At 39.4% G+C, this 68,860-nt stretch overlaps 1 protein-coding gene across 2 annotated transcripts; it reads right to left on the bottom strand.

Moving 5' to 3' along the window:
* Positions 1-24,397: 24,397 nt before the first annotated feature.
* Positions 24,398-40,811, bottom strand: fam204a (family with sequence similarity 204 member A). 2 transcript variants are annotated; one of them, XM_010898098.4, is made up of 7 exons: positions 40,608-40,811; positions 39,961-40,051; positions 39,497-39,539; positions 37,860-37,962; positions 35,269-35,358; positions 25,147-25,256; positions 24,398-24,741 (listed from the first exon to the last, which is right to left on the bottom strand). In XM_010898098.4, exons 1-7 carry the CDS (start codon positions 40,632-40,634, stop codon positions 24,690-24,692), a joined length of 516 nt encoding a protein of 171 aa, XP_010896400.3. In that variant the 5' UTR covers positions 40,635-40,811; the 3' UTR covers positions 24,398-24,689.
* Between the last annotated feature and the right edge of the window lie 28,049 nt (positions 40,812-68,860).

The following is a 68,860-nucleotide window of genomic DNA, read 5'->3' on the forward strand; positions in this document are numbered from 1 at the left end:
GTAGGTCTCTTGGGTGAAGATAATCGGTTATGCTCTGGCCAAGGTATCTGCAACAAAACCGGATTGTTAACGTTAGGAATATACAGTAGCTATGCTGTTGGGGGGAAACATTATCAGCCAAATGTGGAACAGTGAAATTGTTAAAAATAAAATGTATTCATTGGGTGTTGTGATTCAAGTGAACACAGAATGTTCCTCAAACATAAAACGTACAGCAGTTCAGAGAATTAGAAATCACAATCGCCTTAAATCCAGTACAGTACCAACACAGCACAAAACATGCTAGCCACAGTGTGTACTGTAACAAAGGCAAAACAGCATGTGCTAGCTAACACTTACTCTAGCTACTGGACTAGCAGCATACTTGTTCAGGCAAACAAAATAATTTAAACAACATATATGCATCGTTGTTTTTGTAAGAAAGACTAAGTTTAAATTTTAGTGTTTTCTAGATGTAAAGCTTTTGCTACCTATTATAGCTCGTTAAAAGTCAACATGTACTAACAACATTGCGTTAACAAGGCTACTTTAGCTAGTTAGGCCAGAACAAAGATGACTACACGTTTTAAATATATAAACTAAAAACAATGTCAACATAATATTGCGTTACACAAAAAGGAAACATGTACTTACTTAAACGATGGTAGTCGATGACTTTGCTAGCTAGCAGACTGTAACTCGCGATTGAGCGACGAACTGATGCGAATGTGTCCAAACCAACATGGCCGGTCGATTTTGAGAGTAGCCTATTTAAAAGCGTCTTGCCGCCGAAGGACCGCGGTCCTTTAGACCCAGGCAACCGCCAGAGAAAATGAAGCAGTCAAAAAATCTCGCAAGAAATGGGAGTGACGTATTCGGCGGCAAACGTTTCATCCCCGCCAGCAGGACGCACCTATAGCCGACAGCTAAGGGCCGGCGGCAAAAAGAAGCCTTGCGGATATTTTTTGCTATCTGGGTAGTCAACTCCTAGTTCTTTAATTGTGATTGAGTGTGTTCATATTAGGAGTAGAAGGAGACAGCAGAACTAGTCCCTATAAACAACTTTTTTTCAGCACCGAAAACACCCCAGTGAGCAATCAATGGCAGCCCGCCAGCGTTTTGCTGCTGGCGGGCCGCAGGAGGTTATAATGTCGTACAGCCAGCGGGCCACCAGCTTTTGACACTTTTCTCCTGACCTCAATTTGCATAAGCTAATTTGCATCTCAGGCGACTTTCCACCAGCGGCCTGACTGCGTTACGCTGGTGGCTGGTGGCTAACTGTGTTACAGATGAGCTGGCGTGCGCTGTGATTTGCTGTATCTGCTTGTGTTGCCATTTTCTTGTACACTATTCTGCTATTGTACCTCTTTTATTCTTGTACTGATTATTTGTATTAACTTTATTTTAATATTGTTAAACTTTGTGTACAGAAATTTGGTCAACATTGGTAGTTTATAAATAAAATAGACTTTTGCACTATTGCTTGTGTAAAGGACCTTTGTGTAGATATGTACAGTAAACACATAGAAACAGCCGTCTCTGGCCATTGCTTACCATAATATTTTCCTGAACTAATGGCCATTTTCCACTACATGGTACCAGCTCAACTACTCGCCTATAGCCTCAACTTTAATGCTTCATGGGGGACAGTTCTTTACTATGTTTAAACACCGCTGTGTCCATAGATGGCGCTATAGCGAATGTGAAAGGCAACACAATCGCCATTTTGAAAGCCGGGAATCCCACACTGTAGTACCGTGATAACTAGTAGGAAAATATTATTGACTTGGTTCTTTCGTTCAGGAACAGGAACAATTCTTGTTCAAAGTGTGTAAGGTATAAGCTATATGCTCTGAATTGGAAAATACAGCATGTGGATTATGACATTGTTTTACTACAATTTGATGAACTCCCGAATCAAACGAAGATCAATATTTCTTTGGACATCGGACTGAAAATTATTGAATGCCGAGGCACCTACATAGCTATGGTGTGTTTGTATTAAACAATATTATATTAACATTCAAATTCTTTAGTCAAAGTCACTGGTAGCTGAACGCAAGTTCTAAACCATTGGCGGGAAAACAAGTTATAGAAACTGAGCTTGAAATAAAACAGCGTTGGCCTGAGATGAAATACCTACAGTAACCCTTTTTTCTTTGCGTGTCCACAAGTTTGGTTGCTTACTATTTATTGTTTCTTCGTTTATCCTTAAGGTTGGATGTTTTGTGCTTCTTCGCATATCAACAGTGTTGAAGTCAACACTTCCCCGAGTTGGTTTGTTGGAAAGGAAAATAAAACACCAGGAGTCAGGTCAATTACCGTACAGCATATTCCGTTTATTACAAAAGCTTTTGGAGACAAGTGTCGCCGCACAATGTCTAAGGATCAACAGTCAAAACATCATTTTATACTTCAACTACGCCCAAAAGATAGAGGCGTTAAGTTAACAATGCAAGTGTGCTATTGGTCCAGTTCCAGTTCTAACCCTTATAAGGATAATGCAAACATCTTCTTGCCCCCTTCTGGTTTCTGTCTTGTCTGTCAGACTATGTGTGTGTGTGTCTCTAACCTGTGTCCTGTTTCTCAAAAGACAGACATACTAAATCTTTCTCTCCCCGGCAACCGCTTTAACAGGGTTTCCTATTCTCCTACTTGCACCTTCAGTTTCAACACAGTTACAAACACTTAATATTTTGTTTCATTTCTTACAACAGTTCACTAACTTATACAATCAATACATCTACAACAGTTGAAATGGTATGGTAACATCGTTAGCTATCTTGTCTAAATCATGTTTCTTAGTGTATCAACAAATTAGAAATTTTAAATGTGTTTGTTCCTTGTAACTTTTATCAACTGATACGTAACGTTAGCTAAATCGTGCTTCTTTGTGTAATGTTATCCACACCATGTGGATGATGTTACTCTTGGAAGTAAATTTAGCTAGACTAGCTAAACTGGCACTTGTTACAATTACGTTACTGAGGTGTCTGTGTATCCACATTGTTCTTAGCTAGCCTGTATGTGTCTTATACTGCCGGTATTTTAAACCCCTTTTCTAAACATTGCTTTCAGGTGATGACATTTTCTGTAGTTTTGTTCCCGGAGGAGGATGACTGTGTGGCAGTAGTTCCATGCCTGTGGCTCAAAGGGGGACTTTGCTACTGACCACCACACATCATCACCAGCAGGAAGTCCTTCATCCACGACAAGTTTGCCAGAACTTGTTCACCACTTGAAGACACCTGTCCCGTATAGCTCATCAAGCATGCAGGTGAATTTGAAAATGTAATAATCTGAAACTTGGAATGAAAATATGTTTTGCAGGGTAAATGCTTACAAAACCTTAACTTTTCATAGACATGTGAGGGTACGGACGTTTGTATTGCCAGAGGAGCAAAATCGTTCCAATGTGGGCCCCTACCACCCCAAGGACAAATATTTACACCACAACAGCCTGTGGATTGCAGCCCTGGAGGTATGTGAATTACATGTTGATCTCATAATTGCTGCAATGTTTACTTGGTTTCACCATATTTACCTGTTCACCAACTTTTATGTTTATTTTTAGGATGGAGCAAGCACAGTATTCCAAGGCACCAGAGAGGTACTCCACGCCACCATGTAGAGGATTGCTACATAGGTAAGTGTGGGTTCATTCAATTAACCTAGCTGCTTAACTTGTTATTAAAGCATGTTGCTTCCAATTTTATTTGTCAATTTCAATTAATTTTTAAGGGCAAGAAGGCAGAGGTAGGGGTGACTGAAGAGAAGGTCGAGCTGAGGGCACAGCTGGCTCTACAATCAAGTAAAAACAAGACTATAATTGCGCTAGCATTTTGTCTTCATGAAACATTTCATTTGTTTTGAATGTCATGCAATTCTCAAAATCATGTCAGACCATTTAAGTACAATATCTGATTACTGTATTACAGGAGCCATAAGGAAGAATCATTCCAACCGGGATGCCACTTATGAGGCTGTCCAGAACCAGGTCCCCAGGTACCAGAAAGGGGCAGCTGACCGTGCAGGTGGGAGATGTCGCGGCGGTACAAGGGACCTGCCGTGAATATGAATGACATCTCCAGCACAACCAATATTGCTGCTAATCTACAGTACTCTATTTATTTATTTTAACTGCTGCTATGTACAGTGTTATGTATATGATCGCATTATCCTGTTAATATATTTATAGCTCTGTGTGAATGTTCTTAATTCTGACTGTAGTTGTAGTGTTATGCCACCATTCATAAGCGTATTGCACTGATGTGTCTATGATTCAATAACTATCGATTGCTGCTAGGTCATACTTATTTCTATTACTGCCATTCTAACCCTTGTTTATTTTGTTTCATATTATGTCTATTTTGTACTTTTTCACATTCAAATACTGAAATTTTACTATATCTGTGGCTGGACACTTTTCTCGCACTATTAGATTTTTTTTTGTATGCATCTTGCACTATTTGAAATAAATGTTTTAGAGTTAATTCAGTTCATTGCCATTTGTGATGTGACCAAAATTATTATAAAGGATTTTTATAAATAAAACCTAATATTGGGGCGTGAGGCATCCCGCTGGGATTAGTGCATAAAAGCATCTAGCTGCCGTCGGGTCGCTGGTGAGCTGCTGATTACGGTATTGTTAGAAGGCATTGTAATGAAGGCGGCCCACCGGTGCCCCGACTGCGACACACGCTATTCAAAAAAGGCAGAAAGCTAGCGGGCCATCGGTGGGCCACTGGCGTGTTGCTTCTTGGGACATTGAGTTGATAAAATAAATAATAACTGGTTAAAGAAAGCACTTGGTATCGATATTTTTATTTGAAGATCGTTTCTCAAAAAGAAAAGTGAGAATTGAAAGTATCAATACTTTGGTATCGATCCACCCATCCCTACCACCAACATTGTCAAAACCTTGCAGAAACCCCAGGCAGGCGAATACATGTCCCCAAACTTGAACACCTGCATACAAACAGGTTTTAACCGTGCCGACCTAACCTACGATTATTTGGGCCGCCAGCGATGGATTTTCAAAACGCGAATGAAAGAAATTGTGATTATACACCTGCACTCTTAGCTCAAAGTCAATATTGTTAACTGCCAATGATAATCAAATGAACGCAATTTTCTGACACTCCTTTTTCTCCTCAGATATCGTCATGAGTTCTATATAATGTTTTAACTTGAAGGCAGCGTCATTTTACAGCGATCCAACAAATAATTGCCTAATCTTTTAAAGAATTCCTGTCTGACAAAGAAAAGGAACCAGGCAAGCCATTAAGCATTGTGTCAAAATCCACCAGGAAGTGTAGCAAAACTGTAAAACCGTGAACAGTTAGCCACTGAAGGTTGTAGCCAGCAAGTTTTTGTCTATTCGTAACAAATCCAAATGCATAATTTGTTTAGACTGTGATGAGATTTGAACACGAGACCTATGGTTTGCAGGTCCACTTCTCTAACCACTACGCTTGTCATGGTACGGTGAGCAGCAGTGCCACCGTTCTGTACATTCTCAATTCCAATCATCACACGAACGCATCCCAGACTTGTTTTGTGTCACATTTCTTTAATCATCGTTCACACCAGGTCCCTGTTTGCTCATTAGTATGTGTTTAAATGTTTCCCCTCTGCTCCCCGCATTGTGGATCATTGTTATGTTTGTTGTTGATTGTAAGTACCTTATACCCGTTGCCTGCATTTTGTTTAGTCAGCCCTTTTCTTTCATTGTGTTTTTAATATGCTCAGTGTTTGCTTAAATTATAGATTCAACACCGACTTCTCCTGCCTGCACCTGCTTCTTTACTCCCGCAACACCGCATTCATTACAACGCTTTTTAAAAAGGGGTAGTCAGTCACTCACTCAGTCACTAATGTTGCGTTTCCACTGGTGCTTTACCCCGGTACCAGGCTACACTGGTGATTTATGCTAATGTTGGCTCCAGACTTTTCTGTTTCCACTGTACACTATATGAAATAAAAGGCAATGTTTTTCTGGTAGTAAAATAAACAATAACACCATACTCAGTTTGTTTATAATGTGGCGTTAGTTATAAAACTAATTTCTTCCTCAAACTCCTGCGACCGGCTCCTTCTCTACCTACACTCGTGACACTGCCAGTTTAATAAGTATTTTGTCAAAACTGTCTACCTTTTAATAGAAGGATTTGGGAGAATTCTGATGTAATTTTGTGTTGTTATAGATAATGCAGGCTCAGTCTCTGCGCTCCGTTTTTCTACTGAGTCATGGGCATCACCAACATTTTAGAACAAGTATTTGATACATTTTGCAGGTTTTCCCACTTACAAAGCTTGTAGAAGTCTGTCATTTTAATCATAGGTACTCTTCAACTGTGAGTTACAGAATCTAAAACAAAAATCCAGAAAATCACTGTTTGATTTTTAAGTAATTAATTTGCTTTTTATTGCATGACATAAGTATTTGATACATCAGAAAAGCAGAACTTAATATTTGGTACAGAAACCTTTGTTTGCAATTACAGATAGACAGATAGTGATATACATGAACAAACAGGCAAGGAGAGAGTGAAAGAGGCCAAAAACCAACAGGTAAATCATTAAGAAGTGCCATGCCAAGATGTTGATCTGTCATCATGTAAATTAATCAGTGTCTTTTAATAGGATCTCTGATAGCAGGATAGCAGCTGAATTTAGGATTGTATGTGTTTACTTCATTCAGGAGACAGGCTGTCATAACAATAGCACAGATCAGAAAGGTAAGCTTAGCGAGGAAGAGTGAGGCCTCAAAAAAGCATATTGATTGGCACATAAAGCATTTTGAGTGGACAACATCGTTTGGGGTAACTTTTTATTTGCTACAACAATTCCAGACATAAAGAGTATTGCAAGACAGAGTTGTGGAAATAATTATTGACCCCAGTATTTTCAACCAGACTACCTCTGAGTTAAACTTTGTCAGTCGCATTGGTCCTATTCGCACTTCATTGGTAAATAATGCCAATGTCAAATGTGTGTCCCCCAATATCAGAGTCACTCCTACGCCCTTGCAAACATGCAATGTGTCAGAATTATTTCGTGCACCTATTATTTTTCAATTGATGTAATCCAAGAAGTAATCATTAATTTTTTCAAAAGTACTCTTAATCTGATTACAGTATTTTAGTTGGTAACGTATAGGATTACAGTTACTGTTTTTTTGTAATAATTTACTCCCCAACTTTGCCCGTCTCCAAGCACATTTGTGGGTTCCACCAGATATAAGAGTTCTATACCAATCTCTACCCTTCACCATGATGTCTCCTTATGATTCCAACCATCAATAAAACCCTTTAAAACAAATCTATACAAATATGTAAGAGTTGTGTCTACCTCCTTTATTTGCAACAGCAACAGCAGTTTCTAGTAGCCAATCATTATTTAATTGATTAAGACAGTGAAATAATCAGACATTACATACATTTAATACATTCATATGCAGATGAAATGAGCAAACGGTCAACTAAACATAAGCTTTTTTTACTTTTTATGGAACCGTGTTCAATACCATGCCAATGTGGGTTTCAAGTGTGGCACAGCATTGAGGAAATACCAGTGTTGTGTGGGAATTTCACCAGCCCAGATCCTCTTTTCCCCCACCACTGACTTCCTGCTGTTCTGCATGATTGTAGAGCTTTTGTCTTAGCCTGATGTGTTTGACTCTTCCTCTGGAGAGGCTAATGCAGGCTTCTTTCTCATCCAATTTTCCGAAATGCCAAATGTAACTGGTGCCCCTATTGCTTCTAATTAATGCGTGATTAAAGAGTGAAATAAGGGAATCTACCCGTGATTTGTTTTTTCAAGGAGTGAGAAATTAATCCCCTTTGAATCTTGCAGAATCATTTAAGGATTCTTCTTGTTCTGTTTATCAAATAAACCAATTAGAGACTTTAGATAAGTAGGCTAAATTGATGCCCGCCCTATGTCTTCCCATCCTGTTCTCTGATAGAGAAGGCAGTGTGGCTCTGGTAATGTCGGGCATTATACTTGTCCAATAACAATGCCTTTTGTATTTGCTGTGTTAGTAATTACGCATGGGAGCTTCCTTGACCTTGGTAAGTGTTGTCTATCTTATTTTTGGATCAATATACTGTATTATATTGCTCAGAGGTATCACCAGGGAGTTTACTGGCTGTACCCAGTCAGGAGGTTCTATGTAATTTGTGTAAGACAGTATAACTAGCAAAATCTTGTTATTGTAGCATTGTGGAAGAATTTGATACCATTGATTGTAATGATTTTCTGCCAATACTACTGCTAACAATTCAAATTGTAAACAATCTTATCAGTTTTAGACTACTTGCTGTCTCTGCCTGTCTAAAACAAAGAATTCAATATGTCATAGATACATTTCTTAACATGTTGAGATTTAATGTGTTGTTCTATTTATTAATATTTAAACCTATATTATTCATAAACAATTTAAAAAAGACAAAGAGAGACATTTCAGCAATAAAGATTTGTAAATGTGCTCTTACAGCAAATTGTATACAACCCTGTTTCCAAAGTTGGGACACTGTGTAAAATGTAAATAATAACAGAATGCAATAATGTGCAAAATATTTAAAAATGCAATTCAATAGAAAATAGTACAAAGACAATATATCAAATGCTGAAACTGAGATTTAAACGTTTCTTGAGAAATACATGCCTACTTTGAATTTGATGCCAGCAACAAGTTTCAAAAAAGTTGGGACAGAGGCAACAAAAGACTGGCATTGTGTAATGCTAAAAATATAATCCTGGTGGAATATCAACCAACTAATTAGATTAGTTGGCAAAAGGGTCAGTAACATGATTGGGTATTAAAAGATCATTCCAGAGAGGATGGGTCTGTCAGAATTTAGGATGGGGAGGGGTTCACCATTCTATGAAAGCATGCACAGACAAATAGTGCAACAATTTAAGAATAACGTTTCTCAACCTAAAAGTGCAAAGAGTTTGGGGATCTCATCAATAATTTACGGTACATAATATCATAATATATTCTGAGAATCCAGAGAATTCTCTGTATGCAAGGGACAAGGCTGAAAACCAATAATGGATGGCCGTGATCTGCGGGTCCTCAGGCGGAACTACGTTAAAAACGGACACAATTCTGTAGTGGACATAAATGCAGGGGTTTAGGAACACTTTCAAAAAAAAAAGTCTGTGAACACATTATGTCATTGCATCCCCAAAAACTCTTAAAGTTATTGGACAGTAGACTCAAAAGCTGTTTCATGGACAAGTGTGTGCTATTCCTTTGTTCTTTCTTCATCTATTAAGAAGGTAAACGGTCAGGAGTTGATTCCAGGTTGGCATTTGCATTTCGAAGTTGTTGCTGTGAATCCACAACATATGGTCAAAGGAGTTCTCCATGCAAGTGAAACAGGCCATCCTTAGGCTGCAAAAAATAAGTCCATCAGAGAGATAGCAGGAACCTTAGGAGTGGCTAAATCAATGGTTTGGTACATTATGAGAAAAACAGAACACACTGGTGAGCTCTGCTACACATAAAGGCCTGGACGTCCACGGAAAACAACAGAGGTGGATGATCGTAGGATCCTTTGCATGGTAAAGAAAAAACCCTTTACAACATCCAGCCAAGTGAAGAACACTCCAGGAGGTATGTATATTATTATCCAAGTCTACCATAAATACTTAATGAGAGCAAATAGAGGGTTCACCACAAGATGCAAACCATTCATAAGCCTCAAGAATAAAAAGGTCAGAAAACATCAAAAAAGACACAGCCCAGTTCTGGAACAACATTCTTTGGATGAAACTAAGATCAACCTGTACCCGAATGAGGGGAAGAAAAAAGTATGGAGAAGGCTTGGAATGGCTCATGATCCGAAGCATACCACATCATCTGTAAAACATGGTGGAGGTAGTGGAACGGCATGGGGATGCATGGCTTCCAGTGGAACTAGGTCACTAGTGTTTATTGATGATGTGACAGAACACAGAAGCAGCCAGATAAATTCTGAAGTGTATAGGGCCTTGATTTGGCCTCCAAATTCCCCAGATCTCAATCCAATCGAGTATCTGTGGGATGTGATGGACAAACAAATCCAATCCATGGAGGCCCCACCTCGCAACAAACAGAACTTAAAGGATCTTCTGCTAATGTCTTGGTGCCAGATACCACAGCACACCTTCAGAGGTCTCGACGGGACAGGGCTGTATTGACGGCAAAAGGGGGACCTACACAATATTAGGCAGGTGGTCATAATGTTATGGCTGATAGGTGTATTTTCTGCTCAGGTTCAGACATATTCAGCGAAGTTGATTGGACGGCGCATCACTTTACAGATGGACAATGACCCTAAACATACTGCGAAAGCAACCCAGGAGTTTTTTACGGCAAAGAAGTGGAATATTCTGCAATGGCCGAGTCAATCAGCTGATCTCAACCCGATCAGACAAGCATTTCACTTGCTCTATACTAAACCTAAGGCAGAAAGACCCACGAACAAACAACAACTGAAGACAGCTGTAGTAAAGGCCTGGCAAAGCATCACAAAGGAGGAAACCCAACATTTGGTGATGCCCATGCATTCAAGCAGGATGCAAAGGATTCTCAAGAAAGTATTGAAAATGAACATTTTATTTATTATTGTGTTCATTAGTCCAATTACATTTGAGGCCTTGAAAAAAGGGGACTGTGTATGAAAATGGTTGCAATTGCTAAATGTTTTATACAATATTTTTGTTCAACCCCTTGAATTGAAGCTGAAAGCCTGCACTTCAATTGCATCTGGGTTGTTTAATTTCAAATCCATTGTGGTGGCGTACATAGACAAAATTATGAATATTGTGTCAGTGTCCAAATTTTTCCAGACCTAACTGTATACAAACAAAATCCAGAACCGCCGTCACCTTCTCTGGGTCTGAGCTCCTTTGGACTGAGGCGAAGTGGAAAACTGTCCTGTGGTCTGATTCATCAAAATTTGAAATAATTTTTAGGAATTATGGATGCTGCATCCTGCGGACTAAAGAGAGGGACCTCTTGTTATCTGCACACAGTTCAAATGGCCAGCATCCATGATGGTATGGGGGTGCATTCGTGCACATGGCTTGCATGACTTGCACATCTGTGAAGGCCTTGCTTATTTCAGCAAGCCAATGCCCAACCACATCCCGCACGTATTACAACACCATTGCTCCATAGTAAAAGAGTCTGGGGGCTAAACTGGCCTGCCTGCAGTCCAGACCTCATTGAAAACATTTGGCGCATTATGAAATGAAAAATATGACCACAATATGACCACAATCACTGCAGTGTCAATATATTTTGTCCCCATTGTGTTCTGTAGTTACAACATTGGCATTCATGGTTTAGAAATAGAAATCAAAGGACGCTAGCAGCCCCAGGTACAAACTGACAACAACAGACATTCATGTTACTTACATGAATCAACTAGATTAACTAGATAGATACATCAGTTTAGCTAGCTCTTCTGATACAAATTTACAAAACATGCTACAAGTATGACGGGCTGTCTTAGATGACATTAGCTAGCTATGTTTGACAGTTACTGATAGTTCTTCTTAATCTTAAACTAAATGGAACTAAGAGGGTTCATTTTGACTTCCACGTCAACATTTTTATGGCTGATTATTGTGAACAAGAGTTTTTTTGAACATATGTTGGGGTTGACATCCTCACAAGTATCATACCTGAACAAAGTTTAAAATACACTTAAATAACACTGAATCTTGGTTATGTTTTCTTTCAGGTGAATGGCAATATTCGCAGACTTTGAATGGGGGTGAATAGCACTGGGAGTGAATAGCAAGATTTCCAACATGTTTCCATTACTTTTCCATTGTTTTGGTGGAGGTCTTTTACTACATCTATATCCAATTTTGACAAGGTCAGTGTTTTGGGTGTGCATGTGTTCTGTTGACTTAATTTTTTCTGTCGCAACTATATCTTTATATTATTAAAATTTCATCCTGATAACATACTCAAGCCATTAGGACACACTAATCCATAGCAAGTTGGCAGCGAGCAACTCCAACTGAGCTACACTAGACCCCAATAAATTCTGTTAATGTGAATAGGGCCTTAGACAGGGTAGACACTTCCCCTAACACCTGGCCCAAACGTTTGACAGCTTAGTTATAATGCATTATGTTTATATAGTGCTTTTCAAGGACCCAAAGACACTTAAATAGTTATGTCGGAGAGCTTGTCATTACAATGTTTTAGTTTGTCCCTTTTTGAAAAATGAAAAATTGTAAGGAACGGAGGGGGAAACAAGGCTCTTGAGTGTGTTTTCGAAATCATTATGCTCTCGCACCGTTTCCCTATTTCACCAGCTTAGATACGTAAAGAGGTAGCTTTTCAAGCAATCTTGGCCTTGTTTGTTTAAGGTAATTACTACGTGTCCTCCCATCATTGCCAGCCCAGATGATGCATGAAAATTACCGTTCCCCTACTTCAATCAAAGCTGAGAAAAGAAAAGGGAGAAAGGGGAAGAGAAGAAAGCAGATGGAAGGGGGGTGTTGCTACGAGAGGGAAACTGTGAGACACACACAGCTCCCTCCCCGCATGACAAGAAAGAGCACTGTCTCTGATTAATTAGCTGGAGTTGGTAATCAGTTTAATAAGTCTGAAGTTGATGGTGAGAGGTCCCCTTTGGCGGGGCCTGGCTAAGCTTAGCGCTGCTTTTGGGGCCCTCTCTTTCTTCCGCTGAGTAAACACGCAGTCTCTATTTACATAAACAGTTGTTTCTATTTTGTTGGGGCCTATTTTGCCTGAAAGCCTCATTCCACTGCTTAAGTCACTTCCAAACAAGAAAAGAGGGCCGAGGAAGAGGAGGGGGGTCTGAGGCAACTTCATGAATTTTTTTCACATATGAGAACTAATTAAATTGCAGCCTTTTGAAAGACATATAGGTTGAAAGCACCGCTGGTCACTTATTCTACAAAGGATACATAATGCCTCAAAAGCTGATGTCAGCTTCTTAGTATTCAGTTGAGTCCTCTCCCAATCCAAACTCAGTCAGTATTGTTTTTACTCAGTTTTGTTGTCAAATCTCATTAGATGAGTTTAGCGGTAGACAACAATTTTGATGATCCACTACAAAGCCTTACACTGCCGTAAGCTTTGCATTACACATCATGCTTGCAATAAGTTAAACAAAATCTGTATATAGTCACTGCTAATCACTGGTAATCATTGCAATATTTTGTCTGTAACAGTCCATCTACTCTAGGTCCAAACTGATCCAAGTAAAACAGTAAATCCAATTTACATAGACGTGCTTGTGCGAACATTTACCAATAAGTTCTACCAATAAGTTATATCAGAATTCTTCTGATATATTAAAAAAGATTTCCTTTTATCAGTGTGATTCAGTATCTTTACTCAAAATCATAGTTGGGTGTGCTGTGGGCATGAAACATTCTATAACACTACCACCCTGACAGTATTATCTTATAATACTGTGAAGACGATTCATCTTCACTCTCTCTCATTGTCTCTGCACTGCATTTTTAAACTGCAAACCTTGAAATTTCACAAAAGCAGGAAATGGGATGCAGGTCTTTAGGTCTTTATTTAAAGAAATATATAAACCTGATTAAAGCAGCTTTTACTCAACTTAAATTTACTATCATGTTGAGACTGGACAAATCTGTCTAGCCTACTTAAATTGAAATATTTTAGTACTTAATTGAAGTTACGTTTATTTATTTTTACAATTTGTCGGTACAGTTCATGAAATATACTGTGCACTTGCCATAACTGGAAATCAGTAGACATGATGTCCTGTGTGGTCTTGATGATAGTGGAGAGTGCAAATAAATAAAGGTTTTTAGTGGAAGATATGCTTGTAGGATTACTTGTAGTATTTTGTGTTCATTGGAAAAAAAGTAAATGGTTTCTGTCATGCTATAGCAGTTGTTTCCAAACCAAACTCACAGGACTCAACCTCTGATAAGGGACCACCACATAACCCCTGTTAATGATAGTCCGTTGTTACAACACAAAGCCAGTCGAGTAGCTGATAGTGCACAGAAATAATTTAAGCAGTGTTAAGTGGCTTATTGTCATTCAAATGATAAATTATGCTTGGCAGAGGTTTTAGAATGGCTTTTACAAAGCATTGCTATTGTTTGTGTCGAGACAAGGTTTTAGGAAGTCAGAATTGAGGGAATTACTTTGGAGAGTTTCGAGAAGTTCCTTGGGGTTTGAAGACAAATTAGTTCCAGGCTCATCAGGCCTTCCCTAACAGTCAGATGAGCCTTAAACATCAAAACCTTCTACTCCGGCTAGAACAGGAGGGTCACAAAGCTGCAGATGAGAAAGATGAATGGTTCAAAGAAGCACTACAATTTCCATTCATTTATTTTCTGTAAGCAGTTGAAGACTACCATAATAGGAACATTCACTTGTGATTACATTACGTCACTGCTTAGCCATTTTCAAGTAAAAAACTAAGAATCCTTTGGCGACAATGTTTAATTTCTACAAGGAAAGAGTTGAAAGACAATATGCAGGATTCTCTCAGTAGTACAATTCTGACTCTAGCTAGTGGTTTTCAATCAAGCAAAGTTCTCTAATTACACAAGTTCCTTTAGGTGGTTATTCTTTCTGTAGGAAGTAGACAATAAATGGCCATAAATGCCTGACTTACTGTACTTATTCACGGGACAAATCAAGGTAATGTTAATTACGTCATTTAAGTTCATTTGAGCAAATGCCCTGAGGCAATTTCTGATCCCTTTATGTACATCTGTAACACAAAGGAATATATTTTGGTCTGTCAGTTGACCTGTCAGTTACGGTGAATCATTTGACGCAGGTGGGTTTTTACAGTAAATGTGTTTTTCTAAGCAATTTCTTCTACTCAGTAACTCTGCACCCTTTTCCTGGATGCACCAATCTATTTTGGGTGTGAGGCCAATCTCACCTATTTCTGGTCATAGCATATCACAATACTACTGACTGGAATGAAGCAGGCAGTGGGATATTTTTCTTTACCAGGTATTGCTCTGGTGCTGGTTAAGATGTCATTAACTTTGAGGCCATTGTTAAATGAAGAAAAAATGAAATATTCATTAAGTTGCTTAATAATTCATACAGATAAAATGCAATATGCAGTTTGCTTAGTGAAGATGAATGCATAATGACTGCATGCTCAGCATATTTGTTCTTGGGAACATTTGACTCCATTTCCAGATAGAAAAAAAAATTATAATTGAAAGTAATTTTCATTTTGTGTTCTTTACGTGATAATACATGATTTAAAATACTTCAGCAATTTGCAGCTCATATAACTAACCCACATACACTCACATTTTTAATTATTGTGGAATTGTATTTAAATATTCCTTTATTTTTATCAGATTATAAATGTTATGTCTACTTGACCTAATTCCCAGCTTGAAACAAGTTCCAGTTTTAGAAAATTACAAGTGTGTTCATACAGCTAATGGGAGGACATACAGTGGGAATATTTCTTGCTTGGTACAGCTTGGGTATTAGAATTTATCATGAGTACCAAACTTTAATTAATGAAACAAATGTGAAATAACATTCATAATTTGATCTGAAGCTTTGTGGTCACCCAAGAGATCCTATGTTCTTGCTCTGGATTTCATATGAAAACAGTCGTATGAATCTGAGGTCCTTATAAATTACCCTCAGATAATATTTAAAAGGTAAATGTTTGTACTGTATATTTGCAAATGTCAAATCTGGCAATGCCAATGCAAGGTGTGTACTGTATTTCGCCCCTTTCCTTCCACACACACTGACCTCTCGAGAATCTAACCCGGGTTGCCCACATGAAAGGCATTGTCGTTAACCACTACGCCACAGAACTGCACACCTGCTGGGCAGTTAGACACCATTAACTAGCATTAAACTGAGTAATGTTTGTTATTAAGTTTACCTCCACCACAAATAGCATCTATGAACAGTATGACTTTTGCCACTGGCCGTTTTAACAGCTTATTAGCCATTCATGAATGACATTGATCAAAAACTACTGTATCAATATAGGTGACGATAACAGACTTTTTTGTCAAGTGAAAATACGAGAGAATCGTGTAGCCAGTTTGTCTATCCTGAACAAATCCTGAGACATAATTCAAAAATCCACCAGAAATAGTCGCAACATAGTAAACAGATTCATTCTAGGCTTCCTATAACATATCTACTCAAGGTTGTACCCAGCAAGGTTTTTGTCTATCCTGAACAAATCCTCTTTTGCCACTGGCCGTTTTAACAGCTAATTAGTCATTTGTGAATGACATAGATACAGTATCTATCAATATAGGTGACCATAACTAGTGATGGCCATTCAAGGCTTCATTTGCGTTATTTTAGCAGCAGGATATTATGGTGGCAGCACTCAGATTTTCTTTATCACAATAAAAGCCATAATTCAAATGTATAAGGTAATATAGTTAACAATCTAGTCTGTGAAAAAGAAGAGACAAGAATTACATTAGAACTGACACTTAACATAAAATGTATAGACAAGATTGTTAACAATATTAACTTATATAGTTCAGTGATGGCTTTTATTTAGAAAAAGAAAATCTGAGTTAGCACTGCTAGCATAATATCCTGCTGCTAGAAGAACGGCCACGAATGGCCATCACTAACGATAACTAACTGTCAAGTGAAAAGACGAGAGAATCATGAAGCCAGCAAATTGTTTGTCTATCCTGAACAAATCCTAATATCCACCAGAACCATTTTATTTAGGGCTTCCTATTATGTAGCTACGTAAAGTTGTAGCAAGCAAAGTTTTTTCTGTCCTGAACCTCAGGCATGATGTGTTTTGTTTGTTACTGGAGGCGAACGCGGGACCTGTAGTTCCGGAGCCCGCGTCTCTAACCACTACGCTATTAAACAAGGGCCAATTGGTCGGTCAGTCATTCAGTAAGAGACATTCACTCTTCTTAGCCGGCTCTGCTTACGCAGTCCGGCAAAAAAAATACAAGTAATTTATTGGGTATTCAAAAAGGTCATTCATATCTTGTGAGATGGTTATAAGAAATGCCATGAAGTGAACATGCAGTGTGTGTATGTGTGTGTGCGTGTGTGAGAACATTAGATATGGTCTACATAGACATCTATGTATGTCCATCATCATTCACACAGTCGGCAATGGAGTTCCATTATTAAAAAATGATCTTGAATAGTTGACAGTTAGCTGTTGATTGCTGCACATTGATGTTCAATGGAGTTCTCGTTCAGTGATAGACATGTAATAAGTCTTATTATTAAATGCTGTATGTATACAGCCTGATATATATGCTTTTAACACTTCATATAGCATTATACCAAGTCTTTAAGACCACTCAATTATACAGAAAAAGCATTAAAAAAAAGTAATATAAATCTTTTCAAAGGACATCAGGTTAATTTGGCTTGAAGATTAATATAGTTTGGTGTAATTATTAATTGTGACAGGCCCATAATCATTTAATGATTGTTGCATTAGAATAAATGGCATGTCTTTTGTGTTATAATTCTGCGCATCTTGACAAACAAGACCCATTAAACAACCCTGTGGCCTTTTTCAAGAGTAATGATTACGCTAATTAAAACTGCCAAACATCTGTGAGGGCCATGGACGTGCCAGAATTAAACAGGTCATTAAATCAGCTCAGGAAAATGTCAACATCCACAACGCCTGTCGCTGTGAAACTAGTTTATATTCATCAGGAGAATGAACAGGAAACAACCAGACACCATCGATAAGAAAGCAAAATGACACAAAAGGTAACAACATTTTGTAATTCTAACAATTCAAAACAAATGTCCATCCATGAATGTACAAACGCCTATGAGAGATCCACCTCCTAAGAGACAAACTGATTGTATGTCAAATAGTTGGAATATTTCCCATATCTCTAGAATCCCAGCTGAGACACTGTGATGCTTTTTGGGAACAAATCCTGGAGCTTCTGTTTTTATGTTTGTTTCCTATTAATCTAGTTGAACTTGCTCTTGATCCCATTGATATTTTATTACAAGGTACATGTGTGCATTTCACGGCAGAAACTGCACAACTATGAACAAAAACTACTTTTCAACCATTTAATAGGATTGCTGTTGTTTATATTCCACTCCAGACAACATCCACTTTCCCCCGTAAGTGTTTCAACATGTGCCCAAGGAGTTTGTCTTTGCATTTCACAATAAATCAAGATAGGTCAAGGAGGCCAAGCCTGGCCTACAGTAAAAATCCATTGAAAATGTCTTCTTAAAATGGAAAGAAGGAAACAGGATTTTCCTGCATAAAAAAACAGCATCTTCTCTGCTCAAGGCTTTATGCCGTGTTAAAAGAGATTAATAAACTGAGATGCTATTGATACAGTGGCTGTGTCGCTCTTGGCTGAATGCTGGCCATGTTACACAACAAACCTTTGTCTTGCGAACATTTAAATGGCTATATGGATTTTTACAGCAAAAGCATATTCCCAGATGCGTATTGCTTCTAGCAATTGTTTCAAGTCCACAGCATTATGCTAAGGAGAAAGGAAGAGATAATGTCCATATGAAAGGGCCTTTCCAAGAGAAGGTAAACATAATCCGAGAGCAGGTCAAAGGGAATATAACTCTTGTGAAAAGCACATTTCTCTGAGAGTAGGGGTTGTGTAAGGTTTATGAAATAAACTTCAGGGAACATCTCCATTGCATTCTTCTCACATCCATGCCTTCTCCTGAACACCACTACCGTTACCATTGCAACCCAGTTACTAGGGCCACTTGTGAGCACATTCACGGTTAAATAGAGTGGCAGTTTGCTAGGGTGTAGTGTAAGGTAAGAAATATGAAGAAACGGTTGTAGTGCAGTGGAAGACCTAAAAAGCTGTCTGCATCCGATGAACAGTACTTTAAGGTTACTTCATTGAGGGACAGAAGGAAATACAGTTTAATGCATGCTGAGAACCTGTCACCTGGAACAAAAGTACAGATTTTGACTGTGAGAAGAAGTCTTGCAAGAAAGTTTTTAGCAAAATATAGAACCCAAACATTCTGCAAAGACAATGAAGACCAACCTCAAGCAGAGGTCTGCAGAAGGAAGCTTCACAATATTAGTCTGGCCACCTCAGTGCCCCGACTTTTTGCAAAGACAAATAGCAGCCATTAGCAGTCAAAAGAAGAGTTCTAGCAAATCCAGCAAGAAGCATGGACTATTTGACAGTTTTGCATTCCAAGGGAGGCCACACAATTTTTTTAAATGAATTACTGTTTGTTTTCTTTGAGTGTTTACTGTATAGTGTTTTTTTTCTCCTAACAATTACTGTTTTAGATTCTTTAGTTGTCCATGAGTTGGTAAACAGGGTTTCTTAAACCCAGGTCTGCGGACTGGTGCATGGAGGAATGCCTTCCAGTCTGTGGCATATCCTTCCTGAATTCGGTCCACAAATTGCAATGACGCTTCCTTCATAGAACCTGACACAAATACTCGCAGGGCGGTTGGCAGATCCAGAATGTTTTCTATTCCACTCCATCAAATACCATTATTGCTTTTGAATGGTTTTAGCATTTAAAAAATTGGATTTACACAGTTGGACATTTGATCTAAATTCCAAACTCGCTCATTGATCAGATCTTATCTAGATGGCCAGAGTTACTTGGTCACCATGGGTAATCATGAATCTGATTGGGTGGCTATGACATGTGGAGTTCCACAGGGATCAGTTCTTGGATCGCTTCTGTTCAATCTCTATATGCCAAATTCTACAGAACAACAACATTAACTACCACAGCTATGCCGATGATACTCAGATATATAGGGCTCTCGAACCATATGACAACAGCTCAATAGATTCATTGTGTCACTGTATAGAGCACATTAATACCTGGATGAAATAAAATTAGCTACTATAGGCTCTGTGCACAAGCGTATGGACGTAGTTCTGCTTTAGCCAGATGTCGGCATGTCAGTTTGCGGTTTACTTAAGGCGGTCACCCGCGTCGCCCAAAATTTCAGTTTTTAGTAGATGTCTCCAAGACCTGCCTAAATTAAGCATTAGTGATGTCCATCGAATTGTTGATGCCTGGTCCGCTGCTCCAACAAGCAAGTGGAACAAGGGATTCAACTACGAGGGTAAGTAGTTCACTGTGGTGTAAGCTAGTTAGCGATGGGTTCTTTTTTAGTGTAGTATTAGGCAGGACATAGAACGCATAAAAATTCACCCTAGCCTCAAAAACGGCAAAAGAACGCTGGCTGAGCTGGAACTCTAGCGCGTCCCCATAGCAAGTGAATTGAAACGAACCTTAGTTCAGCCTCTTTTAACCTGAATGAAGCTTAAAATTCCATAGCCTCAAAAAAGCACCAAAACAGATCTCCTCTTTTATTTTACTACTGTAACCTCATTTCACAACAAAACTGAAAAATAACAACTGGCATAGGAAGTAAACATCTGGTCCTATATGATATTAATTGCGCTTAAACCTGCGTTACGTGGAAGTATATAAAAAAATCGCCTTTTCTGACTATTTCTAGTCTAGTGTTTGAAGTCATTGAATGGCGCAAGCCATATTTTATTAAAAAGAGGACATTCTCCTGATTAAAATGAATCCCCACTTGTACCTTGAAAGTCACGTACATTACATTTCTTTTTTTTTCGTACAACAGCATCACTCATCTTGTTGTGAGTTTAGGTATTTGCTAATGCGGATGACTATTAGTAAGTAAACCGGAAACTACAATGCAGACTTCTAGACAAAAGCGGAAGTTCCTCACTATGCTGGTGCACAGAGCCTATTAAAGATGAAACTGAGATTATTGTGTTTGGCAACAAAAATAAAAGAACAAGTATTAGTAAAGAGCTGGATTCTCTGGCCCTTAAAACCAGGGATCAAGTGTGTAATCTTGGTGTTTTGATAGACTTAGACCTCACATTTAACAGTCATATCAAAGTGGTCACCAAAACAGCATTCTATTATCTAAAAAATATAGCCTGAATCAAAGGATTGGTGTCCCAAAAAGACTAAGAGAAGCTCATCCATGCTTATATCTCTAGTAGGGATGACTACTGCAATGGCCTCTTAACTGGACTCCTGAAAAAGTCTGTAAAACAACTGCAGCTTTCAGAATGCTGCTGCTAGAATGTTAACCAGGATCAAGAGAGCACATCACTCCAGTTCTTAAATCTTTGCATTGGCTTCCAGTCAGTTACAGAATAGATTTCAAAGTGGTGCTTTTAGTTTATAAATCTCTGAATGGTTTAGGAACTGAATACATTTCTGATATGTTTGAAGAATATAAACCGAGCAGGGCTCTTAGATCCATGAACACAGGTCAGCTAGTAGAGCCCAGAGTCCAAACTAAACATGAAGAAGCTGCGTTTAGCACTTATGCTGTACAAAACTGTAATAAACTACCAGAAGATCTTAGACGTGCCACAAACGTATCAATTTTGAAATCCAGGTTAAAAACACTTCTCTTCTCACATGCCTATGACTGAGCACTTAAACTTAACCACACTGTTTAGCCATACAGCTTCCTATGTTTTTATCCCATTTTTAATCTTTAAATGTTTTCTTATTGTATTTTCTATTATTATGATGTATTAATTTGTTTTCATGTTTTCATTTGAGTATTTGTTTTTATGTTATTGTACTTTCATATATTTTTCTTTGTAAAGTACATTAAATTGCTTCGATGTATGAATTGTGCTATATAAATAAACTTGCTTGCTTTCCCTTCCAAAAATGTAATAGAGCTATCTCTGACCAATTCTCCCCCATGTTCATGCTCTACATCCATAGAGTATGTCTTTACCTCACACAAAAAGCGGCACAGGGAATTATCCGGACACTACCAACACTGAGTCTCACTACTGCAACTCACTCCTGGTAGGGCTCCTGGTGTGCCGCCAAACCCCTCCAACTCATCCAGAATGCCGCAACGTGCCTGGTGTTCAACCTTCCCATGTTTTTCCATGCCCTCACTAATGTTCATGGGACAGGAGTGAACTCTGTGAGCTATACTTGGCCCTGGTTGTGGTTGCAGTTTGTTAGTGTCCAGTTGGTCTGGAGCTTGGCAAAGTGGGTGGAGCTGTTTCCTTCCTGTTTGGCAATGTCTGGTGTTATCTTCAGATGGGGCCTCTGTGTCTCCGAACCCTGTGTCTCAGTCCATAGGTTTTTGCTGCTATAGTATTGCGCGGAACTAGAGTTAGTCTGTCCCGTCTCAGTTCCATTTGTTCCGAAACATTGGTTTATGTGATGGGGACAAGGGTCAGTCTGAATTATATACTGAGGTATCCTTTCAGATCAAAGGAATGCTTGCTAAACATTTTCTGGTGTTGTGTTTAACCTTTTTTGAGCTACACCTCACAACAACCTGACCCGAAAACCCGTAGCTGGCCCGGTCCAAAGTCCTCCTGGTTGTGTTGCAGATCTAGTTGGTGTCTAATGATTCCTACTGCCCACACGCCACCTGATTGCCCCCTGTTTCTGTCCATCTGATTGTGTAGATGTGGCTCAAAAGGTCATATACTTGTATAATCTTCACATGGCACAGCCACAAAAGGACTCCATCAACTAAGAGTCTGGTTCCTGTAGGTTTCTTCCTAAATTCTGACCGTACTAGAGAGTTTTCCCTTACGCATCAATTCTTCTTGTTGCTTGCTCATTGGGTTTAGGCTGGATATCTGTTAAAGCACTTTGTGACAACTGCTGCTGTAAAAAGAGCTTCATAAAATACAGTTATCTGATTGAGGATCAACCCGGTCTTACTCTCACTTCCCTGACTTCCAGTTAAAGCTCACGTTTGCTTCAAGGCCATGGTGCTTGTCTATGGAGCAGCAAGGGGAGCTTTCCCTCCCTAGATTAAGGCAATGGTCAAACTCAACATTCGTTGGGCACTTTGTTCTGCCACTCTTGTCTATCCCGTTCTGACAGGAAAGCAGCTCCCAGTCTGCCCAGTAAAAACTGTTCTTTGTCCTTGCAAAATATTGAAAAAAGGTTCCTTTTAAGGCTAGTCCCTGCCCATTTCCCAAAAACTTCTGAAACCCCTAACTTTTCAAATAATATCTAAAGTAACTTAACAGACACCCAATGTTTCTTTCATGAACTAATGATTGAAACATTTATTTGTTTCCTCTTCCTTCAAGCACAGACTGTACTTCCCTACACTTGGCAAAATACACTTTGCATAATTTGCCAGACAGGTTTACCACTGTTCCACTGGTTTTCTTCTTAATCATTGCCCTACTACTGGTCAGTTGCATATATAGGTTAACAACTGATTTTGCTTCACCCTTTGATTTGTGAAGGTTAAACTGCAAGATATTTGCCATTTTCCCATCGTTACAGATAAATGGATTTTACATTTGTGTTATGTCTTTTTTATACCCCATTGAAACAGCTGTGGAAGGCCATAACGCAGAGTGAGATGTATTTAAATTTGAACGTTAATGAAACCTGAGAGAGGCGTACAATTGACAACTATCAAATATAACTGAATAAAATCCCAATTTCACCATTGAGGTCCATTTTTCTGCATAAAATCTTGCTCATTACCTGTGTTCATTTTCTGTTGCGGTTTTTGCTAATCTTGATGAGGGGTTCCAATCATTTTGTAAGTGACTGTATATCATTAACACTTAAGATGAGCAGAATTAGTTGTTCTTTGTCTGCCAAATTAATTGTAGTTCTCAGTCTTTGTCAGACAATCACACATTTGAGCTGCCTTGGTCAAGTAAACTTTTTATGCTGATGTTCTGCTCATTTCTCGTTCATTTCTAGACCGATTCAGCATACACAGCAAGTCTCTTAGAATAGGATATAGCATGTTGGAGTGGGAGCACAAATGTGTGAAAAGCAAACAACTGAGGTGGATTAATCCAGATTGCCTTGGAGCAAAGCAATCATTTTGCATTGTTAACAAAATAAAATAAGGTTTATGAATAATGGCAATTACCAGACTTGCACTTTTTCTGCATCAATTTGAAATGAAAATAATAATTATCACAATGGGCATTGAGGAAAACATTTGGGTTGTATTAGTAGGAGGTGCGTTGCAGATCAAAGTGCAAAGAAACTATAAAAAGGGAGCATCAATTCTACTGGATACACAACATTAATCGTGGCATACACTCTTTACAGTCATGGAACAGGTTTCTCCAAAATATCCTGTGTTTCTTGTTTAAGCTCTGGAACAATGACATCTCTCTCAGCATGGGCGAAGGCCAACAGCAAAGCCTCTGTTTCATGTCTCATACCCCTTCTGTTCACAAAATGTAGTTTACGACTGCTCAGAACAGTTTACAGCAGCCAAATTTCATTTTGCACAGGCAAATCCTATCGCACATTATCCTGTACATTGCATTAGGGCCATAATCTCTCCATTCTCTACTTCCTCAGAAGAAAACAGCGCCTTCATGATTAACCCACTTTACAGCAATAAATAAACGCATCATCCAGTAATGTACACCCGATTTAATTTGAAGGAAAAAGGCAAAGAAATACTCAAATGACAGAAATGGAATGGAAACCATAACAAAACAGCTACCATGGATTGCTCAGAGAATTAATATAAACATTCCATAATTCTCACCTTATACATACTTTTCAGCTGTATAGTTGTGTGAACGGTATACTGTATCTTGAGATTATCTCAAAATGTTACCGGTAAAAAAACTGACTAATCACAAACCACATTAAATTAAATGAGGAAATACACAAATTATCATTTTCTTTCTCCTCAGTGTTCCCATCACATGTATCCCATGTTGCTTTTGGTCTCCCAACGTTGCTTGGCTTCAAACCTGAATACACAGGAGAACATTGATGTAGCTCATTGTTTTAGAACATGGAATACAAATACAAAGAATTTGTCCTTAATAAAGAAATAATGACAAAAGGAATTTCAGTAAAAAAAAAACTAATATTTCTGTATTCTTCAGAGCTTGAAATAACAGTATGTGGTCTTCTTACACATTGGCATAAAATAATTGACAATAGTAACCACATCCACTGAGACAGTATACACTTTCTCTATATAGGTAAGCCTAGCATTTACTTATTATACCTGTGCATGGGAAGTTGCAAAGAAACTGCCAAGCCAGTCAAATATGCATTTAATATGCAGTTAATTTACATCAATAAAATGCTGAGACTGAATGTAAATTAAAGCGATAATTGTGGTTAGTAGAGCAAAAAAGACAACAAACCCCCAAGCGATTTGTTTTTTCCTTTTCTGGGCTGCCCGTGACGCCTCTGCTTCCTGTTTGCTTTGCACAAAGTCACGGCAATCGGCGGCTTGTGTAATTTTCACGGCCAGCTATTGAGAAGGAGACAGAGACAAGGCCCATTAGAGGACGTCAAAACAGTCTGTCTGGCAAGCGCAGCCCCTTCCAACTGATCTGTTAGGGTGGTTTCCCATGAGTGCTTATGGTCCCGGTTGTCTCACCCCTAGAATGATGCAATCACTGCCACGATGGGGCCTAGGTCGCAGGTTGGTGGAAAAACAAACCCAGCACCTACACAGTAGACCGCTTAACATCAATCGAAGACGAGACAGTCGACCTTTTACTATGAATGTCCCGTGAAAAATAATGTAATGACATTTACTTTAAAAATACAGAAAAAGAGACCTTCCATTTGGAACCGTCTTAAAATCAGAAGCTAAGAGAAATGACCATGACTGCAAGTGGCAAACAGATTTTGTTGAAGTCCCATGGAGGAAGTGCATGAATTGTGGAGTAGAATAATCCCAATAACCCTAGTCAGTCACACAGAAGAACAGGAACAAAAGGAAGAATCCTGTCACTACTGAGATAGGTTTATTTTTCGACCAGAGGAAAAGTTTGATAAACACTCTGAAACAAATCACCAAACCTTCTGGTAATTATTTCTCATATTTATAGAATAGAGACTAGAACAGAAAATAATAATCTTACATTGATGAAGAAATGTGCCACCATTTCTCAACTGGAGAAGAAAAAAACCTGCTGGTGGAAAAAATGTTTCAATTATAATTAAGTGGGATAAACTTTATTAGAAAGACTGAAACTAAAATATCTCCTAATGCATGCTGGGATTAAGCAGGTCAGAGCGAGCAGCCAGGAAAAATTAAACTCTAAAGGCTTTTTATCACCATATTTCAGGAACCAAGGGTGTAAAATGTTCTAATTTGGGATACATTAAAAGCCATAAAGGTCTTTCAAAAAGATTAATGGTACTTTGCTTGGATTTAAGATAAGGCTTCAGCTGGCTGCAAGTACTGGGCTCTGGCTGGACCCTCGAGGCATTCATCTATACAGTCACTTGGAAGATTTGTAAAAGCGTCTGCATAACCTGGAGCTAACATGCTATGACAGTTTTCTAATTCCTTGCCGTTTTTTATAGGTTTTAAAGCCCATAAATCGTGTTTTCTATTCGGTAACACTGTAATAAGGGAAAGATACAATGGCTGATCAGTCTCATGTTCGGTTTAGATTTGCAATCAGATAAGACTCACAAGGGCGTACTCAGCGACATGTTTTTGGGATGTACAAATAGGTGCTAAATGATTTAACTTGGCTGACACTAACGCTGGGGTCATACACTGGAGGATTTATCAAATGGTTGAAAAGAAAATCTTAGACCTGCTCTTGCATTGACACATTTGCCAGAAAATAAAGTAATTGGGGTAAGAGGCATCATTTTGAAGGAAAATGAAATGAAATTGGAGGATGCTAAACAGCTGCTTTTGAGGTTTACACCCAGAGATTTGATTTTTCTTTTACAACACAAGGATTACCCACATTAACCTGCACTCCTGTGGGGAGAATTTGAAATGCAAAAGGTCTAGTAACCACGCCTCTCTAAACATTCTTCCAAAACCAAAATTAAAACCCACTCACATATCCCCCCTCCACCAACACCCTCCCTCCCCCCTTTAAATGCAACCACTGAGCAGTTACTATATTTAAAGCATTAAAGGTCTTTAATTTTTATTTTTTTTATCAGTTCAGTCTACAATCCCTGATTGTCTTTGCTGGGGCTCAACATTAATGTCAACCAAGTTACCTAGGCGACAGAACAGATCAAAGAGACAAAAAAGCCCTCAAATGTCTGATTAATCAAGCCTGCAAACAGCTTATTTCTTTTAGCCTGCATGCAAGTATGAAAATGAGATTCCGAGAGCAGTACATTGTGCAGATTTGTTCATTCTTATCTGAACAAAGCCAGCGGCAGCTTATTTCATGGATCACTGGCACTGTCAGCGCTGTGGCGCCGAGCAGGTGACGGCCCCTCTTTCTGTGGCGAGAACAAAATTAGCAGAAAGTCGGCACAAATTAGCCTCTCATATTTTCAGTAATATGACATTATTTTTCATTTACTTCTTTTGATCCACTTTTCAGGAATTTTCTCTCGCCCTCCCCTCGTGTGCATCTTAGTGACAAATCCTTTCACATTGCAAGGCGGCAGAAATCGGGGGGGATTGCTGCCAGAATCAACAACACAAAGCTAGAAAAAAAGGTATAGGCCTATATGACACACAAAAAAAACATATGTGTTCTTTGTTTAAGGCATGCAGTCACACCAGCCAATCCATGTTTTTATAATACCCACATTAAATGAAGATTGTGTCTGATATATTCTTTTTTTCCACCCGCAAAACCATTGTCTATACTTTAAAGTCTGTCCTGAGCACAGCCTCCGATTAACACAAGGTTTATTCAAAGGATTAATACTGTGACCTTTAGAAGGTTTGCAGGCAGAATATTCCTGCTGCTTCACACTGGTGCTGCGGCGGCTTAGGACAAGCGAGGAGGGTTAAGTCAATAGTACGGCTTTCGGCAGTCGCTCACGTTTGGGTCGTCATAGCAATTCAAGTGGACTCCCTAAATATGGGGCGTCGCCATGCTATACATCCCGCAAGTAAAGGCTGCGTAAAAGGCTGTGATAAGCCAGTCCATTGTGTTGACCCAGAGCAGTGTCAATATAAGGGGAGGTGTAGATCGTAGTACACATTGAGCTGACTTGTACGCTACAGCATAACACAATTGACAGCATGGACATAGGTTCTACCACAAACGGCGTTCCCCATTGTAATGTGTAGAACAACAGGCATAAATAGCAGTCGTACAGACGGGCATGCATTTTATGCACGAGCGGCCCTGGGAATCGAACCTGTGACCCATGCGTTGCGAGCACTAGGCTCGAACGACTTATCCGTAGAGGACAAACATTCCTCACAAGCACAGCCGGCTCGGTTATCAGCAACTCTGTGCATTTCACGGAATGCATGGACATCCCAAGACGCTCATCACAAACAAACGAGCAGCAGCAGCAGAAGAAAAATGGCAGGGAGCGTTGAGTCAACAGAGAGAATGCTTTGCCATCTGAATAAAGTGTTTCCAGCTAGTATTAACAATATGAAATAAATTATGGCTTTAAGAAAGAAATGGCCTTAAACCCATTCATAAATGTCCTATCCAGGGAAGCGTCTTCCAATTAAAACGTGTGAGAGGTGGATTAACAGGAGGGCTATGTGGCTTTGCCGTGCTAAATCACCACCCCGAGCTGCTCTGCTGCATTTGACGTGTAAACGATTAATGACCAGCTAATTCCCTTATCACACTGCCTTAATGCCTAAATAATGTGGCCTTAGTCAACTTTGGAAAGCAGGGCTATATAAGAATGGAATGAATATCAGATTAGGCAGCTCATATGTAATTTCAGTCTAATTTCGAAGAATCGAGGTAGGGAGGATAAAAAAGAAAATGAGTTCTAGTCAGAAAAGTCAGATTGTTATACTTTAAATTGACCTTGTTTATGTTAAGTAAAGGCAGAACTGCACAACCCGTTGACTAAATTGCTTTAATGTCATTCAATCTGTTTCCAATTATTGGTTGTCATATCTGTGCAGGTTAAACAAAGGAATTACTATGCTGATAGAACATAATTAGGTCTAGTTCAACCCACTGAAAAATCCAGGGATGAAACATGAAAGCTAATATTCTGCATATCGGTGGAAAATATGATGTTTGTGATTAAAGAGATAGTGGATTACAGAAAGTCTTAACAACGATTGGAGTGAAGTATTGCTTGAATTTAATATGTAGGCCTAACGTTTTGCCTATATGACTGTTAGATTATGCTAATTTTATCTTATTTCACTGTAAGCCAAATGGTGTATAGGGGCAGGCGACGCATTGTAGCGAGGAGCAGTCAAATGTTTCGTGATGACAAACAGCTCATTCTGTAGATGTCCAAGTACATCAAAGCATTACTGGCATTGGCTGTCTGCTGCAAGGCCATTTAAAGGCTTATCTAATCAAAGCCATGAGCTATATATTCTCCCCTTGTTATTTTCTTTTCGGGATGCCATATTCTATCAATAAAGATAGAATCCAATATTGTCATTCAGGGGGCAGTCGTGTAAGAGGTTTATGTTATCTGGCTGCCAATTTGACAAACAGCATTACATGACATGCCAAAAGAAAACCACTCCTGGGAAGGTATTGCCGAACAGACATTGGTATAATGCACTTGTCTATTTTTCTGTTCCCCAATAATCTGATGCTAGATACTGTCCTCTTTAGGGACTGAAAAAGAGTCTGAAAGTTTGTCTGCTTTGTGCGAATTCCATTATCTTGCCTCTTCTGAGTAGGGAAGGCTTATTAGCAAGCTTTGAACTCACACTTACAATAGTGTGCCATCAACAGTTTTATAAGCTAATTAGAAAAACAGTTTAATTAATGACTGACTGGCAATAAAATGGCAATCATGAAAAAAGAAACTGAGGGTGCTAAGCTCCCACTACCACCAATTAAGGCCTAATTACAAACAAATTATATATGTGTTTTGCTGTGGGCTTTAATAAAAAAAATGGCTTTAATTAAAAGAGAAAACATGCTAATTAATTAAACAGCACAAAAAATCTACATTGAAAAGTATGCTTTGTCTGTCAAGTAATTAATGAAACAATAATCCAAATGAGATTCCCAAGCATTTGATAAAAGCTTAGTACCCATTTCAAAATCCATTTTAAAATTAATGGGCAAAAATTTTATGTGAGTCATACAGAGATACAATAAAAGTTCATTCTGTGATAAATTGCTTATGCTGAAGTAAAAAGGAACAAAGAAAGAGACTTTCCTGCACTGTTTCTTAGTCGCCTAGAGGGCCTTGTAGTGGATAGGAAGACAGCTCTGTGTTATAATGTAGGGCGGGGACAGTTCAAATCTGATAATGAGTGTTTTCCACAAAACCAATACTCATTACATTTTTATTACAAACACACAGCGTCGCAGAAAAAAACACTCAAAGGGGAGAACAGCAAAAAAAACATGAAACACTCTTAGTTCAGCTCTTTGTCTTGCCTAACTAGCCATGTCTCAACTAACAATACCTACTGTGCCAACTTTGCTTCACATTATTTTGACAGTGCTTTCCTGAGGTATGCATGGAATAGGTGGTTGGAGATTTTTTCCTTAAAATCCTAACCTTCATTGAAAGGGCAGAAGTAATGAGGGTTGTAATAATCTCATACCGTTTTTAGTGGTGTGAGAAGTGGAGATAACCTGATGCAAGTTAGCCTGTGGACACAGAATAACTAGGCCTTCAAGCAACTGCTATTTACATGACCCTAGGCTTCCATCTCAGACCGACCAATTATCTAATTTCAGGTAACTATGAAATCGGTACTTTACAACTTATTTTCGATTTTCCAGAGTGACAGTAGAAAATCTGAATTGCCTTGAGCAGCACCTGTGGCTAATATAGATCACATTCCTATGTTCAGAAATGTCACTCAAGAGGTTTGAAAGGTCCTTTCTCTGCAGTATTCAGTGTACTATTGGATAGCTATATGATTATGATGAACCAAACAGGTGTTTTATCTCCATAAAGTCCATATTCTTTAGTTTCTAAAAACATAAGGACCCCCCCACCCCCATTATGTCAGAGAAAAGAGTTTCTGTTTTGAAGTGCTAATGCTGCTCTAATAGCTGTGATCAGTGCTAAGGGGGAACTGGAAGCCCTAATATGGCGTGACAGTCTTTTGTCTTGTACTATTCTCACTTATTCTATAAAAGTACAGCCTCGGAGTACCTCAAAAGGGAGCTTATTGCTCGCTTTGTGCAGAACAGGGAAATGATCAATTGTTGAGACGTCCGCAGCAGCAGTTTTGTATTACAATCATTGCTGGATTAAGTGGGACATTACTGTTTCACCCACCAACTGTACATCATCTATGAATATTTTCAGGAATACTTTCTGGATTCCATCTTTCAAATATGAGCTGCCTGGATCGTATCAAATCTCCTGACGGAGGGAAAGTTGGTTATAAATAGCACCTAATATTATGCTAATTAAGGAAATTAATTACTCCATATGTAACGTACAGCTGCGTAAAATAATGTTTAACAATCAAAGGATGGAGTCGCAAGTGCCCTAATTGGAAGACTTGTGCCTCTTAATCTACTGAACCAATATTTATAAGTAGTATAGGGGCCAGAAGATATGCCTTGTATTTTGGGAGTTCTAAGCTGGCCTTTGAGGAACAAAAAAATAAAAAATAAAAAGATTTGGCTCAGCGCAAGACCAACAAACCAAACTATGAAAAAACCATACCCACCACACCCAAGAACAATTATTTTTAGAAATGAAATCGCTATTATAAATGAAAACTGAAGACTAGTTTTCATTATGAATGGATTCCTAAGAAGGAATGTGACTGCATTGTGTGACTTTCTGGAAGACTTCATAATTCACTTAACTTTTAAGAAGAAAATAACTTAAAAAAAAGCATCTTAAACAAAGAATTGCTGCCTCTGGAAAATATTTAAATAAATACTTTAATGAGAAGGCAATCTCAAAGCAACCTGTAATATCCTCGCAGTGTGTTTCAGAACCTCTGACAGATGAAAGCGCACAAATCAGAGAATTTGTAAAGAGCCTTCAAATAAAGGTTTTTCCAAATTGTTTCAGTATTCTGATTAAAAGAAGAAAGCAAAGCAACAACAATCATTAACTGATTTGAAAAGCTCAAAACAAGTCAGAAACAAACAATTCCTTTATTTGAGGAGCATTTTGACAAAAGGCTTTCCATCTCAGCCATTTCACTTTGGCTTCAAGAGATACATGCAATGCTGGTAGATTGAGGATGAAAATACTGTGATACAAAGTTGTTCGCAGTGTACCCCTATTTCTTTACCAACAATGCCATGGGGGACAGACAGAGCGCGGTAGCATTTCACAGCTGTCCTAATCTTTTTCCGTCCTTTCCGTTATGAAAACCTGTTCCTATTCCTCCACTAAAAAGCATGCCACAGTAACGTCGCTCAAGTGTTATGACCAATTAAACATACAAGCCATTACATTGAGTATCAAATTAGACTTTTCAATAATGACCTTGAAATTGATTCTGGCCACAGTAGGGAATATTGATCCTCCAAATGTTTGTCCCCATAGGACTTTTCAGAGTCAACACTAGTGTCTCCAACATCATTTGCACAGTGCAATAATGTTGAGCTCGAGACGGATTAGATGTGTGGGTGTACTCTACTAATATGAACGCTTCCCCAGAGCATGTTTCATACAACGCGCGGCACACTATTATGTATCAATATTATGGTCGCTAAGCCAACACTGTCAGCCAAACTTGACTTTTAACAGACTTTGTGCCCAATGAAGCCATTTGTAGCAAACTCCTCTGAAGTTAACCCATTAACTTAATATGGGGTAAAAATACAGAATACCCAGTCCAACCTTCACTAGTGGGACCTGGGAAAAGCAGATTTAAATGTATAATGTCAATTGTTAAAAGCTCGCATTATCATTTGAGACAATGTATACGGTCAGACTGCTCTCCTGGCCTAATTATTACCAGTGGAATGTATTAATTTTTGTATAAGAATATATTGTTAGTCCCCTCCCACACAAAAAAACAACAACAATTCTGTCAGTTCCGTGTTCTCATCCTGAGGTAAACATAACTACTGAGGGAGTTATGGCTGCCAGGCTGCTGTCATGCCCATCCTTCAAGTTCCTGGCAAGCCACAAGGGAGGTGACAGAGAGGCAAAGAACCTGAGCTAAGTCCGGCCAAATCCACTAGTGCTCTAAGAGGATTTTGGAAACTACAGGTGCCACTTGGCCACTCATTTTATTTCCCAAGCCATTTCTTCAGCCACTTGCATTACCATGTTTTATTGTCTGTTATATATTCTGTGTATTTATTATGGGGACAAGAATCAGTTTTCAACCCGACGCCTGGAACATGCCTAAAAACACAACAGCATTTCTGTCCAGGGGTACATTCATTTCCAATGGAAGGCTGTGTCTGCCTTGCAGCGCTGCGTTGCAGAGGGTGTTGCGGTGCGTTCTATTTGATTCATGCGTTGGGATTCGTCCAACATACGCATGAAATTGGATGTGTGAGCAACTTGGCAGAAATGGTAGCAACGGATGAATGTTGTACTGTTGTCGTAAGCAAACCCAGATAATGCATGCAGAAAACTTTCTGGAATAAAGCTGTACTAGGTGTGATCGCGACGGTTGTCTGATTGCATGTCAGCACATATTACTTGCCACGCGTTTCTCTCTTAAATGTTTTGTATCGTCCCCCCTTGAACAGTTTCACCTTTTATAGTTTAAAAAATTGTGATTGAAGTGGATTCGTGCTTCTTTTGTGATTGATGTACCCAAAATATTCTATAATGTCAAAATTAATTCACAAGGACTCACTGTAGGTATAATATTAGGGACAAAGAAATGTGTACCCCTTCCTCTGTCCCTCATACATACAATCTGTAATGTTTCTCAGTCAAGCACTGAATTTCATGCATAGATGGAACTATATAGACCAGCGAGCATTTCGGAAAGTCTGATAAAAAGGGCAATGATTGTTGGATAGATAAGAATAACCAATCAGACATTTAGTACCTCATTAAACACGGTCAGTTTGCAACAAATGTCATAGTCTATTAGGCCTATGTGATATGCAGCAAAAATCAACTGTGATAGAAAAACTGTCAGAGGCTCTGCAGTTTACACTGAAGATGTAAAAGAATGTCAGTTTGTGGAAACGTTAGAAAAGCTGAAAATGTTGCAGAGTTAGTTTTAGTTTGGCTTCTTGACCTGAGTGGTGTTTTGAATGGAGACAGCGTTCATCTTGAATGCATGGTTGAGCTGCATTTACATTAACCAAACCAGTGGTCTAGATGTGCACATGGAGTTGGTTTACTATCCAGCCGGGCCTGACACCCGAAACCATTAACCTTGGTGAGTTTGCAAATACAAAATGTTCACAATAGAAACTTTGAGGAGAATGCCTCCCCAGTCAATCCATTTATTATAAAAGTTATGTTATCATTGTGCCTCCATTAAAGCTGCCTGCTATGAGATTCCCAGTGATGTTTTACCATTCCTTGTCTTCTTGTTAGTCTCTGTGTTTTACATGTTTATTAATCACAAATTGGAATTATGGATACAATGTAGAATAATAAATAAGAGATATAGTTGTCTTTCGGAACTGAGCTGAAGGACAAGAACGAAAACTGCTCACATACCACCATTAGACCAGATGTCTTTTTTCTGTTTGTTTCTTTCAAATCGGTACACATGTTGTGATTGATGGAAACTAAGGACGCATGTAATACATAGTAATGATTCCACAATATTTCTGTACGCTTCTATTACTGTAATTTTGGTTAAAAACTATCACGCTGATATCACGTAATGTCAGTCGTATTCATGGCTCTGTCTATGCATTTGAGAGTGATTCCATCTCTCCCACCCCGCCCGTCTGATTATAACAGAAACAGTGAAGGGGAAAACACTTGTTTCACTCCTGATTGGCCCCTTCACCAAAATGTATGACAACTGAACATACTGCTATTCCCAACTACGAAAAGAAGTGGCTGTGTCTTTTAAATCGCAATTATGGGTGTGTGTGTGGGCTACATTTTCTGCTAAATTAGCTTCAAACTGCTTGATCCTCGATGCCTGCCAGGACGAGTGGTTTAGAAACTGCAGGCAGTGCATTCAGCGATGTGTATACTTCAAAGGTATGAAACTCACACCTTGAGAATGTTTTAACAGTTAGCTTGAAAGCAATGTACCCCCCCCCCCATTCATTAAAAAGCAGAGCCAAAAGTCCTTTAGACACTGGCGCACTTCAAAACCAAGAGGGAGGGCTTTCCATTAACTCTATGGAGAAAAGGGCTTCAGGACTTCTCAATGGTGCGGGCCATGTGTGTTTTTGTTCATCTACGTCTTTGCGGGAAAAAATGGCAGAGTATCCATTAGTTCGATTTGTCACAGCAGGAGCGCCCCAAAGATCTGTTATCGTGCAACGTACCTCTCGACTGGCGAGTCTGTCGCTCATCTCCTCCGCCTTCCCAATGTCCCCTTCAGCGATGGCGTTCTCTATGCTCTTTTCTAGGCCGGACTGGAGAGGAGAAATAGAGGGGAGGGGGAATCAAAGAGTAACTTCAAAAGTCCCCTGGGCCTTTTTTTTTTTTTTATATGATTGCTATTACCACAAATATGTAGATTTCTCTTCACAAATGAAAACCTTTTTGATTGGATATTAGAGGGGACATCTTAAAAATGCTACAGGAGATTACCAAACATAAATGTGACTCTTTAATTACACACTTCCATTACAGGCTGGAGAAGGGGAAAGATGCCCCTGGTTACTGATGGCAGAGTCCCTCTCCAAAAAAAGGAGAGTAAAGAAGAACAGTAAAGAGCATTTTCTCCAAACATCTTTCACAGAGAATACAGCTTGATATGTTGTGTTTGGAAATGAGGGAAACCTGCTCTAAAACATCTTCATTGGAATGATTCAATGACTCAATTCAAGAACTTTGAAAGCACATTCATCTCTCATCTCACAGAGCTATTTGTATAGTATATAGTAAAAATTACAGAAAAGCCAGTGATAAAACGCTCTATATTCAGATGGGATACGTTTTACTGGTTTACTGGAGGTTGGGTAACATAATTAATAAGGAGGAGCATAAATCACCACATTTCTCATTCTAATCCCGGCTGAATCTGCAACTTTCTGTTCATTTTACTGGGCAGGATGGTTACGAGTTTTTCAAACTCCTAGGTCCTTTGAAAATATACTTATTCTGTGCAAATTATCATTCCTGTGTTTGGAAGGATAATAATGAGTTTAACACAATTTGAGATAGACCACGGAAACATGTTGCCCATTTTTCCGTTAAAGGATGAAGCAGAGGATTTTATAGCAATCCATATATTCACATCAAGAACAGCCTCCAGGTTTTCACTCATCTATTTTGTATTATTCTATTTTAAAAAAAACAAGACCAAGCTCAGGTAATAATTGCATAACCGACACGCTTTACCTGTACTACTTTCACAACTTTTCATCAGCCTATTTGGTGGCAAAGTGGACTGAATTAAAGAAAATAGTTTGTAAATGGATTCTAAATGCCTAGTGTGTAATTGACTTAACATTTTATTTAAATGTAATAGGAATGAGTAAATTACATTGATAGCTAATACGAGTTTGGGAAGAAATGAAGAAGCAAGGAATTCTTGTTATGTTGACTTGACAAGTTCTGTTTAATTCAGCTTCTTGTTAATTATGTCTTATCCAATCAAAGTAGACCTCCTCTTTTAAAAATGAGGCAAAAATGCAGTAAAAACTCAATTTTATGGTTCTTTTGAGATAAACTGAATTCAAATAACATTCGAAATACGCATTATAAGAACTTCCAATTGAATTAGGCCAAATACTCATTTATGGGCCTATACTATTACGATATTTGCAACCTCTTTGCTTGCATGACAGTTTACATATCAGCATACTATATATACAGAATGTCTTTTTCTTATTCGATTACACCAAAGTTAAACAAAAGTATTTCTAAATAGATGAAAGTTAGAAATGTAAAAAAAAAAAAAACAAGAGTTGCATATTAGGGGTACTCTTTTGACAAACACACACATAACAGCTATTTGCCAGCACTTTCCTGCATGAAGACTAAGGAATGAAAGATACCCAAAAAAATCTGACAGACTGTGTTTCTATTTCTTGTGGTCTTATTGTCTTGCATTTCCCTCTGAGTATCCTATGTTGTTGTGCATGTGTAACAGATTTATGAGCATTCCGTAAACTCACTACTCGACTCGTTTGCAAAGTCACACAGTCGGCAGGTGGAGCCCATTGTGGGTTAGACAGATAGTAGAAGAAAATAAACTGTTACTAGCTCACTGCTCACTGAAACTGATAGTTTCCCTGGTGCCGTGACTCTGACAGGCAGACAGCCTCAGTTCAATCGCAGGGTTAGGTTGCTGTGTATTGAATTTAGAAGGACTATCAGAGTTATGAAGTTATTGTGGAGCCCACTGCAAAGCTAGCTTAAATTGGAGCCTTCTAAGAGGTACCACTTGGCCAGTTCCAACTATTATGTTTTCAGGGAGGATGGTCATGTTTGTTGTAAAAGAGAGGCTCACCCACAGGAGCCCTGTGTGGGGCAGTTGGACAGTAGAGGAAGCTAAACTGTTAGCAGCACGCTAAAGTCATTTTTCACAGTGCACTCTGTGCTACCCATACGGTAAAAAGGTGAACAGGAGCTGTCAATTCTTTGTAAAGACATTCAGCACAGACACCTCTCTAGAGTAAATGTACATCGTAATTTAATTTCAACCACAGAGGAGAGACTGAAGAATCATCCCTATGTCAAGATTATGGTAATCTCGTCATTAAATGCAATGCAATCTATTATATTTTACTCAATGTCACGTTTGAATTCAGAAAACTCTTAATCTGCCTGTCATAGTTAATATAACAATGAGAAGTTGCACGTGCATGAATATGGACAGATAGAACATGTTCAATGCGTTAGCCATACCCTGAAAGTATTAAACAGATGCAGGTAAAGTGAGCAATTTTGCAAACACCTTTGTTACCTTGGGAGCAGGCTTGCTACAGGCAGGGGGTTGAAATCTATCATTGGTGCCAAAATACTTCGTAAGCCCATCCCAGTGCTTTTCATGCTCTGCTTGAGGTTCCCTGATGAGGACGAAAAATGAGTGTTTATTATCCTTTTAGTTTAAGACTACATTACATGTTAAGGCAATACACGTCACATTTTCCCAAAGCCCTAGTAGAATAGGATAACATAGCCAGAGGATCAGCCATCTCGTCATTACACTCCCTCAAGTCAGAAAGCTGCTATAATCATATCATTTTTTTTCAAAAAGTTTTCTTCGACTCATCCTGTAGCATAACTCTTTATGTGTCCTGGAAGAACTATTTTTGGTTCCATGTAGAATCTTCTGCAGAAAAGGTTCTATCTGAGTCCTAACTGGAACCAAAAAAGGTTTTTCGAAGGTTTCTCCTACAGCTGAGGAACATTTCTAGTTTCTAGATAGAAACGAAGTAGCTAAGTGTTTGTCAATATGCAGATAGTCAGAGACTGTAAAAAAAAAAACTATAAATATATAATTAAATAATTAACAGTTAATGATTGGAGTTGGTTGCATGTTTTATTCCTGTTGGTTTATAAAGATGTCAGAACTGTTACTTTGGAAGGGTGGTGTTAGCTCCCTGTGGCTACTGCTAGCCAGCTGAGGGAAAAAATATGAGAGGTTTGTTCACCATTTAATATTTGGAAACATAGGATGATTCAGGATATAATACCATCTCTTATCTGCACAAAGCTCTGGCTAACCTATTTTTGGCATGGCTGCATTTGGACTTAAGGGAGACAAATTACAAGCACTGGATTAGGCCTACCTCAAAAACAAGGTTATGTCCCGATTGTTCACATCTTTTAGTGCACATTATCTCGTCACGTCCCAAATTTTTAGAAAGTCTATGAATAGTTAAATAGTTAGAATAATGCAGTTCTTGCTTCATTAAAACTGCTAAATTGTGATGAAAGTATGCTGCTACAGTAGCTATCTAGCAAAATGAAGGAACACTGCATTTAGTGTTTTATTTAGCAACTTAGCCTTCCTTTTGTATAAGGAAGTGGTTGGCTGTGCTTATGGTTGGCTATCAACCAGTTACCCTGATCAAACATCAGAAATACTTAATTGTAGCCTATGCTGCTCATGATGCCTATGCTGCAGAATAGGTTCTAATCTAGCCTTCTGCTCCTTCAGCTAAATCTGTACTGTCTTAAACCACTATCACTATCCTGAATAAAGGATAAAAAAATAAAAAAAATTAAAAACATTTTGCAAATTTTTTTTTTTAATAAGAATGTTGATCTATTTCCATTCATGCAAATCTAAAGACTTCATTACTTGTGTGGTCACTGCCTACAGGCCAGGCTAATATAGACTGTATGCAGTAACTTGGGGATGAGGTGACTTGCACACGTAAAACTCACCACTTTGGATTTATAAGGAGAATTTGATTCACCTACTCATTGGCTGCAGCAAATGTTCACCATTCTAAAATCTTTGAGTGAAGGGTTAAGAATAGGGTCTCAACCTAGGAGAACCTGTAGTAGTTATTGGACTACTGTAAAAAGCTATGCTTAATTTGTTGATTAAACTAAATTTTTTAAATCTGTTAGGGCCTATGTCTACATTACCTCTCAGTCTTAGATTCCATGTTCTTCGTCCTCGATTTATCATCTATAAAGTAAAATGAAACACAAATATACTGAACTGATTTCACTGTGAACCTCCCTTATTGTACTGAGCCATGACTCACAACTTCCAGTGTGGTAACTTACAAAGCATAGGAAATAAGTAGCCTAGACCAACAATGTTTTGTATTGACTGGAATTGAATACAACAAATCTGTTTCCTTCAAATCCATTCAATTTTAACTTTGAATTATAATAACATAAGAAATTGAAAAAGGACAAAGGAAATTCGGTGAATGAGCAATTTAAGGGTCATGAGGGAATTTGGACATAGATTACACTTTTGGTTTTCCTATTTCCATTCTTTCTGTGGTAGTTCATTAAATTACTGACCAGGACAAAGATGTCCTCAATCTTTATCTCATGAGTTGCTATGTGGGTATGTGTTAAAAGGAAGTGCATTTGACCTTTCTTATGTCGATGTCTCTTCTGACTTCTTTTTATGGGGAACTTGTTTGACTTGATTTCATCGTTCTTCTTCTTTAGCTCTTTAAATTTCTGAAGAACACAACCATTCACTTTTACAACAATTTATACAATAAAAGTATTTCATCATCTATTCATAATTTTTATCAGTATTAACTCATAACGTTTTTGTACGTAGAGCACTGAAAAACAAAGCTACAGGGAATGCAGCTGCTTTTCAAAGATGAGTATTTAGTTTTACATTGTAAAAGTGGTGCTGATGCTGGTAAGTTGGGTAACTATATAATTGACTGTAGTAGTTACACATCCAATTGGTAAGAACATTTTCTTCATATCTGTTTAATCTTTTAAAGACAGTATACAGAAAAGCTAGCCCAAAATTGATACACACGACCTAACTGTCTTTGCAACTGGACAAGCGAGCATTACAATAACATGTGACATACTTGCCACTTCTCCTCAGAAATCCCAGGTAAGCAGTCCGAAGACATTTCATTTTGTATGACGGTGGGGGTACAATAAGAACGTGTGTCTACAAATGTCGTACAATTGTCCTTAGTAGCAGGCGCAAGCGCAACGGCAGGACATTTGGAGAATATTTCTTGATTTGAATAAACACTTTGGTCACCTTCGTCATCCGCACTAATTTCTGCATCGCTTAGACCTTTCGGTAAAAGTCCGCTATACATGCTTGAAAAAACAAATAGACAGCAACGTGTTCTCAGTTTATAACGTTTTAGACGTACTCCAAAAACGTATTCTTTAAAAAAAAAAAATTTGAAATACACCATACGTCTTAAACATGTTGACTTCCTGGTGGGAATGTGACTCACGCAAAACAATCAATCTGATTGGGTACAACTATTGAAACCTCTACCAATGAAAACTGTTCTTCTCTCGCTGCGTCATATTGTAGCAGGAGTAAACGGAACGACTGAGTGGAATACAAATGTATGTGTACAGGTGAAAACGGATGGTATTTTAAAATGTATGTTTGCATAAAAACCGGATGTTTCTGGTGTTTGGGAACCGCCGTTAGGTGCAAGGTCGAGGCGCGTTTAAGATTATTGCTGAGGTGTTGAACTCAGATTTAACATCGTTATGGAGTATAACCACCTACTTGTGTTGCTATTGATGACAAATTTTAATCATATTGCAGCAATTGTGTTAATCAAAAAGATCCTTGCACTACGCAAGGACTTTCTACTGCTCAATAAATCGCCTGGTCTACACTCATGTTTTGTAAATCCAACCCGCTTTTCCAGTATTAGAAATAGGAGAGAAGTCGTATGTAATAGCTGGCAAGTCAACGATGAAATAATATACATCTGTCAATTAGTTATTCCGTGTTCTCAGAAAGATACCATTATGCATTGTATTATGTGACCAATGGTTCACAATTTATTAAAATAGCTTAGGGCATGACATTATTATTAAAATAATTAGCATGCAAATCTTGTATAGCCCTTGGCATTGGCAAAATAATATCTGCTCTTAAATTGCTCATTCAGTAGTTTTCTTTGGTTACTTTGATTGCCAATAATCTACATAAATTATGTATGTTCCTGTTTATTTTTATTATATGACCTGGTAATAATAAATGTATAAATTTTCTCTATGGATAGTAAACATCAATAATGTTTAAAAAAGCTTAACAAGGTTGAAGTCAAAACTAAAGCCTCAGATCTTGCCTGAAAGACCCGCCGTAGCAAAAACGCTGCATATCATAATGCACTGGTTCAGTAAAATCATGACATGTATATATATATTTATATATGCATGTCATTTCTATTTACTAAGATGTATCTATTGTATGTTGTTTGTAAATTTTTGTGGCATTGGTGGCCTCTAACATCAGAAATCTGTTCACTTATCCGAAAGCCCAAAAAGCCATTGCACATTACGTTTTATTTTTTTATTTTCTCATGTCATTTTTTTATTTCTCAAACAAGAAAAATATTGCACACTATCAAGCATTACTCAATAACCATTACATAAAATATTATCTAATTTTTTTTCATGACAATAACCTAACAGCAGGTGTTTTTTTTTAGTCAGTAACAGGGCTGGGGGACTCTCAATCAAAACCAAATTGACCCTGTCCTCTCCTCAACCTCCCAGCACCCTTTGTGGGATGTTCTCTTCTTCACTTTAAAGATAAATATAATATGCATATTAAACCAGGGTGATAGGGCTTATACTATATATTAAACTGCCATTCCAAACATACTGTATTAAATCTCTATCTTATCCTCTGAAATATGTTCCCATTAGCTGCTATCACTCACTCAGAATTAATGGCCATTTAATTACTTATGTGACAGCTCAATAGGAAAAAACAGGGTTAACTCTGAAGGTAACTGACTGAAGTCATTGTAGGTTATTTACCAATATAGTGGCATTAGAAGCTTGAATAATTTTTATTGATTAACAGACTTTCTGTTCTATTTCACAGTTGAATTATTGCCTCTCTGAGCTCTCTTTCTCTCTCTCTCTCCTTGGCATGTTCTCCAGCTCATTATTTCCATCATTTCTTGATAATTTGGAGTTGGCTGTTTAAAACTTGGAGTCTCTTATTAAGTTTTGGCCATAGTGGATAAGAGGCAGCAGTACTGTAAGTGCAGAGAGATAAACTAATCATCTTAAACCCCTAATTATTAGTATCTTAGTGTGACAGACTGTTTTTGCGAGCTTGCCAAATTGAGCCTCAAATGAGGAAAGGCATATCTGTGGAAGTGGTAATAATTTTAAGTCATCTCGATCTGGCTTGGGGTGGCAGAATTCATTAGTGCAGATTAGCACTGTGTGTACAAAGTAAATTAGATATCTAATAGCAAACGTGGAGGTCCAGGGATTCTTAATTTCCTGCCAAAGATTAGGGACAATGTCAAGAGGCGATTTTATATAAATATTTATATATATTTTAGCATTTTGACCTACCCTATGTGGATCCCTGTGTGCTATTAGCCAGTCAGTATTACTTTTACCCCTAACCTTTGACCCATAGCATTCACGCCAAAGTTGTACCTATTAAGACAGTGAGGAACTATAAATAGGAAGTCCAAATCAGATAATGCAGTGATTCCTGACAGGGTAGCAAGAAGAATTGTTTTCTGCATGGATACAGGGGAAGCTAATTATGTGTGTAAGGAGAAGGTTGGGGAAAAATAATAAGATTACAAAGAATAATTTGCTGATATAATTACACCAAAATTGGGTACACACAATCGTCAAATACATGTATTGCTTGACCTGGGTTAGCCAGTGAAATAAATCCTCCTTCTATAGCCTTTGTTAATTTGTTTTTATCATCTCCAAGTGGTGTTTGTGCAGGCAGTTCAATTTGCATGTGTAATTCCACTGTGCAAATTGACAACAAGTAGATAATTCTAGGAAATAGGCTGGTTGCAGGCCCCAGCTATCTTCCCAAGCCTATTCATTTTGAGGAACCGCTGAGGCATGAAACTCATACATCAACTATTTCCTGACAACGCTCCGGCTTATTGTCCCCTAAAATGTCATTACAGCCATTATTTATGAAGCTAATTCATTTATTAAACCATATTTACTCTGATGGAACTTGTCACATTCTATCCATATCCCACACATAGCTTTTGAACAATAGTAAAAAAAAAAAAGAATATATATATATATATATATATATATATATATATATATATATATATATCATACATAAATATGCACATACATACTTACAAACATTTAGATATCATGCATCTGTTATTTGGGAAATCTTCTATTAAAAAGATAAGGCAATCTAACGTCCTCATTAGAATATTTCATTGTAAATAGTTCTCTGTTTTTGTAGTTTTTGTAGACTGTAGTTTTTGTAGAAAGTTGGCCTATACAGTTAACCTACCATATGCACACTTGAGGCAAGCAATGAATATATGTAAGGTTCAAAGCCTCAGCTTCTTACAGAGGATGGCATTGAAACAGGGTTGTGGTGCCAACAGCGATGGTAGATAAATTAAGATAAACAACTCAGATGTGTGTAAAAAAATATTAAAGGTTCTTGTCTGTGGCATCGGCTGTTCCTTCTATTACGTGGCCATGCTTTCCTGCATTTTCTCTCAGTTTCTCTATAAATCCCTAGCATGGTATTGTGAGAGAGGAAACAGCTGGTTTTGTGAACTTACAGTACATTCATAACTCTGTTTAGAAGTCAACCCTTCTAAACGTGTTAAACAGCAAGCTACCCCAGCTATTGAGCTGCCAATCCAGGTCACAGGCACTAGTGAAACCAACTTCAATGTGCTGCTGTTAACTGATTTAGCTTCCTCTACTGTCAGATTGCCTGCCAACACTGGGTGCGAACCAGCGATCCTTTGCGTCACAACACGTGTGTTTGTCCTCCTCAACAACGTTGTGACCATTTAAGCAATACAAAAAGTCCCAATTTTATTTACTCATCGGCACCATAATAAGTTAGCCTCCAAATGAGCTTGCTGTACTTTCTTAACTCTGTTACACTCATGTGAACAGGCAAGCGGTGAGCGTCCACTTGGTCAAGTTGTCGATGTCATACAAAAAAACATAATGTATTTTTTAAAACATACTGTATTTTTTCCATTAAATATTAACATTTTTTTAACTAGTTTTCATAGCAAAGGCGGATAACACATTTTTTATCAAAAGCAATTAATTTTGTCATGTAAAAGCATATCCTACTTACTACATGCTTTTAATAATGGCTTTGCTTTTGTTTTGGGCCAACTTGGTTATGGGTGCTGAAGAAGGCACCTAGTTCATACCCTGGAGGCAATCCAAAACGGATGGCCATGAACTTTTACTAGCTGCAAAAAAAAAAGATCTATGGGGTGTCCACAGCCCCCACTGTCCCTTCATATGGCCCCAGCCACCCGACCTCAAAAAAGGGCCAGCGAAATGTCTTGTTCTGGGGCATACTCTTTCTGAGGGCAAATTATGTAAACCAGAGCAGGCCACTCCCTTCCCAGACAAAATCAGTGGGATGTCTTGCTTTCTTTAATATCTCTGGTGCAAGGTCAAGTGAATTAAAACTACATTTAAATTTAAATACAATGTTCGTGTGCTATGAGTCAATGCAGTTGCAGATAACTCAGAAAATCAACCTCCACCACATACATGAAAAAATAGTACACTTTGCATCTGTGCTATTGCGGCATGTGACAGCATGGGTAGCCTCTTAGAGGCTATGGTATTCAACTGAAATCTTCCCAGAGTGAGGGTTGACCTTGGCACATGGGAACTATTGATGCAATGTCTTTTCTTCTTAGGATTTAGAGGTAAAAATGTCTAATGTTTTAAACCTAGGAGGAGATGGCTTACCGCTGTAGAAAGAGCACGGCCTCCACACTGACAACAATAATAAATATATAAACATGACTAAATGGGTAAATCCTATTTTAAGGGCTCTGATCTATTCCATTCTGACAGCCACCTTTCCAAATGAGTGTCTAGTCAATGCTACACACAGACACCAGATAACTGATGCTAAACGCACCTAGCTGCCCAGCCTGTTACTGCTGACTTATGGATCTGTCACTATGGAGAAGAGCAGAGTACATGGCAGAGTAGATAATTTCTAATTGTGTGAGATGAAATAACACATGGCGGGCTGATACATTTTAATGTAACATGTTCTCTCCGGATAATTCCAACATGCCATTCTCCCATACTTTCCTTTAACTCACCTGTCACCCCAAAAGCACTTATCACAGCAGTTCCATTGAGTTGTGTTTGAACTGTTTTATAATATTGATTTGTAGACATGACATTTTAATTAGTAAGCGGGTGTCAGCTGTCGTTGGTAGTGCTATTGGATCAGGGGCATGCAACAGAAATCGGAATAAAGCACTTACTGTTATAAGCTAGTAAAAGGGGATGATGTAGATGTAGAGGCACATTGATGAACTGTTTAAGTTGGATAAGAAATACAAAAAAGAAAGAGCAACGTGTCTGTTTGTCCCTTTCAATGTGCCTGTCTGTGTGTCTGTCGCTATGTTCCTTTGAATATCTGTCAGGCAAAATGTACTGTGTGATGTACTAAAGTCATCGAAACTTCTCTGACAATCTGTGTTTTCTCTCCATATGTTGCAATTAATAATGTCTTTTTAACCAAGGAACTTGGCTAGCAAGTGAGAGTGGGTTAGTAGATGAGGTAACTTTGCAGCACTCCAATGAACAGAAATAAGCTTTGAGGGTTTAGCCAGCATAAACACATTAAACAGATGAGATTCATCAGCACTCTAGTGTCAAATCCATAATACCCACAGGGCAATCTCAACACAAGCCAATTGCAGATCATGGCTCTCCACAAAACACAGGCAAGCTGCCATTCATTCTGCAGGAAGCTAGGAGATGAATCAAAGAGATTTGGATTTCTTTTTTAATCAACTCAATCAACTCAAGATAGGCCTAAAATATTTGGTCTCCAATAGGCAGGCTTTCTGGAAAAAGGCATGCACTTTCTAAAGCTAGACTAGCCATTCATTCAAATAAGTGTGAACATGCCAACATGGGATTGTCATTATCCAACATACTGTATGTTTTTTCATATATACATTATTACCTGCTGACATGCAGTAAATATCACAGGAAAGAAATTCTAGCCATCTTTTACCGACATTAGCAATCTATGTGAATACATAGTCTGAAACAAAAAATAAGTAATAGTGATGTTTGTGGATTATCTTTATTTACCAAATACAATCTACGATATGGAAGACCCAGAGAGGGTTCTAGTGATTTGGGGGCCCTAGGCAGAGACTGGTTGAGGCCCCTAAATAATGTATTTCTTTACCTTCTGAGCCATACCAACAGCAATTTGAACATACCTTTTTTCTTTATGGTTGATTGGAAATGCCGCTTCCTAAGACACTTGCATTGCTGCCCCTTTCTAAAGAGAGTAAATCAACAAGTTGAAAAATTATTTAATTAAGGATATATGCTGCCATATCAGCAATGACTACAGTAAGTCATGTTGTTCAACTACAGTGAAGCACCTAGTTATGTTGTTCAAATACAGAGAAGCACCTAGTCATGTTGTTTAACTACAGAAAAGCACCTAGTCACGTTGTTTAACTACAGTGAAGCACCTAGTCATGTTGTTTAACTACAGTAAACCACCTAGTCACGTTGTTCCACTACAGTAAAGCACCTAGTCATGTTGTTTAACTACAGTAAAGCACCTAGTCATGTTGTTCAACTACAGTAAAGCACCTAGTCATGTTGTTTAACTACAGTAAAGCACCTAGTCATGTTGTTCAACTACAGTAAAGCACCTAGTCATGTTGTTTAACTACAGTGAAACACCTAGTCATGTTGTTCAACTACACTGAAGCACCTAGTCATGTTGTTTAACAACAGTAAAGCACCTAGTAATGTTGTTTAACTACAGTGAAGCACCTAGTCATGTTGTTCAACTACACTAAAGCACCTAGTCATGTTGTTTAACTACAGTGAAGCACCTAATCATGTTGTTTAACAATAGTGAAGCACCTAATCATGTTGTTCAACTACAGTAAAGCACCTAGTCATGTTGTTTAACTACAGTGAAGCACCTAGTCATGTTGTTCAACTACAGTAAAGCACCTAGTCATGTTGTTTAACTACAGTGAAGCAACTAGTAAATGATGTTCAACTGCAGTGAAGCACCTAGTCATGTTGTTCAAGTGTAATGTTTCTAAATTATGATCAATGCATCCATATACCTTGCCCTCTTTAATGTTCTTGTTATGGTTGTGCTTATTTATATTATTTCTCTCTCCCCCTTTTTAAAGAGGGAGAGAGAGAAGTAAACAACCAGAGACAATACATTTAAGGGGGAGAGAGAGAGAAATAAACACAACCAGAGACAAGACAGTGAAGAGGGAGATAGAGAAAAACAGAACCAGAACATTAAAGAGGGAGGGAGAAAAGGAACAGAACCCAAACATTAATGTCTTGTCTCTCTCTAGTGGTGTCCGTTCGTGGTTGATGGTCCTTAGTGCTTTAGCCCATCAATGTCAAATCGACTTCAGGAATAGTGCAGCCGCTAAACTGTTCACATTAATAGTACTATCCCCAGCCACTAAACTACTACTATTGCTAACATTGTTGGCAGAAGAAAGAAAATTGGTCACCTTTGGAATAAAAGTTTTGTTTTCCTCCTTACGTCTTTTTGCTGCAGCGCTAACATATAATTGTTTCATAATTTCACAAGTTTCCAATCTGTCTCTCTTACTGTAGGCTACCTAATGAATTTCACACTGCTGGGCTGAGAAACAATATGGGACAAACCATTTGCGTAAGATAGGGGGGTTCGGGTTCGTCTCGCACATGAATAATGGAATGGAAGGCAGGATATAATTTGTTTACATGTTTGGGAGAAACATAAATATGCTAAATAACATACTTAAATTTTATTTAGAATTTTCACCTGGCCCGAGTCATTCTGGGGCCCTAGGCGACTGCTTTCTTTGCCTAATGGCAGCGCCGCCTCTGGGAAAACCTGTAGGTTAGGCGTACATGCTAGCATGTGGTTAGGGTTCAGGTTAAGGTTAGGTTTAGGGGTAGGTTTCAAGGTTAAGCCAAAACATCATTGCTGCCACTCACTCATTATAGCACGGTTCATCTCCCACCTCCCCCGACTGGTCCTGTAATGCTAGCCATGTACTGAAAAACACGTCTGTATATTTTGCAAAAAGTTCAACACATTTCATCTATAATTAGTCTGTGAACTGCACAGCTGGAGCAGTTTATACTCAGATAAAATTACACATTTAAATTGAAATATTTCTCCTCTGAGGTACTGTAAGTTAAATGCATCAACTTTATTTCACCATTTCTCTGTTTGTCTAATTTCTTTCCAAATCATTATAGGCCTTGCCTTTTGAATAGATTTCACTGGAGACAGCCAGATCAGCATGAAATTAAGCTCTGTTTGAATCTTTACATGCTCCAATCAGATGGGCTGAGATCTAATCATCAGCTGCCTGCCCTACCGGCGTCCACTCTGATGAAATTGACTACATATTCATAGGTTCACTTACATGGTTGATTATAACAGCGAGGATAGAAGGTACAACCTTTCTTCCATGTATCGTTTTTTTCATTTTCTTATGTGAAAATAAAGATTGATATTGGCCCTCATTGAATCCGCAAGCAGATGAACAAAGGGAGGAGTGCCCTTGTGAAATGCTGGAGGAATAAGATATGAACAAAGCATCTGGTCTTCAGTTGGTTTACTCATTGACTCTCTGATGTTTAAATTAGTTTAAAAAAAAGTCCTATTCATTTATTCTTAGCCGCTTAATGTGTCTCTTACAGCAGTGAGAATGTTGCATTTGCTGCTAATTTGTTTCTATGGTCCTGTAATCATTCCATTACCTTGCCTGACATAAAATAATGCCTTTGAATAATGGAAAATATTACCTGATGAATTAATTTACATGATAGCATCTGGGGTAAGAAGCTTAAATGCCATCTTAAATTACATGCAGGCATTGGGAAACTTTCAACTTGTCTCATTTGCATAAGAGGAACACTGAGTGGAGCCTTGCTTCTCTCAGAGAGGCCAGCACACTCCCGGTGAAGGCTAATTGATGACATAATTTTGTAAATTATAAATCACATTATTACTGAGCAGAAAACATTATCAAAAATCTTTTTTGCTCCACGGCAAACGGTATCATTCGCTACTGTTCTGGTCATCCTTAGTAAATGTACTGCCAATCTGTCAGTGTCTACCAAACCTCATTATTCTTTCTGTTTGTCTGTTTTCTTTTTCTGTATGACCTCTCAAAAGAAGATTATAACATGGTTTATTCAAACCCTGAAAACAGTCAAATATAAATATACTATGTCTATAAGATCGCAACTTTTTACTGTTTTAATTGCATTGGTAGCCAGTTTATAATAGCAATCTCGGAGGTTTGTGGCATTTTGCTATTATACGATGACTAAAAGATGATGTGTTGTGAGAACAACTCAATTATAGTATACTGGCCAAATACCTCAGCCCTCACACCTTATAGCATATAGATACAGATATACCATGGCTAAGTGCTGTGTCCATACGCTACTCATTTCATCATGCCTAAAAACAGCCCTTAACCTTGGTATGTTGACCACATACCGTACCACCTCATGAAATATTGCAACATATGTGAAACAAGTCTACAATGTAAATAAATGTGCTGTGAATTAAGATAAAAGGAGATATCATTTTGGAAAGCGTTACAGAAGTAATGTAACTCCACAGTATAGTGGGCTCTATAGTAATAACAACAAAACCAATAATCTTTTGGAACAATGAAGTCGAACCTTAACAAACAAGCCAATTTGATCATGTCTCAGTTTGGCTAGGCTTAATATTGTAATTAGAATACAAGTTGGAAGGCTTGATAATGATTCTTAGACAAATCATAATGCTTAAACTGCAAAAAAATTTATAGTTCAATGAATAATGAAAAACAAGGATTTTTTTCAAACTTATTCAAAGGTTTCTACTAAAAAGCAATCAGTGTTTTGATGGAAAAAAAAGTTCTGCAGAGTTTAAAACAAATAATACATCATATTCACCCTATTCATTTAAACCTAATTTATTTTTTCCCGATAAAATTATTAGTACACTGTCCCATTTTCATTAAATGCGTAATGTCAGAGATGACATTCTGTTTTTAAAATATTCTATACACCCATTTTAATTTACTAAACTGAAGGGATGTCAATTTATATGGTGGAAATTCAAAATGCTTGGCTGACTGATTACATCCCTTTAATTTTGGTAAATTAAAATGTTGATGTAATTAAAATACCTTATTGATGGAATAAAACAGCTTAGACAGTGAAGTGTCTGAGTGTATAGGAATGTGTCCTCCTTATTGAACTAGGAAATCACAGTAATACTCTATGGGGTTGTCAAAATGTCCCTATGGTGTCATACTTTCAATGGTGAAACCTGGTACAAGTATGTTAATGTCCAAAAGCATTGTGCTGAGCAATACTGAGCAAAAAAGGACTGTCAAGTTATGATCTACATTTGTTTGAATTGTCAGAGTATAATGCCTGTATGGAAATCATGTCATCATCACAAACAAATGGCCCCTGGCTAAATTATTGTGCCGGGGGAGTAGGGTCAGTTCTCCTCCTTTGTAAATAATTTGTACATCTAAGGAAGGGCTCTCAAAATGTTCCATGTGTCCTGCTCCATTTAAACTTAAGAGGACATGAGCCCTTGGACCATACCTCAGAACTACCAGGCACGAAAGACTTGTAGCTGTGCCTGTTCAAAGTCCTCCTGGTTGTATTGCAAAACAAGTAGATGACAATATCTAAAATTTTCGGCTACCAGTCTGCTGATCCTTCCTGCAGCCTTTTTGTTCCTGTCCTTATCCATCTAGCCATGCTTCTGACTTGAATTGTGTTTAATAGGCTCTGGACACAGCCCACATGCATTTATTAATACTCTTAAAATGTTCATGTGGCACAGCCAGAAAAGGGCTGGACACCCATCAGAGCATGGTTCTTTTCTAGGTTTCTTCCCAAGTTTCGTCCCTTTTAGGGAGTTTTTTCTAGCCACTGTGCAAGAGGCGAAGCCATGGCTGGGCCAGACAGGGCCTGTGACCTGCCAGATTGAGTACTGTCCCACCCATTCAGGTTGTCTTAACAAATGTACATTTGATTTGTTGTTTGTATTGTTTTCTAATAAATCAGAAGTGTTGAAAATGCCAGTAAAAGGTACTAATTGGTTACATCAGAATCCAACGCTATCCCACCACCTTCACTACATATAGTAGATTTAGCTATCTAGTTAGCTATATACTGTGCTCTTATTGTTCTTGTAACCATAACAGTAATTATTTGTTAAGTTATAGCAAAACAAAGTTAGCTCTTGCACTTCTTTAAAAAGCCAACAATGGAGGATGATTAAACACCTCAATTGGATTTCGAGCCCAATCCCTCATCAGTCCACAAGGAGGCTAGCAAGTTTATGATGAGAAAGCTAGAAATAGCAGTTCAGGCCCAACCATTAAGAAAGCTAGTATGTCAGCAGACAAAGAGGAGGTTACATTTTCTACTGTATTGAGTAAAGATACAATTTTAAATCAACTTATACCGCGATGCCATGAGCAATTTATTTGTTGAAACGAATTGCCATCATGTTAAAGTGGTTCTGGATATTATAATATTATGTGCCAAACAGGACTTCATGGACATAGCGAGAGTGAAGAAGCCTTTAATAGGGGCAATGCTTTGGAAATATTTAAATTAATATGCAAATATGATCCAAAAATTGAAAATTGTCTTGAGCAGCTGCCCAAAAACACTAGACCCATGAGTTCAGAGATTTGAAACGAGCTGCAAGTCAGCTACCTCCCTTCTAATGTGCAAAATCAAAGCAGAGCTATGGCATATCTATGGCTTTGCTTTTGTTGCCGCCACTTTATTTTTATGAAGCCTGCTTATTTTATAGGCCAGGTTTATTTTTTTGGTGATTCAAGCAGATTAATTTTTTCATGCCTGCGTGATATTATTTATAATTACAACTGTCATGCTTGAATACATTTCAAGCATGACAATTCAAAGGTATGTGTTTGAGTAGGGGTGGATGGAGGACCACTGGATAAAGACCCTGGCCGTGACAGGGTATTGATCTGGTTGTCCTCCATCCACACCTTGATTGACCTGGCTGTGTGGCATGGAGCATTGTCCTGCTGGAAAAACCAATTCTCAAAGTTGGGGAACATTGTCAGAGCAGAAGGAAGCAGGTGTTCTTCCAGGATAACCTTTTACTTGGCTTGATTCATGCGTCCTTCACAAAGACAAATCTGCCTGATTCCAGCCTTGCTGAAGCGTCCCCTGATCATCACCAATCCTCTACAAAATGTCACAGTGCATGCGAGACACTGTGGCTTGTAGGCCTCTCCAGGTCTCCATCTAACCATTAGATGACTAGGCGTTGGACAAAGCTGAAAATGTTACTCGCCAGTGAAGATGACCTTACTCCATTCCTTGACGGTCCAATCCTTATGCTCTTTTGCAAACTTGTGCCTGGCTATTCTTTGCTTCTCATTGATGAAGGGCTTTTTTCTAGCATTGCACGACTTCAGCCCTGCCCCTAGGAGCCTGTTTTGGACCGTCCTCACCGTGCACTTCACCCCAGCTGCTGTTTGCCATTCTTATTATAGGTCACTTGATGTCATCCTACGGTTATTGAGTGACATTCGAATAAGTTGACGTTCATCTCGGTCAGTGGACAGTCGTTTTCAGCCTCTGCCAATCTGTAGCTTTGTTGTCCCCAATGTCTGTTGCTTGACCTTGTTCTTATGAACCACCGTCTTTGATATTTTCAGGATGGAAGCAACCTGATGCTCACTGTATTCTTCTGCCAGTAAAGCCAGAATTGAAACCTTCTTTTCCTCAATCAAAGCTTTTATTTTCAACAACTTTTGTCATGCTGAATAGTTATTTTTTTATTCAAATTACCTTTGAAGTACTACAGTAACAAACAGCAGTGGTGGATGATCATGGGATCCTTTCCATAGTAAATAAAAAAACCTTCACAACATCCAGCCAAGTGAAATACACTCCAGGAGGTAGGTATATCCAAGTCTACCATAAAGAGACGACTTCACGAGAGCAAATAGAGGGTTCACCACAAGGTGCAAACCATTCATAAGCCTCAAGAATAGAAAGGCCAGATTTGACTTTGCCCCCCCCCCCCAAAAAAAAAGACAGCCTGATTCTGGAACAGCATTCTTTGGACAGAGGAAACTAAGATCAACCTGTACCAAAATGATGGGAAGAAAAAGGTATGGCGAAGGCTTGGAATGGCTCATGATCCAAAGTATACCACATCATCTGTAAAACATGGTGGAAGCAGTGTGATGGCATGGCCATGCATGGCTTCCAATGGCACTGGGTCACTAGTGTTTATTGATGATGTGACAGGATCATCATGCATTTCAATTGCTGAAGACAAAACCTAATGCAGAAAGATCCACGAACAAACAACAATTGAAGACAGCTGTAGTAAAGGCCTGGCAAAGCATCACATAGGAGGAAACCAAGCATTTGGTGATGTCCATCCATTCCAGACTTCAAGCAGTCATTGCCTGCAAAGGATTCTTGACAAAGTATTAAAAATGAACATAATAAGGGGACAATAAGGGGACTGTGTATGGTTGCAATTCCTAAATGTTTCATATGATATGTTTTGTCCATTGTGGTGGTGTACAGAGCCAAAATTATGAAAGTTGTCAGTGTCCAATTATTTCCGGATCTAACTGTATGTTGTTTCCTGCTTGAAATGTAGTTTGTTTGGTTGTCATTGCAAAATACCCATTTTGGATACAGCAGATGTTAGCTGGAAGAAGTTGTTGTTAGAGTGTCAAGTGTTTTTTATGTATAATTTGAACACATTTAAGTATATTTATGTTAATTTGTGATGATTACATTGGTAAAGGCTTACAGTCGAATAATTCAATATAAGTTTGAAATGCAGAGCATCTCCAAAACTGCAGCCCTTGTGGGGTGTTCCTGGTCTGTAGTGGTCAGTATCTATCAAAAGTGGTCCAAGGGAAAAAAAGCGGTGAACCAGCGACAGGGTCATGGACGGCCAAGGCTCATTGATGCACGTGGGGAGCGAAGGCTGGCCCATGTGGTCTGACCTGGTCTGATGAATCACGTTTCCTTTTACATCACATGGATGGCCATGTGCGTCGCTTACCTGGAGAACACATGGCACCAGGATGCACTATGGGAAGGAGACAACCGGTGGAGGCAGTGTGATGCTTTGGACAATGTTCTGCTGGGAAACCTTGGGTCCTGCCATTCACTTTGACAAATACCACCTACCTAAGCATTGTTGCAGATTTTGTGTACCCTTTCATGGCAACGGCATTCCCTGATGGCACTGGCCTCTTTCAGCAGGATAATGTGCCCTGCCACAAAGGAATGGTTTGAAAAACACAACTAGTTCAAGGTGCCAAGGTGTTGGCCTCCAAATTCCCCAGATCTCAATCCAATCAAGCATCTGTGGGATGTGCTGGACAAACAAGTCCGATCCATAGAGGCCCCACCTCACAACATACAGGACTTAAAGGATCTTCTGCTAACGTCTTGGTGCCAGATACCTCAGCACAACTCCAGAGGCCTAGTGGAGTCCATGCTTCGATGGGTTAGGGCTGTTTTGGCAGCAAAAGTGGAACATACACAATATTAGGCAGGTGGTCATAATGTTATGGCTGATCAGTGTATATACTGTATATGTACTGTATGTGTGTGTAGATATGAGCCAAAACCTCCATTCAATGCTACGGTAGCCAATTTGAATTTAAGTCAAAATCTTGGATTTTAGGCACAAAAAAATACTGAGTTGCCCTGCCCAAGCATTTGGACAGCTGAACAAATTTCAGTTCTCCTTTGTATGTAACACATCATGCTTTAAACACATTTGATGACACTATATATTTTAACAATAACAGGGGCAAGGTTTCTCAAGTGTGAGGTTGAAATGTGCAACTGTAATGTATTAAAATGTTTGTGCATTTCCTACTATATCTCTAATGATCAACATGAGATTGGTATCAAGATCCTTTGTTTAGCCTGACATTATTCTCTCTTAAATTGGATTGTTGCATCCATCACTGATGTATTCTATAGTAACACCACCTCAGAATCAATGTCATACTTTTCTAATGGTTAGTCATTGTGAATACTTTTTCTCTGGAGCCCATAGTTTGCTAATGGTATTTCCTTAATTTTGTTTTGTTCATAACGTCCTTCTGCCAATTTTGCTCATTCTCAGTAAAGTCCTCAAGCTCTCCAATAGCCCAGGGAGACAGAGGGAAAAAAGCCCCTGGATTGTGAAAATCTGAGAGGCAGAGAGAGCAAGGGGGAGAGGAATGCCTTACCTTCCTCATTACACTGCTGTCATTTACTCTTCATCCCCCGTACTCTTTAGTGGCATTAAGACGGGATGTAAATTTGACAGTTAACGCTGTTAGAAAATGGCTGGTTCAAGAAGGGCAGGAATTAGAGATGGGCATTAGGCACTGATAAGCTCCTTTCCTCCGCCGCGGCGGCTGCTTAACATTCATGGGAAAGTCATCATCAAACAACGTTATCGCAGCTCTGTTGACGGCGGAGGAACATCATCACTATGATAATTTTTTTTTATAGCTGTGAGCCAAAAAAGCACTCTTTTATTTCAGCGGTTTGTTAATGAGATAGGAGCTTGTTGGTATGGGCAGTGCAAACTTGCCACTCTCCGGCATTTGTTTGAGTCCCCTCACAACCCCCCCCTTCCACCTCCTCACTGTTTAATGTTGCAGGGGGACATTTTTTATGTGCTCCAGTAGAAGTGTTCTGTTTACATTCGCTGAAGGAGGGCCTTTATGTGTACCTTTAGAGATCAGTTGCTCAAAGAGCGGAAAACATAGTGATATCAACAAACACTCAATGCAGCAGCTAGGTGCCAGGCATGTGGCACCTGTCAGTCACTTTACTAGCGCATATGGGAACCACGAGGTGTTGAACCATATGGTAAACATTTTGAAATATGTTGATCTATAGATATTTCTGGAGGACCATTATAATGTTTTTTTAACTATGTTTATTGCCAAGTGGGATTTCTCTGTGCCTTAGTAAAACCTCCTATACTGAATGTAAATGGTGATATTTTATTAATTTGTTTGAAGCTGACTATATTTGACTATACCCTTAGTTTTTCAGTCCCAGATTAGGCCCTAGTCCTAGACTTAATCTGTATCCGGGAAACCGCCTCTAATAATGGAATTGAGGACCAGACCCTGTTGTGAAGCACATTATTCCTATTCAGTTGGACGTAATCCCTTGCTAGGCCAACCTGATGAGTAAATTAGTGATTTGTTTGCCCTATAATGGCCCAGTGCAGAGATTTCCACTGCATTGGAAACCATTACAAGATGAGCAATACATAGTGTTATCACTGCTTGCACAAAGCAGCTCTGTTTTGGATGGGGATGGATGCATACACTGTCGACTATAGATAACCCAAATCAGATTTTGGATTCATCACTTAGCTTTTGTTTGTTGAATGGTTTAGCAGATATTTGATCTTTTAAGATCCCTACCAAGGGAGCCTACTAAGCATCTAACTTGCTTTAATTCGTTCTCAAACTTTGTGAATGTCAGTTGTGTTGAAAATTGTGAACTGACAGTCATTCAGTCTCATTTCGAATGTTTATTTGTTTCAATTTACTCAATTTTTTTTAATCCTTTGTCTCCAATTCCATGATATCCAATTTGTGAGTAAGGCCCTGCTTCATCTTAATAGCTCCCAGTAGACTCTGGACAGTTGATGCTATTCTGGTTCCATCATGCTGTATGCTAAGGACGCAGTTTACACTACAATCCTTACATGTTGCAAGGAATGCATTTTCTTCCTTTCTACTTCTATTACGCTCACAGGCCTTGAGGAGTTGTTGGAGCACGATGAGGCAAAGCAACCATATTTGATTACTAATCCCCTTAACCAAATTGCACTGCCCTCTGTGGGACCCCTGGGATAATCAAAGCAGGATTTGAACCCTGGTCTCACAAAAACACAGCCTACTGCAAAGCATGGAGTTTACCAATGTATGTGCCTGGCCCAAGATATTCATTTTAAATTCATAAACAAAGGTCCTCTATTCTATTATACAGCAGTAAGCCTTAGTAACTTTTCACCTTTTGCAACATTACTGTGCAGCATCTTCTGCTTTGAACTCTGGCTAACCAAACTTTTATAAGTTATTTGTTTATGTATCTGTCCCCATGAGCTGTACATTTCCTACAGTAGGTCCTTCTATTGCTTTGTTTTTGCTACTCATGACTGACAAGTCCTACGGCAGAAACCAGTGCGTTTGTAAAATGTTTTCTGATTTTAGAGCACTCTTTTAATATTTATTTGACAGTTGGTGTTTATTTCTTCACAGTTTTTAGAGGAGGCATATTGTACAAGTGTACCCTTGAGTGCACCTATGACAAAAGTAGACAGTACATTGAACCAGGCAAGAAAGAATTGCCAACCTATTTCAGTTGATGCTTTAACTGCCTATTTCCAACTCACTTTACCCAAGCATCACCTCCTTGTGTGACTTAATTGAAAAATGTTGTGGAAACTTTGAAAACTCTCTCCGAGCCTACCTGTTCATAGTTGTGTCTGTTCTCCATAGGTTTCTACAATAACCATCTGTAAACTAAAACTCTGTCCAACTCTCACAGTTTAAGGGAGTCATTTGTATGTTTTCCACCATACGTATGCAGAAAAAGCTAATTAGGAGAACTACATTATTGTTGAAAAAGGTACTTCACAAATGTTTTTCACATTGTTCTGGTCATTGTGTGCTATGTTATATCTTATCTTAAGCTAGCTGTGGACAGGTTTACTCATTCAGGTAAGTAGCAAGCTAGCTACCTAGTAGTACAGTTCCCTCCACTAATATTTGCACCCTTGGTAAATATGGGCAATGTTTTTATAATCCTCATCCTCTTGATGATTTATTCCAAATATTCACAAAAACAAACCTTTATTTAAGTAAAATGATTGGGGGAAAAAACATGTGAAATAAATATTTTTCTCCAAAACATGTGTGCCAAGATTACTGGCACCCCTAGAAATTTGCATGAGTAAAATTTTGCTGAAGTATCTTCCCATCAATATTATATGTTTTCAATTTCACCTGAGTGCTTATGTACACTTAAGCAGTAATTCTGTTTCACTAGGTTATAAATATGAGGTGACACACAGGCCAAATTCCCATAGTCATCCGTCACTATGGGAAAGACCCAAGAATACAGTATTAGTATGCGACAAAAGGTTGTTGAGCTGCACAAATCATGGCTATAAGAAAATAGCTCAACAGTTGAAAATGTACATTTCCATTATCAGTGGAATAATTAAGAAGTTTAAAGCAATGGGAGATGTTAATAACAGTCAGCCTGGAAGAGGACGTGTGTATATATTGACCCCAAAAGAGAGGCCAAAGAACTGCAGACTTTAGTTGTCAGTTGGAGTCAGTCTTCATAACTACAATCAGATGCCACCTACCTAACATGTTGTTTGGGAGAGTTGCCAAAAAAAAGCCTTTGCTGTCATCAAACAACAAACTCCAATGAGTAAAGTTTGTCAGATGTTACTGGAACTACCAATGGGACCAGGTTCTATAGTCCCAAAATAGAGCTGTTTGGAAACAACCACCAGAGGTGTGTTTGGCGTAGACAGAAAGATAGGAAACGTGCCTCCTCCCCACTGTAAAGTATGGTGATGGATCTTTGATGTTGTGGGGCTGTTTTTCGTCCAACGGGCCAATGCAACTTGTTAGGACACACGGTATCATGGACTCCATCAAATACCAGCAGATATTAAATGAAAATGTGACTGCCAGGAAGCTTGAACTGGGCCGTGGTTGGATCTTCCAGCATTGACAATGATTCAAAGCACACCTCAAAATCAACACATAAATGGTTCACTGACAACATAATCAAGATTTAGCCATGGCCATCCCAGTTCTCTGACCAAAACCCATTGAAAACCAGTGGGATGAGCTGAAGAGGAGAGTCCACAAGCAAGGACCAAAGAATCTGAAGGATCTTTAAAGATTGTGTATAGAGGAATAGTCACAGAGTCCTTGCACAGAGATTGTTCTTAAAAATAAATCTTAGAATTTCTTGTCAAATACCGTTTTGCTCCTATTTACCAAATATGCCAATAATACTGGAGGGGACTGTAAGACACCAATAAAACTCTGTCCATTGCCACTAGCCTTGGACACTTCACTCAGTTACAATCATATCATGGGCAGGATAGGCCATAAAAATGTGAATCCTGAACCAGCATTTTTATAAAGTTAGCTCAAATGCCAAGCTAATAGCGGATGCCTACAGGCTAAACACAAGCTCTACCTGCCCTGCACCACTAAAATAGGACACATATAAAAAAAAAAACAATAATAACAATAATTCCAAAACAAAAACAGGAATTGGCATTGTAGAGTCTTAGATAGATTGTTTTTGCTGTTCACCTTGTAGGGTGGAACTTAGCAATGTCTCTTTAAAATAATTTCTGATTGTAGTAAGCTTACATTAGAAATGAGTGTTTAGGGTTCAGGTGGCTTCCACATATCATGAAACCATTAGGGGTCACTCTCTTGGATTCCTCTAAAGCATTACTGGGGGAAGTGGGTTTAAAAAAAGGGTATTATTGTCGAATCATAAAAACCTAGGAGGGTGGACTGACTGTAATGTAAATGATTGTAATCAAATTTGAACTGGTGTAATTTAATCAAATAAATGGTGCGCTGTAAAAAGAGTAACAAGGCGCTAATGCCACATTTGCCAGAAGTATTATATCTAAGTGCATTCTTTCCCCGTTTGTGTTGTGTCCTTACACATGATTTGGGATGCATCCGGTTGACCTTTTCAGCATACATTTATGTAATTGAATTACTGTTTTCCTGCCAGTACCAGTATGTTTCAGTAGCCCATTAATTAGTAATCACATTGTAAGAAATCCTCTGTGCCTTTCATCCATCTCTGCTGCTCTAACGTATTTCTGATCCCTTCGTTCTCCCCCCTTCACTCTCTTCTTTCCCTTGCGTTGGTGTTCAAATTCGGAGGGAATGAATGGATTACTCTTACTGAAATAGCTGGATCTCAGATTTGAGGTCAACAGCAAATCCATTTGGGGGAGAAAAAAGAAGAAGAAAAAAAACACAAATAACCCTACTTTTCCCTCCCATCCACAGTGACCTGCTTTTCAACAGTTCCTCATCGCGTGGAGTTGAGCCAAGAGCTTAGTGCCCCATTGATAGGAGGTAATCTGTGACACTATTTCTCCCCTTAATATATTTACATTATTGTATTAGACCAAAATAAGCACGCTATGAGGGTGAGAGCTTGAGTGTTTTTGAACAATACCTACAGGACTGACAAAAAAAAAAGATGCAAAATTGAAAAGGATGTAATGGCGATTGACACACAGCAGTGCAATTCTCCCCATTAAGGATTCTAGTGAAGGGCTTCATTTTGTGAATTCGCAAAAATGTCTTTCTTACTATGAAAAAGCCTTCAGTATAATGCTGTAATTAACTTATGGCAAACTACAACTTATACTTGGGAGGAGAGGCTAAGGCGATTAACTGATGCTAATTATGGATATGTAATTAATAAATACAGGAAGGCTGTGATATTATGACTTAATCATGTGTTCTTGAAAATGGTGAAAGATATATCATTGACCAATGAGGTCAACAGGGCACAATGGAGACTGATCTGATAGAGAAGTACAATGCCATCATATAATCTTAAAGTTTTTATACAGATTTCAGATGTAAAACTCTCAGGATTTTAAATAATCACAGAAGGGATATAAACTTGCCATTCGTTTAGGTTTAGATTCTTGAGATTCTGTCCCTGCATAACTGAATATGATGTATAGTACTTACATAAAGACTGCATAAGACATTTATAACCCATACAACACACAATCATACGCAGTGCATAATGCTTATTTCCACAACTAATGTATTGGATAGGTCACAGTGATGGTGCTTAGCTTGCAAAAATTATGAGTTGCTGCTTCTTCTTATGGATAGGTTTTGGATGTCATATGAAGTCCTTATGTAGACCAGCTGCCATTCAAAGTGTTACCTGTTTTACTATGTTATTAATTTAGTGTGGATGAGTTATTATCAATTAAAAATGCTACTTTCAAAGGTTCTGAATTCACTGCAGTTCTTCTGATGGTTCACAATTTATTAATTTGTAATTAACATGTATTACTTAATTGAAACTGATACTGTTTCATTAGTTGTTTAGGAGTACATGCAGTTTCAACAGAAACAAATCTACTCATTCAATACAACAAAACTGGTGGTGAAAGTGAAAAGGCAAAGAGCATTGAAGCCAACGAAGTGTATTACACACATATTAAAGTAATTTTCTCTCTGCCTCCCAGACCTGGCCAAAACACTTTTAAGTTCCTATTGTACTCAAAGGTATGCTTTTTTTTTTACTCAAAGTACGCTAACTTTGAAGTTAGCTCAGAAGCGCATAGCGGTAGAGAAGGGATGGCATCAAATAATCAGCAACTTCAAAAAGCATGCTGCCACTTAGCACTCCCAAAGCTAATGTCCTCGAGACATTCCAAATGGAAATTATTCAAACTCATTTAGTGGCAGCAAATTGGTCTAAGTTCAATCAGAAAACAGACTGACACTGAACAAGAAGTGCAGCCTAATTATACTTGTTTGTCAAATGAAAATTTCATTTGGGCAGAAATGGAACCTTCCAGCAACTTCTTTTAAGGTGAGCTCGTAGTTGTATTATCAGCTAAATGCAGTAAAATCCATAATCATATGGTGATAATGAAAATGGAGCCAATGTTAACATTCAGGCTTCCATTGCCTGGGGCACATGGCGATAAAAATTAAGTACCATAGTCCTCTGCCAGGCACGTTGACACCCAGGCTGGTCTTTAGCCTCTTAGATGCGTTTTTGCATTTTAAAAACTTTATCAAAGCACTGTTGCCATGTGGAAAATGTCAATGTGAAATGCACTGAAGGCAAATTGGAATTTCATTAATTGTAAAATTATTGCTTTTGACTGAAGTATTACTATGCTTGTTAAGAGCTGGAGAGTGGAACGCTCCTTGTCTGTCTGCTCCACAGTCTCGCCTCCTCTTGTTCCATGTCATTTGCTGAAAGTTAGAGATCTACTTTCTGACCGAAATGGGAACATAAAGTACTTCAAGTAAAGAAGTTAGCCATATCTAGTCAGGGGATATTCATTACCAACATATTAGCATTATCTTTGTCTATTTGGATCTGAATGATGCTATTCAGCATACAGAGAAAAATGATTTAAAAGAGCCTACATCGATTATATCAGAGACTATTTTCCATTTATGTTAAATCTCATTAACAACTACAAATGTAATTTTCAAATATGGATATTTATAGAAATAAAACATTGTGGACTTTGATGCAGTGTGTTACCTGAGTAACAACACAACACTGATGTGTAGTATTTGCCTTAGACACAAGAGTTTTTTAACCAATGTTTTTGTAATAGACAACCTTGCATGTTATAGTAGGAAGCTGATCCATATGGTCCACCTTAAAGCAAGGCTGTATACAAAGGGCTCCTATCAACGAAGAGCATTGAGCTGCAATTACAAGCAAGCTTTAGAGATCCCCCTGTGTGCAGGTATCTGAGAATCCACAGAGTACACTGTTAGTATCAGTTGACAGATACTGTATACCCTCCCTTACAGAGCATGTGCTTATTCATTCACCTCTTAATCCTTATTTTAATGTTGTCAATGATGTAGGAGTCAAAAGGTGAGATAAGCCGACAAAGGGAGACCACAAAGGGAGACCATACCATTTTCAGGAATTTCTGTAAAACATTGTTTATTTCATTGTTAACAATTTACTTGACTTGAGATATTCCAATCCGACTGTCTTTAGGTTAATTACTACGATTACTACGATGAAAGCTACTGTACATTTAGAGCCCAGCATTTGATACCATGTAGGCATTTTCCTTTAATTTGTTCCTTCACAACTGATGTTTTCTCTCATCTCAGGCTTGCTATTTACCACACAACAATTGCAAAGGTCACATGCTGCACAGAATATCAACTAAAGGGAACTAGTGTCTCTATGCCATGCAGGAAAAATGCACATTATGTACATATAGGCTTTATTCCATGCAGGCTAGACTACTAGTCCAACCACTAGAATGTAGATTTTTATATAGTAACTATTAGCAAATTGTCCAGACCTTAAAAAGATTACTTGACCAAGTTTGTGGAATTCACAAAAATGAAGTTTGCAATTACAGGCAGTGCAATAAATAAAGACTGTTATGAATTAAAATATCTCTCTCTGTGTTATCCAGTAAAAAGGTGCATTTGTATTGACATTTTATAGTAACTTAAATAAAGATGTTTACATTTATATTAATATTACACTATTTAAAGGAAAGGCAGAGTGCTGTGTACAGTACATATGTTACAGTAAAGAAAATGTATTTTCAGTAGAGCTCTGACCTCTTGTGAATCATTCAGGTATTGCACTGGTGTGCTACATAATTAAGGAGACCAAATTTAGAATGATACTGCTAGTATGGAAACCAGCAAAAAATGTATTGGTATGTTATTTCTGTATCTAGTGTTTATGTACTATGATTGCAAACAATAAAAGACAGCATTTTTACTTGGTTAAAGCATTGAAGTCACTATGACCTTTGCATGTGCAATTGAACAAAGGTTTTACAGTTTAGAGTTTGCTGTTGATCATATATGATCAAATAACTGCTTACGTATGTAAACATGAAAATATTATAATATTTAATTACGTAATCCAGATTCTGTTTCATGAAATCTACACCACTAATTGTTGCTCACAACTAGAATGTAATAGTTGAATGGCATACTGTGGAGAAGTTAGTTAAATGTTCAAGTCATGTATATTTATTTAAATGCGGGTGAAGCAGACAAATAAGGCATGAGTTCAAACTCTACACAAGGGCACTGAACCATTATTCTTCATGGCACCTTGATAAACACTTAAAAATCTGTATGTATATGGAATATTGGGAAGCATAAATTAGTTTTCTGTCATAAACTGTACTTCTTGGGGATAAATGAAAGAAGGTTGGAACCACCAATACTCTTCCTACAGCTGGCCATGCAGCCTAACTGAACAATCTAGGGAAAAGGGTCTTGTTGAGGGAGGTGACCAAAACCTGATGGCCACTCTGACAGAGTTTCAGAGTCCCTTTGTGGAGATGGGAGAACCTTCTAGATCAACCATCTATGCAGCACTACACCAATCAGAACTTTATGGCATACTGGCCAGACCGAAGCCACTCCTCAGTTTAAGGGACATTCAGACCTTGAGAAACAAGATGCACTGGTCTGAAAGCGCTCAGAAGCTCAGACTTGAGAAAAGGTTCGCCTTCCAAGAAGGCAAAGACTAAGCACACACCCAAGGGAGTGGCTTAAGAACAAATATATAAATGTCCTTGACTGGCCAAACCAATACAAACTTGAATCTGATCAGACATCTCTAGAGACACATGAAAATGGCTGTGGAGAAAAATTCCCCATCCAACCTGACAGGGCTTGAAAGTATCTGTTGAGAAGAATGGAAAAAACTTCCCAAATACAGGTGTGCCAAGCTTATAGCTGTCAGGCCCTGGGTAGTGGTCTCTACAGTCAGGGCCTGACCGCAGAGGTGCCTCTAGGCATCGCTGCACAGCTGTTGGTTGGCCCTAGTGAGAGGGAGCTGCTCCACATTGCCTCTATTTGGGAAAACCAATTTAAGTTGCCCTTTTGGACCTTCAGTTTATGGATCATTGTTTGGAGTAAGTGGTCTATGGGCGCTGCGCGTCAGTTTCGGTTTGTACTGCATTGTACCGATCCCCAGCCTGGAGCCTCCAGTGACGTTCCCTAGCCTGGTATCTTCAGTGCCGGCTCCTTGAATCAGGGCTCCTGCGCCGAAACCCAGCCCGAAGCTCCTGGTGCCGTTCTCAGTCAGGAGCCCCCAGTGCCACCCAAGGAGGGGTGGGACGCCAAGCTCCTACTGCCACTGCCTCTGGAGTGGCTCGAAGAAGGGCCACTGCTACCACCCCTAGAGGGTTGGTCCGAGCCTCCTCCTTCCACTCTGGCGCCCTGTCCTGCTTCGGGGGTGGAGCCTCCTCCCTCTGTCCTTGCGTCCCTTCCTGCTCCGGGGGCGGAGCCTCCACCGGTCCTTGCACCGCTTCCTGCTCACAGGGACAGGTGGAGGCTTACTGTCAGGTCCTGGCTGGAGGCCTCTAGGCATCTCTGTGCTGCTGTTTAGGTCGGTCCCAATTAGAGGCAGCTGCTCCATGTTGCCTCTAATTGGAGACCCTATTTAAGTTGCTCTTTTGGACCTTCAATTTGTGGATAACTTTTTTGGGGGTTAGCGGTCTATATTTGCTTCTCTTCAGTTTTGGTTTGTACCACTGTTTTGTTTTCTGTTCTTAAGCCATATACAGGAATGTCATTTTTGAAACACCTGGTGTCCTGCCTACACACAACTGTGACAATAGCGTCATACCCAACAAGAATAAGTGCTTCTACAAAGTACAGAAGGGGTAAAATGACGTTTTTTTATTTTTATGAATTTGCAAAGTCCCCTCCATGAACTGCCACCTTAACGCGGTGGAGGGGTTTGAGTACCCGAGTGACCCTAGGAGCTATGTTGTCTGGGGCAATATGCCCCTGGTAGGGTCTCCCAAGGCAAACAGGTCTTAGGCGACGGGTCAGACTAAGAGCGGTTCAAAACCCCCTTAATGATGATAAAGATTTTGAGTTCCGTGACGTCGCCCGGTATGGCGCAGCCGGGGCCCCACCCTGGAGCCAGGCCCGGGGTTGGGGCTCGTAAGCGAGCGCCTGGTGGCCGGGCCTTTCCCCATGGGGCCCGGCCGGGCTCAGCCCGAACGGGCGACGTGGGGCCGCTGCGAAGTGGATCGGGCGGCAGTCGAAGGCAGGGGCCTAGACAACCCGATCTCTGGACACGGAAACTAGCTCTAGGGACGTGGAATGTCACCTCGCTGGCGGGGAAGGAGCCTGAGATCGTGCGTGAGGTTGAGAGGTTCCGATTAGAGGTAGTCGGGATCACCTCTACGCACGGCTTGGGCTCTGGAACCACACTCCTTGAGAGAGGATGGACTCTTCACCACTCTGGAGTTGCCCATGGTGAGAGGCGGCGGGCTGGTGTGGGTTTGCTTATAGCTCCCCAGCTCTGCCGCCATGTGTTGGAGTTTACCCCGGTGAACGAGAGGGTCGTTTCCCTGCGCCTACGGGTCGGGGATAGGTCTCTCACTGTTGTTTGTGCCTATGGGCCGAACGGCAGTGCAGAGTACCCGACCTTCTGTTAATTCATAACAGTCTTTATTTATTGCACTGCCTGTAATTGCAAACTTCATTTTTGTGAGGGGTGCTGGAAAGTGCTCCGACTGGGGGACTTCAACGCCCACGTGGGCAACGACAGTGACACCTGGAGGGGCGTGATTGGGAGGAACGGCCCCCCTGATCTGAACCCAAGTGGTGTTCAGTTATTGGACATAACGAACACCATGTTCATGCATAAGGGTGTCCATCAGTGCACGTGGCACCAGGACACCCTAGGCCGCAGGTCGATGATCGACTTTGTTGTCGTCTCATCTGACCTGCGGCCGTATGTCTTGGACACTCGGGTGAAGAGAGGGGCGGAGCTGTCAACTGATCACCACCTGGTGGTGAGTTGGATCCGATGGCGGGGGAGGAAGTTGGACAGACTCGGCAGGCCCAAGCGTACTGTAAGGGTCTGCTGGGAACGTCTGGCCGAGTCTCCTGTCAGAGAGATCTTTAACTCCCACCTCCGGCAGAGCTTCGACTGGATCCCGAGGGAGGCTGGAGATATTGAGTCAGAGTGGACCATGTTCTCCACCGCCATGGTCGAAGCGGCCGCTCGGAGCTGTGGCCGTAAGGTCTCCGGTGCCTGTCGAGGCGGCAATCCCCGAACCCGGTGGTGGACACCGGAAGTAAGGGATGCCGTCATGCTAAAGAAGGAGTCCTATCAGGCCTGGTTGGCTTGTGGGACTCCTGAGGCAGCTGACGGGTACCGACAGGCCAAGCGGACTGCAGCCCGGGTGGTTGTGGAGGCAAAAACTCGGGCCTGGGAGGAGTTCGGTGAGGCCATGGAGAAGGACTATCGGCTGGCCTCGAAGAGATTCTGGCAAACCGTCCGGCGCCTCAGGAGAGGGAAACAGTGCCCTACCAACGCTGTTTACAGTAGAGGTGGGCAGCTGTTGACCTCAACTGAGGATGTCGTCGGGCGGTGGAAGGAGTACTTCGAGGATCTCCTCAATCCCGCTGTCACGTCTTCCATTGAGGAAGCAGAGGATGAGGGCTCAGAGGTGGACTCGTCCATCACCCGGGCTGAAGTCACAGAGGTGGTCAAGAAACTCCTCGGTGGCAAGGCACCGGGGGTGGATGAGATCCGCCCTGAGTACCTCATGTCTCTGGATGTTGTGGGGCTGTCTTGGTTGACACGCCTGTGCAACATCGCGTGGCGGTCGGGGACAGTGCCTCTGGGATGGCAGACCGGGGTGGTGGTCCCTCTTTTTAAGAAGGGGGACCGGAGGGTGTGTTCCAACTATAGGGGGATCACACTTCTCAGCCTCCCCGGGAAAGTCTATGCCAGGGTTCTGGAGAGGAGAATATGGCCGATAGTAGAACCTCGGATTCAGGAGGAACAGTGTGGTTTTCGTCCGGGCCGTGGAACACTGGACCAGCTCTATACCCTCTACGGGGTGTTGGAGGGTTCATGGGAGTTTGCCCAACCAATCCACATGTGTTTTGTGGATTTGGAGAAGGCATTCGACTGTGTCCCTCGCGGCATCTTGTGGAGGGTGCTTCGGGAATATGGGGTCCTGGGTCCTTTGCTAAGGGCTGTCAGGTCCCTGTACAACCGAAGCAGGAGCTTGGTCCGCATTGCCGGCAGTAAGTCAGACTTGTTCCCAGTGCATGTTGGACTCCGGCAGGGCTGCCCTTTGTCGCCGGTTCTGTTCGTAATTTTTATGGACAGAATTTCTAGGCGCAGCCAGGGGCCGGAGGGTGTCAGGTTTGGGGACCACACAATTTCATCTCTGCTCTTTGCGGATGATGTTGTCGTGTTGGCCCCTTCTAACCAGGACCTTCAGCATGCACTGGGACGGTTTGCAGCCGAGTGTGAAGCGGTGGGGATGAGAATCAGCACCTCCAAATCCGAGGCCATGGTCCTCAGTCGGAAAAGGGTGGCTTGCCCACTTCAGGTTGGTGGAGAGTGCCTGCCTCAAGTGGAGGAGTTTAAGTA

Source organism: Esox lucius, chromosome 6 (genome assembly GCF_011004845.1).
Source record: "Esox lucius isolate fEsoLuc1 chromosome 6, fEsoLuc1.pri, whole genome shotgun sequence".
Taxonomy (NCBI): Eukaryota; Metazoa; Chordata; class Actinopteri; order Esociformes; family Esocidae; genus Esox; species Esox lucius.

Bases quoted from the DNA above. Each gene is read 5' to 3' on its own strand.
- fam204a (XM_010898098.4), bottom strand. From the start codon at position 40,634: ATGCAGAAATTAGTGCGGATGACGAAG. The intron at 39,540-39,960 runs GTCAAATGCACT...TTTACTTTATAG, and splicing joins GAGACATCGACATAAGAAAG to ATGATAAATCGAGGACGAAG. The intron at 37,963-39,496 runs GTAATGTAGACA...CGTCCTCATCAG, and splicing joins ATGGAATCTAAGACTGAGAG to GGAACCTCAAGCAGAGCATG.